The sequence below is a fragment of the Hetaerina americana genome, unplaced genomic scaffold (genome assembly GCF_022747635.1).
Source record: "Hetaerina americana unplaced genomic scaffold, ioHetAmer1.1.p SCAF_11, whole genome shotgun sequence".
Lineage (NCBI taxonomy): Eukaryota > Metazoa > Arthropoda > Insecta > Odonata > Calopterygidae > Hetaerina > Hetaerina americana.
The window spans coordinates 10342537-10414625 of NW_027286181.1; positions in this window are offsets into that span (position 1 = coordinate 10342537).

A 72089-nucleotide genomic window follows, 5' to 3' on the forward strand; every position below is an offset into this window, starting at 1 on the left:
GCAAGTATCAATCTTGAATCCGATTATTTGATATCATAGCTGCTTGAGGAATCAACCCTCTGCGACACTTACATAAGGTGATAGCTGTTCAAAGAAAGGCCTTCGTAATTTTTCGCCATATTATCATGACACTCCAAAACCGGTTTTAACTTAATAAGCCACGATTATTCCTCCTCGCCTTCTCATGCATTGAAAAGACATTCAAAAAGTTGCCAATCAAGTCTTATAAATTATAAAGTAACGTAATAGCAGCTAAGTTTTTAATAGATTTTGATAGTTAATTAGAAAAAGTTATTCCAGGAACTACTCGGTATATTTAGTGACTCATAAGTAAGTGGCAGTTCTCCGTAATGCCATGGGGGAGTGTATGACTTGTTCAATCAATAATGATAGTTTGAATTCTAAAAGAAATTTTAAATACTTTTCAATCATATAAATCTCTCATAATAACCTATAATCATTGAATATTTGAAACAACAATTAATATTTATTACGTTTGTGCAGGTTGATGCACAGTGACATCAATTGTGTATTTGACTGCACTAGTTTTTGTACTTTTCAACATTCAACAGAAAACATATCAACAACTCCAGTTCAATTTTCTTCAATATTTTAATGTGCCTCTAACCTTCGCAAAAGTTTGTTCTAAAATGTAAGTAAGGACGCATTGGTTACATTTTGCATTTTGGAAAAGCAATTCACTGGGCTGGAATCAAGTTTTGACAGTTTACTTAAATAATAACATTTTGTAATTCTGTTGCCAACTCGTTACTGCTAGAATGCATTAGCAAGAAGTATTTAGATGGCTGGAAACCTAAAACAAAATTTTAATGATTTCGTTCTTGGATGAAGGCTGAGGTCACTCATTGCTTGATTAATAAAATACATAGAAAGTACAAGTTTTTCCATTTTTTACTACATTTTCTACTCTAAACTTACTTGAATGTTTCGTACATGACATTATAACCATTTTAACTAGCAAACAATCGCCTCGTTGACTTGAATTTCCCCCTACCTGAAAATAATTCCAAACAACTGTTGCATGTTACAATCAGTTGATCGTCTACATTTAATAGAAAACGTATTAATAGCGGCAAATCATCGACGCAGAAATAGCTTTATGTTTTCCATTTAACTCGTTAGAACATTCAGCCAGCTTTTGTTTTATCTTTTCCATCTATTGTGGATTGATTGCTCAATACTTGTTAAAAATACTTCATTATGGAAACATGCATTAAAAATATTTATGCAATGACATGGCATAGTATTCATTGAAAATAAATTCTATGGTGATTTAACTGAAGTGTTATATGTGCATAATTATTAACGTAAAGCAACCAATAGCCAACTAATGCCGAGGGACGATGTAAGCATTATCTCATGTATGTAAAACGAAATTTTCTAACTCCATCAAAAGAACATCTATAATAAAATCATGCAATCGAATAATCTGGTGAGGCTGTTCTTTTTCCTTTCCAATGAACTTTATAGCCCCTATTGACTTAAACCATTGAAGCCGTTGAAATTGGAGAGGTATTCTTCAAACAATATTTGTCTGAAGTAGCCCACAGATTAGTGTTTGGTTTGACCTCAGGATCAAAAGAAACTTCATGCAACTCTTCCTATAATCTAAGTAGTGTGGTTGTGTCAAAAAATGCAAGGCTTTTCTTAAGTTCATGAACAGGTCGCCGTACATGCGTATTTGAGTATAGGCGAAGACATCAGGTAAGTCCCGCAATTTAAAACGTCTTGGGGATTGCCCCTTTCAATTTTCATACAAAAATTTGAACAAATATTAAACACGCTATTTGGGTGAGGTTTTTTTCAATACTTAATTTTATTTATATACCTTGCACATTTTTTTCAAATACTTAATAGGGTGTGGTCCATGCCCAAACAAGTTTAAAAAGGACAACTAAGGAAAGCAGAGATTATAAAATAATATGCAGTTTAATAAGGATTCGTCTCCGCTTCTTTATATGTAAATTTTTGCTTGATTAATTCGAAGTGATTTTCGTCCTCTCCTACCTAACAAAGCCTCCTTCTCCCATAGTAATTAGCGCTAGGTTGATTTCGATAGGTGAAGGCAGAGCTCACTCCTGACTAACCCTAAATATGTAAAATGTATGCATATGAAGTAGGGAGGCCAGTTCCTTCCCCTGTTCTAACTTCCGGTTTCCCACAAATTCTAGTAAATAGAAAATATGGCTTGTATGAAAAGTATCAGGAAAAGTTTCCACGACTCGAGGGCTCCCTGGAGGGCGGATCCGGAAGGTCCTGAAGGGTACGCGGGCAAAATTCTTTGACGGCACTTAGGGTCCCATGGTGGGAGGATTTCACTTTTGGGAATAGAAAATAGCCTACTGGTGCCAAGTCGGGACTGTAAGGAGGTTGGGGAATCGTTGCGTCACGTTGCAGAAGGTCTGTGCAAGGAGATACTCGACTCTACTTTTGGTCGGCCGTCAAGGCCTTCGGGATAAGTTTAGCGCAGATCTTTTGCATCGTCAAATTTTCAGTAATAATGGAAAGTACTGTTATCTTATCATTTCGAATACGATCTGCAATCATGCGCACACTTAACCGACGGTCTGAAATTAACACTTCATGCACACGTCAAGAAAATATTGCTACCGAAACTTTTTATGCAAACCACGCATAGCGTTGTTAGGAGTTTAGATTGGGTGGTAAACAAGCGTTACCTAGGATTTGAACCCGGTATCCTCCCTTCAGTCATCTAATGCCCTGCCCACTGGGATACCGCGATCATACCTTCGGCAAGTCGCAATTGCTGTGGTAATATGTACGCAAATCATTAAGACCTTGGGTGCTGAATCGATGATCTGAGGACAATGGCATGTCCATATTTTGATTCACGAAGGTTAATTTCCAGACAACCTTGGTAACTCGATATGCGTATATAGACCTCTTTCTTTCACAACCACCCACTACTCTCACCATATTGGGAATCTCCTCCTTTCCCTCTTACCACCCCCGGATTTTCACTTCCTCTGCTGCCAACGGCCTGAAGGTCATCCGTGACATGACCGTGAATGTTTGGAGTGCATTAATCTCTAGAGGCTCCTCTCACGCTCCGTTCTTCAGAAAATTTATTATCCATGAAAGGATATGTCTATTTTGCGATATGAATATAAAAATCAAGTGGAAAAATACGTTGCTGATAATTTGACAAATTATGAATCTTATTATTAGTGGAACTTAATGTAAGATCGTTTCGCTTAACTTGCTAAATCTACTTCACGATACACATCTGAAGGAATTGCCTCCATGGCCAAAGAATAGAAATAATCAAATTTAAATCCATTATTTTCATAGACTCTTAAGTTTGACAATGGCTACTATTTTATTCTATCTTAAACTTTCTTTTTATTTTACTTCTATCCACGTAATGTCACCAAATAGTTATATATTTGTGCTTTGGATTAACTATTATAATGTGAGAAATATGGCGAGGGTAAGCCTATTGTGATACAGAGCCATAACAGTGAATATCAGTTTTCAATTTTAATATTTCCTTATTGGAATTCAGTTGAATTCTTATACGGTATTTCTTAGCACTCCATGGGAAAGACGTGGAAGCCAGTCATTCAAGAGAAGAGGCCACGCTTCAGAAATTTACTTCCGGGATCATCAGTAATTTAACCTTTGCTCATTCATATTATTCGATTGTTTTTAAATGAAGTAATAATACGTTTCTTATTTTATTGCATTCCGTTTTTGAATTGCCAACGGCAAAAAAGATTCCATATCAGCCGCGGAGTGTAAATTTAAGGAGCTTTATGAAGTGTTTTTAGCAATTTAAAAATCATGAAATATTTCGTTGAGTAAAACATACAACTTCAGCAAAGGAGTTATTTTTCCCATTGCCCCTGGTACAGGGCTAAAAATATCTAAAAATAAACTGACGAATATTGCTACGATAAACGCTTCGCGAGTTGGATTTTAACAATCCAACTCGCGAAGGTTTTGCTTTTGAAGGCTTTGGAGTTGCCAACTTTCTTACGAGCCTGAGGTCGCTTCCCCGTGGACCAGGCGGAATTTGCAGCTCGCCTGGCGTATTATTTAAGAGCGATAACTGGTGGGGATATCTCCTTCGGTTACGTTGGCATTCCGCTGACGACATCATACGAGCGGTCGTATTACAAACCTGTTTTTCGTGGGCCTTCTCTGTGTTGTTTTCATGTTCGACGGGAGGAATGCCTTCGTCAAAATGGACCCTTGGTCTCAACGATGGAAAAAGATAAGCAAAATGAGAAATTGCCGTGTCCTATTGTCTTCCTTAGGGTGGTGGTTGTCAGTTTTACTCTCCTCCCAATGCGACAAGCTTTGAAGACGATGTTTAATGTGTTGGCACGAGGAGGAAATAGCAGGAAGTTGCATGAAATTAAGTGTCAGCTGTATGATGAAGTTCTTGAACTCAAGTGTTTCCGCCAGCGCTGTAAATATCACTAGCTGGTTTATATTACCCAAAAATGACCGCTCTCTCGCAAAGATCTTTAAGTCCATTTACCCCAACTCTATCCTTTTATGAGAACTGTCTGTCTGTCTTATTTTTTTGTTTTGTTTTTTTGTTTTTAAACTCAACTGATTATGCAGCAATTTTTAGTGATGGCACAGTGTAATATTAAATATGATCGGAAAAAAAATATTGAAGGATGTTTTAACTGTAATCAGGAAGTTCATTTTTACAAGCAAAAATAGCTTAAAAATAAAATATTGAGGTGATTTAATAATATTATCATCGACATAGCCTTTTGATCAGCTATAAAGGCACCATGCTGCCGTCGTTCGCCCTGAAGCAGGAATCGTCCAAGTCATTAGGTATTTTAAGTTTCTTATTAGCTTTTTATGGCTTCTTTACTTTTTTTATCTCTTTTATGCTGAGGTTAACCATGGGGTTAATTATGCTGAAGTTAACCATCACCTACATATTTAAGAGTAATGGATTTTGGATAGATGGAAGACAGGCGAAATATAGCATATTCTCTGCCAAAATGTAAGACTAGAGATAAGTGATTCATGTAACATTGACGGTTTTGATTGATGTGATTAAGCATGCAAGTATCAAGATTAGCGTGATTATTCTTCTTGAGTGGGACTGTTTGGAGACACTTCCAATCAGCTGGACACTTTTCCCCTTTTCCCTCAGTCCTCTTGAACTCTTCTTCATGGGTTGCTATCTTGTTCCTTTTTCCACGTCTCTCAGCATTCTCCTTCCCCCTGTTGCTTCATTCCATCCCATTCAGTTATTCATTTAACAGTCACGTCTCAAGATATAACCTACTCCCTCTTTTCTATAGCTATCGTGAAAGATTTTTTATCAGTTGGTCAAATGTTTCAATTATTGCTCATTCTCACTCTATTGGTTTATTTGACATTTCCCATCTTCATCCAAACCATATCTCTAACTTGCAAATTATATTCCTTCTTCCTTCTTAGTGGTACTAATTTCTCATTGCTACCAAACCTCGTTCTAAACAAATCATTTGGGAAATATTTTTCATAGGCTTAATAGGATCTCATTTACTGCTAATATATCTTTCTTCATATTGAAGGTTTCGTTATCGATATTAATCTTACTACTACCACTACACGTCATTAATGAGCATAAAATGTCCAATGGTTTTCACAAAAGAGTATTCTTTCGTCGAGAACTCAAAATTATTATTAGTGAAACAATAAAATCGGTTTAATGTATGTTTTGATAGCTGATGACTCATATTGCCTCAAACTAAGATCTACAGTGTGTTAAATTCACGCATTTTAGCACGCAATCATTGGGAGTCAATTATTTTCCTTCCACCACCCGTTTTTCCCAAAACGTTCTATTGCAAAATTTTCCCTGCTCGGCATATAAATTGGAAGACTGAGGATATCCTGAGGTATCATTCGGATTTAAAACACTGCGCATCTTATAATTAGGTACCTGCTTACTTATGGGTGACAATTACTCAAGAACCCGTACAGAAAATAATTACATCAAAATGCTAACTCATCTTCATTCACATATTTTATTTCTAATTTCTTCAAATCCAAGCTGAATTCAGTCATGGACTACAGCAAACTGGCTTTGAATTATTTTGTAGAAACTGCATAATTATTAAATGACCGATTTGTATTTCCGTATGAAAGCATAGAAGATGAATCCTAAATTATAGGGTAGCCATACCATGCCATCAAATACTTTCTGTGCCAAATACTAATATTTTTTCATATGAGTTGGACATTTTTTAATGAATGAATACTGATATAATGAGCCTAATTAAAACCCTGAATTGTACTCTTTAATGGGTGCATGATCATTTTATGCCACTACCATCTTACCTCTTGAGATCTAGCCCTTAAACTTGATAGTTCTTTGCACGTTTCTTCTTCGTTTCCGCGGAAAATGTCTCGGATCGACCGTTTCCGTGTTTGACTTGAGATGAACCCGCCCCTCTCTCCCCTGCATCGCGGTGCCCTTGCTTTCCTAACCTAGCCCTCTCTCGTCCCCTCCCTCCCACGCTTCGATCCCTCCTCACTCCTCTCCCACACCCGCCACAATCACCCCAACCTCCCCAGCACGCCCACCATTCACGGTCAAGGATGAAAAGAAAGTTTCGGTTTCTCGGAAGGAGACCACTTGTCTTCCGCCGTCAAACAAGCGTGCGTCGTAATAGGGCGTGCGGAGGAAAAAAAATAATGCAGGACAAGATTTTTGTTCCGAATGAGGTATTATCAAGTCGCTCAGCAAGTGACACATATTTTTTCGTTTAGAAAATCGCGCGGGGGCTGGAGGATTGGGGAGGGGGGTTTGAGTTGGAGGAGGAGGTTTCTCGGCTGCGACGATGGATGAGGACGCTCGACTTTTCACCGTCGTCGGTCAGAGGGACGCCGAGTCGTGGGAGGAGGAAGTGCGTGGAATGGGGCGTGGAGGTTAGTAGACGACGGAAGCGAAGAAAAAAAATCGCGCTCGCCGTCCGTAATAGCTGAGGTTGCGTACAAATATGATTCGCCGCTCCGGTAACCCATTATGCTCGCGAGGTAGACGGTCAACGACCCTCCAAGCTAGCTTCTTCCTACCCCTTTATCCTTTCGCTTCAAGACCCTCATCCCGTCATCCCCCGACCTCCCACCAACACGAGAAGTAGAATGAGCGACAGTTTCTTTAAAGAAGCGAGCGCTCTTCTCAAACCTTTCTTTCCTCGAACCTCCTCCGGTTTACTAGTGCATCCGGCATGGGGATGATTTAATTTCTCAACAGGATTTAGAAAACTGTAGGATACCCCTTTCTCAAGACTCGTTTTTACCTCAATGTAGAATACGGTTGTGCTTCGAAGCGAAATACGCAATGAGAGGAATTAAAATTTTCCATGAAATCGTCTACCTTAGGACAGTGGGGAAAGAAATATGCATTTGGTGCATTGGAATTAGTCTTCTAAAAATAAATATTTACGCGCGAGTTTTATTTGCTTTGCGCAATGCCACTGGGAGACCCAAAAGTTTGCACGGAAATTTAGAATACAAATTGTCACCCAACCGCCTCTGAAAAATGATAAACACCAATTTTAGGGCAATCGGAACATTTTACGATACGGAAGAGGGGACTTGTTATATTAATTCAATTTCTCGCTCATTGCAGCACCGATAAAATGAAATGTCATGTATAAAAGTGCTGTCATAAAAGTTGAAGCTTTAGGGAAACAGGCAATTTTAACAGGTTTTCGATGAGACTGAAAAGATGAGATCCTTCTTTTGCTAGAAAAGTTTATGAGCATTCAAATAACTGTGTTTCACAGCAAAATAATCCATATGATAAGTGATTGTTAATTTTACGTTTACCTGAAATTGAAAAAGGAACGCTATTGAAATAATATTATATTTGAATCGTCCTGGTTTGAATATTGTCAAGACAGCTAATAATATTTATTTTATAAAAAATTTCCATTATTGATTATTCAATTATTTTACTGAATTTTACTTATCTACAATTATTACGTGAAAGCCCGGTTTGTTAATGCCCCATATAACTCAATCGTCAGTTTACAAAGTCATTTACCCAACGCGAGGGACACCATCAGGTCCGATTTGACAAACAATTACGATTACTCATTAGTATACGTAACGCATGCTAATCGTAGACAACAATTCCTTCTTTTAGTTAACGAGAATTCATAGATCTGTTTTGGCATTTAAACAGCAGTTAAAAAACTAATTTTTGCTGTAACCCTACGTTGAAGGTAATCTTCGGTTTAACGAGAGGTTATTAAATAGGGTTGTATATTTTAAATATTGAAATGACATACGAAGTCTTGATGTAAAATAGGTTTCATACAGGGATAATAATTATTGAAAACTTAAGAGTTTAGTTCGCGCTTTTTAACTGATGACGACAAAATATAACCACTTAATAATAATTTTAGTAATTAATTCGTACGTAAGTAAAAAATCAAAAGAAATATGGGGCATAGAGACGTAGTGAGATATTGGAGGCCAAAATTTCAAAGGTATAGTAGATAAAATATTAGGTACCCGCGGGAGGTGAAAGAAAAAATGGGCATTTTAAACTGCATGGAGGAAGGTAGTGTAGGTATGAGAAGCTGATTAATGAAATGGGGTAGATCGTAAGGCATTATTAATATGAAGCACTTGTATATTTTCATTTGAAAACGCCGTATATTTTTTATTTAGGAGCTTAAAAATTTACAATAACAAAAAAGTATATAGTTTACATAAAGCATACACCTGGGCAACCAAGCATAGAACGTTGAAGCATTCACAGCTAAATCAAGTTTAATTTGTTTGCAATTTGTAATATACTACATTTTATCACTGCTTTATAAAAAATATCCCAAATTAAAAATATTTTGTCATAATGGTTTCCTTTAGCCTTGCAGAATATTAGAGTACAATTAGACTTACTCTGGAAAAGCTATTTCATAATGTGTAAAAAGTGAAAGAACTTCATAATAGTGAATTCGTTCTTTAGTTTTCAATTATCAGAACATAAATGCCTGCATTAGCTCTCCTATACTAAATATTCAAGCAATAACTAGGGTAAACCAAAGGGCATTGGTTGCCCCCCACCCACCGCATTTACACCACTGAATTCTATGTACCCAATGATTTGGGTTTTTAGCGAGGTAATACCTTCTTTTAAGTCCATATAAATTATAGACACTTTTTATGGATGGCTCTTTTGATATACATTTCAAGTCCCTGTTTTAATTATTACTTAAGATTGCAGTTTTCTCAAATACTTATTCGGTGTATACCCTTCATCTAGTTGAATGTGGCCGTTTTTGTGTCAAGCCATAGGTATATAAAATGTGTTCGCGTCGTCCTCACCGCAGTGATATCAATTAAACATAAAAAAGACGCAGGTGTCCAAAATCTTTAATTTAATTAGCAACTGACATTTCAAAAATTTGATAGTAAGGTATACCGAAAAACTAATTTTTGACATCGTTGAAAAATAATCGTCAGCTTAACCATCAAATAATTAGTCAAAACCAAATATTACCTCGTTAATAAGCGAAATTTTGAAGATGAAGATAATTAGAGACCTTAACATTTCATTTGGTGTTTTAAATACGAACACTAAAATAGACATAGGTTTCCATTTTAATTCGTGGGGTACGAGACAAAATAAAAAATATCGATAGATACACACAATACCTTAGAGCAGGTATTGGTGGACTTCAAATACCGCCTACACGGCAGCTATTTCGGAAAATACTTGATTAATTGTCTTGAAAATATATTTACGAGGGCCCATCTGGATTAAAAAGAAAAGCTTTGTATATCCATAAGTTAACGAATTTTATAATTTTTATTTCACTTTTTATAGATGCTTTTCGAGCATTTTCCAAAAGTTAAAAAAAATTGTAAAATATACAAAGATGTGGTTTTAGTCTTGATCATTCACAAGTAATCACGCTGTACGCCCTGAAGTGTTACTTTCAAGAGCGGTTATAAGTAGCATAAAATCATTGGAATCTCAGATAGGTCTTAGAACATATTTATTCTCTAGTTTATTGGACCCAATTTTTTCAAACATTCCGAGATATACGTGATTTTAAAATGCAAATATAATGAAAATGAAATATCATAATGAAATTAATTATTTTTCGTCTCAATTTAACAAATTATGCATGCAATCGATTCTTAACACGAAGATGAATTTTACGCTTGATATTTTAATCAATTCTTATTTTAAAATTTTACAATATTAATGATATCCGAGAAATTAAAAATCTCTCTCTCTCTTAAATATCTCTCAGAAAATGTGAGAGCAAGAGAATTATTTTTGGGACCTGTAAATATCTGGTCGTTTCGCGGTTAATGGAATATCGAATTAACTATCAATTATTCGCAGATGCAGAAGAAAGTGAAAAAAAAGTAACTCTCAATCCTACTAGTAACGAATTGTCCTAAAAAATTCCAAGAGATGGGCAACGATGCTTTCAATATCCCAACAACATTCAAAATAAACTGTCCTCACTCTTCTTCGTGTGTTCTTCAAACAGCGGACCCTCTTCAGATACACCCACGGTTGTAAATTAAATTAACTTTCACCATCATCATGAAAATTTTCGACGACTAAAGGATAGAAAATGAACTTGGGATTTAGAATATCGTTTGCAAAAGCATTTATTTGGACTACTTTGTTATATGGATGTGAGACTTGGACATTGTGTAAGATGGAGACGTTAGAAGCAATGGAAATATGGATTTGGAGAAGGATAGCATGCACGAGATGAATAGACAAGAAAATCAACACAAAAGTACTGAGAGGAATCAAAGAGGAAAGTAATTTGATGAAAGAAATGAAGCAAATGAAAATTGAATCTTTTGAACATGTTCTGCGGAGTAACAACTTTCTGGAAAATCTAATGGAGGTAAAATTTTAAGAATATAAGGATAAAGAAGACTAGGAAAGTAATTTCTGGATGAAATAAAAATTACACTGAGAGTCAAAAACATAGTATAAGGACTTGGAAAGGATAACAGGGGAGAGAGACAAATGGCTGCAACGACAAGGCTCCGCCTTTACAAGTTGACGATGATGATTTTTTTTAAAGTTTGGCAGTGCAGTGAGTATATCTAAGGGTGACTCTGCTAAAGCCTCTTGCCGTTACAGCAATTCTTTTCTATTTATTTAAATTTTGGTTCCATCTAAGTTGCGATTTTATTTACTAAATCAAGTGACTGTAAAGATTTGCTGGAAAGGGTACATAAATTTTAAAAAAAGTCCTGAACATCCCTATGATTTCCCATTTCCCTCCGTAGGAATCACCCCTCCCATCTCCCATACATTAATGGCGAGGAGTAAACGAACAATAAGGAGAGCGCCTACGAAGCGGCCGCGCCCCGCGACAACTTCAGCTTCAATTAGGACCCTGGTTCGAGAGGGGAGGGTGGTGGAAATCCCTAATAAAGTCTCACATAATGGATGCACGTGACGTGGTTGGTTTTTCTCTCTGAACGGGGGTGGAGAGACGGAGGGCGTGGATGCCGCGATCTATAGAGGGGATGAACTCACGAGGGGGTGTGTGGGTGGTGCCCTTCTCCCCGGGCGGGCGGGAGGGTGGCTGGGTGGAAGGGATTCGGCGTGGTGTGGAGGAGGAATGGGGTGGGGGAAAGGGGACCAAGGGGCGCGCGTACATTTGCGTGCGCTGGACGGGATCACGTAGGTACCCACTCTTTGTGTCCCGCGTGCTCCGCAGGGAAGCAACGTGGGCGCGTCGGGGAAGATTGCCAGTCCCCGGCACTCCATTACAATTACGCTCTTTCAGGGGTGGAGAGGGGAAGTGCCGGGCAGGGCGGCGGATATGAGAGGAGATTGCAGACTCTCTGATTTAAGGGCATGGGCGTTAACTTTCGTTTTCCCTCTCACCAATCTCTTTTTCTTTTTCTTTCCCCCTCTCTCTTTCTCTTCGCCTCGGTCATCTTGTTTCTCCCACGCGACTTTCGAGTCCATTTGCCTGTCCTCCTCTCTACACCGTACGGCACTCGGTGATTTGTGCACAAGACGTATTGCATCGGAGATTTGTGTGAACCACATACAACCGCGTCATTTGAAATGGTAATGCGATTGGACGGTGCGTTAAATTTAATAGAAATCCTAATAGCCTCCTCGTTGTTGCTTGAACGAAGGTCCTCGTATTTTGTGTCCGCATCCATTTTCATGTAGCATTTCTGTAATAAGCGCGTTTCCCCTTTTAAAATACACACTGCTCTCTTATTTTTTTCTCATTTTCATCATAATACGAGTTTTGCTCTGCTGATTTGAACATTTCTGCGAACTGTAATTGATGTTACTTTGCTAACTGACTTTCCTAATTTTTGTACTACTTCCACTAATGTTGCACAAAGATGAATTTATAAAAATCAACAGCTATCGATATATTCTATCTCGCTCTGCAACTTCAATTCTAAAGGTAAGAGTTTTAAAATCAAATTTTGGCCGAATAACGCATCAAAATTCACGCCATTTTGATATTACTTTTAAATTGAACTTCGACCAAATAATTTATAATACGACATGATTGAAAGTATAATTGCTGTAATGTTAAAATTATTTTGTTAAATATATCACAGAAAGTAATACCTATTTCATCTCTAAGCATCATTAATTGCGTAAATTGGATTCAAATTCGTTCCAAATCAGAATAAGTCCAGTTAACGACATTCAGATATAAAATTCAAAAATACTAAATGCAAAAGTTGCAAGAATTTTAAGTGGTTGATTATTGCCTGAAAACTAAACTTTGTTAATCATTATTTTCACATCCTTTTCAAGGATATCTTGGAGCCCTAGTAATGAGCCGTCACCACCGCTGTCCATTGTACTTGACACTTTTCAAGTAAGTGGTACGTGACGTGAGCTTAAAAACTCTCCAGCCAAGTCATTAAACAATGACGACCCTTCGGGTGTCTTACCGATGATTTCGTGTGGGGTGGGGGAAGTTGACACCAGACCCCCCCTCCCCTGTCTCTCTCACGTCTCGTAAGCGCCGGCACTATAAACAAGGTGCGTCTGCAGGGTCGCAAGGTGTACCGGTGTACCCTTCAGTCGGCGTAGCGTGGGAGGGCTCCAGGGGTAGGAAGGGTGGCGATCGGTCAAGAAAGCACACGCATCAAGGGTACCTTCCTACGTGGCTGAGCGGAGGAGTGAGTAGGAAGACCGGCGCGACGGAAGCTTATTTTTCTCACCAATGTGGCAATATTCATGAAAGAATTTAGATTTATCAAATGTTCCCCTTATATGCGCGAAATATTTGAGATGTCTTCTCGCTTCGCCTTCGTGCCTTAGCCGTTACCAAACCTGGTTCTTAAACAAAATGCTTCCTAAAATCTATCATTTACGTCAGATAATATTTATATAATTGATATTGGTGTTATAGTGGTCAAATTCAAAGCTTTTTATGGACACAGACTGTACAATGTTACAACGATACATTTCCTTGTCTCTCCTAACAAAGCACAACCTGACATCCGACACTACAACAAGTCCTTCCTCAGTTACTTTCTTTCCACATTCATACTATCATTTCTTCGTCGCATACTTTATTCCGCCCTTCATTCCGTCCAACATCCCTATTCTTTTCCTCCACCAACCTTCCTTTCCTAAACTCCCTCCCCTATACACTACAGCCTTCGACATTTCATTGCCAATCAAAACGCTCTGCCTCCATCTTTCCTGCCTCTTTTGGATTTCTAGACACCAGCTATCATTGCACTCTATCGACGAATTATTAATTATAGCAAATTTATATAAATCATCGAATATTATTTTTTAAATAATGAACTTTCTGCGGAATATTTGTAGCGCAGTACCAATACTGCAGAGCCTTCGGCGAAGAAATGAAGTTCAAACTCAATCCATTGAGAGGGCAGTTATCAAGTTATGTGGCTGGCTGATTGGTACTCGCCAAAGAGCCCCTCTTGCCCGGTACTCTAAGGCTAAATATACGCTGGAGAAGCTATCCTCTCTGTCACGCTCAAATACTCGTAGGGACTGCTTCTTAAACAGATACTCGAGTGAGAACAAACATCTACTTTTGGGTAACTGAAGAAATATTCTACCCGCAGAGATTTAGGGGTCCATCAGGCCGTAAACGAAAATTGAAAACATTACTCAATATGATGTCTGAGTTTTCTTAGACTCAGCCTGGGAATAAATTTAAGATTTGAACCTTAAGAGATTAGGCCAGATCTGAGTCATGAAAAATAGCAGTTGGCTTCGTGCAAATTCAGGCTGCGAGTTGCTTAGCGTTAGATAAATTTCCGCGATAATCTCAGAAGGATTGATTTCTATAGACCTGACCAAATTTGTCAATCATACATACATATTCTATTTCGTCATATACCTGAAAAAATGGCTTAAAATAATCCATTACTGCATATATCCTTAAAAAAATATGCGTTAAAAATTTCATGTTCCAATTAAGAGTAAAAAAGGGGATTTTTCTAATGCCAAGGTGCAAGACGGTTGAAGAGATGTCTTAAATTATTTAAAAACTGCTTTTCTTCCCAAAATTCACTTGATAAATATACATGTATGTTATCCCTTTCGTACACTATCGTAGTTGCGATATCGATAAAAGATTTTTCATGATTTTGTCCGTTTCAAGTTATTTTGTGGAGCAAAGTTTTTAATATAATTGAAACTTAGAATTAACTGCATTTTTACACTGGCTTGGATTTAATTGATATTATTCAACCCATAGCGTTGAGGCTAAGGTAATAATATAAAGATTATGACTGAAAAGAAAATACATGTCATTTAGAGATATGAATGACATATGATGTTGGCTAAAAAGTATAAACGTTGAATATGCATCTTTTGCAACATTCATGAGAGAGCTACAGCTCGTTTATTTGCATGCATTTATGTTTTCTGTCCTTACGGTTTTTCAAACTCCCATATCTGAGCAATTTAATTGCATTCATGTCCATCGTTTTTAGAGTAAATTGCTGAATAACACCTTGTTTTGCCAATTGCTAGCTGAATTTACTCAGCGAGATATCCCACGCCGTACACAGTTAATGTCTTGTAAGCCTTTATAAAGCAGTTCACCATTCTGCATATCATCTCCACCCACTTAATTCAAAGGCCATAGTTCGCTCTCCCCCTTGTCGCGTCCCATTTTCTATTTTCCGGGGGATTACCCTTTCCCCCTGCCCGTCCCTGATTCTCCTTGTCGTAGAGACTCTTTATCCTGGTGCCTCTCACTACCCATTTCGTGAAATGAGTGACTCCCCCTTCTGTCGAAGGTATCCACCCCTGTAGTAATCACCCCAGGGAACCCCTCCGTAGGCGGTGATTCGATCTGATTTCAGCCGACGTGTTACAGGCCTGTGCCCATCATCGACCCTTGCCTCTAAGGGCGTTAGAGACCGTTGAGGCTTATTCTCGAAGGGAATTCCATGGTAAATCAATGCGCCGATAAATCCCCGTTTCTGACACCGTCGCATGCGCGCCAGGACACGACTTTGCCCCCGCATACCTTTCCGCTATCCCGTAAACCATTCAAGCATCCGACATTTCATATAATCTTTTCATAGTTATTGTCACACAAAATTATTCTTTGCTCGTGTGATACATTCCGAAATAATTAAATTAATCCTGATTTTAATTATATAATGGCAACGTATGTGTATACCAATTAAAATGATATCTGATTTAAGTGTAGTAAAGAATTATTACGTGCGTAACCATTTTCACAACGGCTACTTTTCTTTTTATATTTTTTCTGCATCTAGTATCCAGTACTCAGCCCTAGTTGTAACAAATCGATAAACTGTTTACGCTAATTAAAAAACCGCTTATATTTTGTAATAAAATAGTATATAATCATGGACGTATTAACACTTTATCATGTGAACACAAAATGATACTATTTTGTATTAATCGTGGAATAAATACCTCTATTAACTCATTAAAAAGGCAATACTCATCGATAAATTTTATTTTTAGCTCCATATGGGAATATTTCTACGTCAAAATCATTTATGAAAGGCAATTTTCCTCATCAATATTGGCGGAAATAGTGATAGAATTCCCTCTTGTCTCATATGCTCCGGCTAAATACAGCGTGCAACCTTCAGCGGAACCATCGAGAGTCTATCAATTTCAGAGTCTTACGAATAGTAGACGCGTACGCATCATCATGGAGAGGTTAAGTTCGCTCCCATACTACTTTGCATTGCGGTGGGTTAAAGTTACGGCAGTGCTTCGAGGGAGCATCGTCGCCTGCGACGCCCATTCGATATGAGTGCGAGAGCGTCGGACTGTCCGACCGTGGGCGTGCAAAACACGACACGGAGGAGGTTCGATACAAGCGCATGCATGTGCACGGGCGCGGGCTGGCGTAATCGTCCAAGGGTGCACCCGGAAGTTCACGGAGGTCGTTGTCATGTATCGCCGATATCATCGAGGTGTTCGATCATTCGCAGTTGGAATGTCTTCGATTTCTTACCGTCAACAAATTGAGCATAGATTTTTTTTTATATTTGTCCTCCTTCTTTGTATTCAAATGTATGCGCACAAACATACTCGTGGAAAAATGCCGAAGAGGGACGAAAATAATATAAAACACGGGCATTAAGAACGCAGCAAAGAGGAAAATCACATGAATAAATGAGTTTCGGCAGATATTTTGCCTCTATAGACGGACAAATTTGCCAGAAAAGTAATTGGTAGCCATATTATCATATAAAAATGCATGTGAAAAATAAAGGCATTCAAATGTAGGGGTAAACATGTAAAAAAGCAATTATAGAAGTAGTTTACCTTTCGGGGGTCATGCCGCCATTGTAGGTCCAAAAGTAGTGACCTTGTTTCTATTAATTTTTATCAACGTTCTTTTGCGAGCATATGTGTGTATCATCTGGGAATATTACCTTAAACTTGCCTCTCGTTAATGCGGCCGTAATTTATCCCGAATATTTCGGTTATGTTATCTAATAAAGTTACGCTTTGACAATTTAGTTTTATTGTTTTATACGATCCAGTAATTACAAAAATGATCTTCAATGAATTCTCTCTTAAATAATGCACTTCAGTAACTTTTCCATCATTACCTTTTTATATTCATTTTAAATTAGCATATGTGTAAATTACATTATGGTCGTATTTTCGATGCTTGAGACACCAAGTTGCCTTTCGTAAATGTGACACAATTATTATATTTTTCCCATACTATCATACTATATGATACCTTGTGCCAGTCTTAGAATACAGTCTACTTCACAAAAAAATTCAAAGTCTTAGCATTAAAGTTTTACCATTTAAAGTACCCCCGAAACAGCCCAAAAGTACAAAAAACTGCTCTTTGCTAAGTTTTCACAAAAAATCTCGGAATCAATTTCCCCGCAACCTAAACCTCACTTGCTTATGCAAATAACTTTGAGTATTTTTCCATGACGTGTGCGGAAATGATGAGCTTCCTGCGGGCAAATAGGAAGAATAGGTATGATTCGGTCTAGCTGATCTCCACCGCAACCGATTCCGGCGACATATTTTGAAATGATTTAATGCCCTTTGGCAATGCATTCTCATGCATCCGTTGGCCAACACCTGAACAGTTTCACTTGGGGTTCATTGAAACACCGCTCGCACCGTTTTTCTTTTCATTTCTCGCGCGCAGAACTCGTACGTTTTGTGGACTACCGCCCACCTTTTGAAGGCATTTCCGTGAAATCCTTACCCCGCTAATTAAGGAGAAGTTATCGTCTCAAAATTGCTCCGTCGCTTAATAAATAATTACCGCGGAAGGCGGACGTCTCTTAATTAACTCTCCACCGCCATCGAGGACGGCCGCATGAGCGACGCTTCGGAGGTTGTAATAACTTTTCGAAGCGATGGGGCGGAGGAGTGATGGGAGGGTGGTCGTGGGATGGGAGGGGTTGAGCATTGATATACGGATGGCGGGGGAGGGGTGTGGGGTGGCTAGGGAGGGTGACGTGTATATCGCCCGCCCCCGAACACGTGCGCCCGCAAGAGACGCGAGTCTCGTGGTAACGGATGCTCCCGGATCGCTATCGCAACAAGTTGAGAGTGTCCGCCCGTGTAAAGGGGGAGGAGGGGATTGATTGAGTCCGCCAAAGGCCGTGAGAGTAGGTGGGAGGAAGAGAGAGTCAGGGAAGTGTGGGAGAGGAGAGAAATGGCAGGAAGGGGAGTGGAAAGAGAGACAGAAGAAGACAGTGCGAGATGGATGACGACTGCCGGCCGCACGGACTGAAGCCCGAGATTCGATTGTTAGCTTTATTTCCCGAGCAATCCTCGTTCATCAAAATTCATGCATCGTTTGGAAAAGATGGGCAAAATTCATCTAGCTTTCGAGCCTCACATCGTACCTTAAGATTTCCAGAGCTGAAATTGGAAAATTTGTTATTAAAACCTTTCACAAATCACCAAAATGCAAAATAAATCAAAAAGTCTAATCTAAATCTAATGTCGTTATTGTGATGTCAATCTCCTTTGTTTCTCTGATTGGCCCAAACAACCTACATAATATTGTGCCATATTGACTTTCACTGCGTCACAAACAGAACCTTTATGAAGTATATCTTGCAGTGATCCCAAATGGAAGTTTGAATTTAAATTCTAAAAAATGTACAGTCATACACTTCTTAAAATGTAAAAAAAAACGCGAGCAAACTTTACACACCTACCAACTCGGAGGTGTACGGATGAACGTTGCAGGCCAAGTTTTGCAAATAATTGCATTATATCTTAACCGTGGTGTCCTAACACCCCCACCAAAGGCCATGAGGCGGTTTGCAAGATATTGTGTAGATGTTGATGATTTTAATGCGTTTATATCGAGACCGTGATATTGTAATGGTAAATGAGAGAATGATCTTGATTGATGCATTATCATAGTATGTTATGTTAAAGTTTGCGATGGTAAACTGAGTTTGAAAATCACAATGTTTATGGACAAAAGTTTCAATAGCTCGATGTCTTTAAAATGGCTTTAATGTCTGGATAATACACGCATAGACAGAATGAATTAACTAGTTTCGCTATGGATATCCCTGTACAATTTCAATTGCAATTTCTAGTGAAAACATAAATTTATAACACGGAGCATAGAATTCTTATAGATTCGGCGTTCCAGGATGTGTGAGAATGAGGTTTAGGAAATATTGTGAAAATAAGAAGGGATAACGTTATTAGGCACACAGTCGTACACCATTACCTGATTTACTCATTCATCCGGGGAGAGTTGAACGATAGGAAATGAGGAACAGTACCAGGATATGATAAATCACACAAATGGTAAAAATTGTACACAGAGTGTAATGGTAAATAAATAATGACTTCAATGCATGATAGACTTCATTGTACAGCTGCTTAAGAATAACATAATATTATATATTAATAATTGTTAATAAAAATAAAAAAAATATTTATAAATATATATATTTCTAAATATCTGAATGAACTTAAATAATTGTTGCATAAAATTTATTGGGATTAAATATCTTTAAATATTCCTTTCTAAATGTTTACAAAACATCGTGAAATCAAGTATGCCTGCTCCTAAGCTTTCCTCATCGATCATTCTTTTCACAGTTCTTCTACGTATTTTTCACTTTTCCAGAATTTTTTCCGGATCATTATAGATTTTCCAGATCATATGTCTAGGAGAAAATAAGGATTTTTCGTTCTAAAAAACTGAAAGATCTTTCATTTTCCTGTAAAGCGCCCTCATTTCCCCGTTTTGGTAATTTTTCCAGACCTAGCACTGCTCATTCCACCGCAGTTATTTCACCCCATTTGCTTCATATTAGTTCTTTGAATAACGGTCAATTGATTTTTTAAATTCTGCTGTGTATGCTGACCAATTTCATCCGTTGTTTTCATTCCTCCGTATCAACTAAAAAACATTGGTGCCCCATCAAAGGTTATTCAGTGCGGCCATCGTGTGTCAAAAGACGAGTCCGCGTTCAGGCATGGAGCTTGTCCAATAAATTTAGCGAGCGTGCAACATTTGCTCCGGTAGAAAATAAGTTACACAACTCGGAAAATGTAAGCATTTATCCTTGGGTTGGATAATCTTGGTAATTCAACAACATTCTTCAGTAGTGCCGTTGCTATGCGATGGGTTACCATCGGTACTTAGGTAGACTGGGAAGTCTTACGGGGAGATACAGCTTGGTCAGCAGTGGAACATCATTTAACTGTTATGTATGTGTCACGGATTAATATTACGGATTCAGAATGTCATGTTCAAATCTAAAAGAAAACACCATGCTGACACACCTCACAGCTTTACACGCACCTCAGAGTTTCTATCATATCTTTGATGTCTTTAGAATAAATTCATCTGAGGGAAATTTTATTTCGTTGACAAATGCAATCACATTGCTGTCGCCTTTAAAGCATAGGTCTCGGCTAGTTGGACAAGCTGTTCGTCTCTCGCATTTCAGCGTGGATATTCACCCGAGCGAATTTCGGTGTCCGGCGATTACATGTTCGTTTGCTGTGAGGCCGATACAAACATCATTCGCATTAAGATTAGATTAATCAAATGTAGCCCTTAGTTTTACATACCCTAGATTATACATCCGCAGTGTAACTTGACGCGAAGAACTCCCCTGTTTCATAAATTTTGAGGTGATTTTGTCACTTTAATACTGCTTCCTTTGGAATACAATCGATGTGTCAATCAGATTTCTTTAATAGGAACGGATACCCTAAACACTGAATATTCTACCGTAATCAATTATGTGATAACCATTTATGGAATCCCGTCATATTATGGCAACTTAGATTTTGTAACATTTTTGCTATATTGTAACGGAAAATAACCAGCGCATAGACACACTTTGGCATAGTTTGGCTTAGAAATGTTTCAATACAATTATAATTTTATTCCAATAATTAATGACCTACCTTTGTGATGCTTATAGTAATGCAAAGCAAAAATCGTAAAAAATTTGATTTTTCGCTAGTTGTTTACTTTTATCGACTTTTTTGAAACCGTTATTAGTTTAAAAATCAAATTTTCCTTAAAATTGAGACGCAATTCCATATTCCTACTCCAAGAAATCCACGAAACAGAATGCCATACTTTACACTTAATCTAGAAAACTCACGTGTTGCGTAAGAAAAATCTTACCTGTAAGATATGATAAAAAATCAAATTAAAGATATAATATATCGCGATGATAAATCTAACCGGGAAAGCCCATATGTATTGCAAATAAAAATGGGATAATCAAGCCCATTTGTAATGGAATGACGTCGCTTTTTGCTGCCATCATAGAAATGATGCTATCTTTAGCCAATAAGGAGTGAAATAATCCAGATATCAATATTTTTGGGCTCAACGAAAATGCTGGTAGAATGTATATTTAAGAAGAAACAGGCTCGAAGTGTTGATTTCTAAAAAAATAAATTGAATTCACTCCGATAGTTATTTTCAAATGTGTTTTTAAGTGAACGAATGTAGTTGCCTTCGATATTTATTCAATGTTTTTATGGCCAAAAAAACCTAAACTGAATAAAAAGTAGAAATTTAAAAAAATATACTCGTATTATTTTTTCGCTAAAAAATAAAAAGTCATTGTGTGTACACATTTTCTGCCGCTGATTTGATTTTACTTGGTTGCCTGAAAATCGAAAATATCGTGCATTGGCCTTGCACCCATTACTGCGAGGTAACATTTGAAAACCTGAAGGAGATGATTTCGTAATTCCCGAGACAACGTCTGCGTTCTTCTTCCCTGCGAAAACCTCGCTCCCCGAGTTAAATCTGTTTAAAAAACTTGAAGTAGTAGTACCCATCATTTTTAATACTTTACTTTAAAGACTTGGAAATCGTAAATATTATAAGCGAGTTACTCGTACAAGAAACTCCGGGAGATGCCATGGCAGTAACGTTTTGATGGAGTCATCCGCTAATATGCATTACAATGCTACAATTGCAAAGTGTAAACTTCCTACTGTAAGAGGATGCCTCGATAGCTTAACTGGCTTAAGCACTCGGCCGGACTTCGAGGGATCCGGGTTCGAATCCCGGTCAAGACGAATGATTTTTACACTATGCAATTGTTTAATTGTAACATGAGCGAGGTTAAACACTGTACATATAACATTTACCTAATTGAGAAAACAAAAACAAATTTCATAAATGAAGCCACTACAGGTTTGTATCGTCAAAATCGACGCACCGGATGATAAATCTAAGATGGAGAAAAATAAGTTCATTTTAAATTTGTGGATAGTACCTCATATTTTACGAATCTACTCCTATTGTCCACTGTTGTTTTTTTTATTTTGGGCCCAGCTATTGCTACTCGCAGAATTATTAATGACGTTCTCTTAGTAGTTGAAAACTGAAAGAAGAAATCAATGTGTAAATAGTTAATGAAATTAAGAATACAAAGTAACTTTCCACTGTCCTTTATTAGCGTACAACCGGTTTCAACGCTAAAGCGTCATCATCAGGTACTTTGTATTCTTAATTTCATTATTCTTAATTTCTTAAGTACCTGATGATGACGCTTGAGCGTTGAAACCGGTTGTACGCTAATAAAGGACAGTGGAAAGTTACTATGTATTCTTAATTTCATTAAAATGAATTTCCACAAGGTTGAGCCAGGAAAAATTGAATGTGTAAATAGTTATTCGTAGGCAATAAAATATATGTCCGTCTGGGGAGGGGGAAACGTCATTTGAAGAATCATATCCAAAATATTTTACCCTGTAGCTGCAGCTTAAGAAAAAGCTATATTCACCTTAATAATGATATAATATTTAATTTAATTCTGGATACCTTGACCACATCATTAGGTACTTATTGTTTTTAATTATTTCTCTTTCGATAAAAAAGCGAAAGCCACTGCTATTACCTGCTACAAGCGAAAGCTATTGATATTACTTACACTCATAGATGATCAGGCTTTTATGACGTTGAAAATGTATTATAAGTCCCATTGTGCTACGGTAGGAGAGCTCGTGTGATTACAATTAGAGAGATTAAGTGAAGGACATTTTCCCACGAATAAACAGGCAACAGAATAGCAGTATCCGACCGTGCTATGGGGCGAAGTATTTTGAGCCAAAAGTGGTCTCGTGTGTAACCATCCCCTGCCACACACCCTAGAGGTGGCTTACAGGTTGCTACATCAATAGACATAAACTAATTTTTCCCACCCTTCCGTATATCGCTCCCGACCAAAGTTCGTAAATGCTGTCTTCTCGCCTATCTTCACTCCCTCCGTCGAGAGATGGAGCAGTTTCACTTGAAGATGGTCCCCGTCCTTAGGTAGTCTTGTTGCCTATTCCGCGACCGCAGTTGGTCCAACTTCCCGCTCCCGTCATTCATCCTTTCTCCTCCTCTCATCGGAGCGTACCATCCGATCTGCTCTTCTATTCCTCTGTCCATCGACATGAATCGAACCAGATTTGAGGGCATTAAGTTCAACCACGGGGCGCTGTTCAATACACAAACAAAGTAAGGCGTGGTCAAAGAAGAGAAATGCGAGAAACGATCGGCCACAGTAATCAGCCCGAAGGTCGTTTGGGTGAGTGAGAATGGTGCTCGCCTCATATTACCCTAGATGCCGTGTGAAATTTATACATAAATCTAATATGGGGGCAGCACCTTTCCCTGTGCGACCTGCCGCTTCCTGGGAAGGTCTGGCTCCCTAAAACATCACACAGATTGGGTGCAGCAGAGTAGCCAATGGCGTCGGGAGGAATCGATCCCGGGCCCTACCAACTACCACGACGCTCCTATTAGAAGGGATAGTGATGATACTATATACTTGTTTTTATTTACCCGTACATTTTTAAGAATATGTGTATAGAACATCATACTTTTTTTTTATCACTCAGCCAAGGGGTTACAAGCATTGACGAGTGAACTTAAAATTCATTACGATAGATATGGGATGAAAATAAATGTAATTAATATAAAGTGTATGCAGTTTTGCAGGAAAAAGAATGCTAGATTGAACGTTAAAATAGGTCAATAACTAGAGCAGGTGGAACAGTTTGCATATCTCGGAAGTGTTTTCGACCAAATTAGTCAAAACAATAGTAATACTATGAGGAAAAGAATTACGTTGGGCAAATAAGCTTTCACAAGAAGGTGAGAGTTGATGACAGGGACGTTGAGCAAGGATGATAAGAAAAGACTCGTTGAAACTTTGATGTGAAGCGTAGTTAGATATGGTTCGGCAACAGGTCATTGAAACAGGGTGATAGGCGTAAATTGGATGCTTATGAAAATGTGTGTGTGGAGAAGGAGAAGTGGACAGAAAGGAAAACAAATGAAGAAGTGCCAGGCATGGTGGGAGAGGATATAAGACCTTAGGGAGAAATGGTAAGGAGGCAGGAAAAATAGATGCAAGGCATATTGATTGGCAATGGGATATTGACGGTTGTGATAGAGGGGATAATCTACATCTACATCTATTTAATACCCCACAAGCCGCCGCAAGGGCGTGTGGCGGGGGTGTTAGGACATCATCCGTAATTATGAAGGAAAAAAACCGCATGCAAAAACTACAAATTTATACCATCATAGTAATAATGATAACGTGGGCAAACGAAGAATGGGCAGGAAGAGGATAGGCATGTTGGACGGGGTGAAGGGAGGAAGGAAGTACTCAGAGATGAAGATGGACCTGATGTAGAGTAGGTTGCTGGATTGTGTTTTGTTATGAGTCTTTACATATTTATTTGGTAGTTTTTTCCATCCAAAACCCTACCTTAACCAGTATATGACCGATATTAAATGTTTATAATCTCATTTCTTAATTAAATGCAATGCCTATAAATTGTGTAAAATAACTTTAAATGTGACGATGTTTTCTCAAGGCATAATAATTCAATACTTTTCTATACAACTCTATGGTGTTATATTTTCAGCCTCATCTGGTATATAGTGTACACGCGAATGTATGTTTTTATCTATTTTTCGGTAATAATTATCAGGACGGGCACTAGGATTATACTGCCTTCGTATCCGTAAAAGACGCTGTTTAGTGCTTTTCCAAGTTTTCGTTTGGTAGTTTCATTAGCACGGACAGTAAAATAATTTTCTTGTTCCGTTAAAGTCAAGATACAAGAAGGGTGGTGACGGAATTTAATCGTCGTGTTTTTGAACTCTGAAATGAATTTATCATTTCTATTACGTCACCCGCATTGATATAGAATTAATGGGGAAGGCCTTTGGAGAGTGGATCGCCGTCTCCTCACAATAATCATTCAACAAACAAGTGAAAGGTGACGGAGTTTAACAATGTTTCAAAACCACGTGGTCAAAACGACCAGAAGTTGGTTTCACCTTCTTAGGAAGTTTTCTTCCTTGATATGCGGAGACGTCTCGCGTCTCAATTCATAGAGGGAGGGCCATTTATTATACTTTCTGTTGTTAAGATAAACTGGGTGTTAACATCACATGTTATTCCCACGTCTATGATACGTAAACCTGTCAAAATATCCATCATCCTTATCATTGTAGAACTCATTTTCTTCCCAAAAGAATAAATGAGAAAAATTAATGACTTCTGCGGAATCGTGATCTCTTGATTTTCTGCGCTAAAGAAGTAAAAATAAAAGCACAACTGTGCCCTAAGTCTCCTTCCTTCCTAATCTCACGTTATACGCAATGATAATGCTAATGCTCCACTTTCATCATGGTAACCCCGCAAGGGTTAGGAGTTACTGAGAAAGGCCTAGGGGTGATAGTTTCCATTTTGCCCTCAATGATGTTGTTAACCAGCCTTTTTGCACCGTTCGTCTCTTTCTTATCTGAAGTATATGAGGACATGGAGTTCTCAGTATCAATTTCATTAAACAGTTTTATTTGTTTGCTCTTCATATTCTACCTGCGCACGACCTTGCACGTATTCCTGCGGTCAGAGGTTAATAAAGCCTCGGAAGACTTCAGATGCCCCATTTCTCCTCTTGAGATCACTACTTTCCTCATTTTTTGGAGCTTGGAGAAACGTACAATGCAATTTATGCACACGAAGGATATAATCACAATCGCAGATTAAGCATCCGTTTCTTCAATAAAACGAAGCGTGCGTAGAGCAAGAGATTTATAAATTAAATGAAAATAATCGTTAGATGACTTTCAATTAAATCAAATGCTATTGGGCTTTCACCCAATTAAGGTTTTCACCTTGTATGCCAAGTCATTTTTTCAATAAGATCATATAAATCTGGGTAAAACACTGATCACTAGTAAACTAGCAATTTCCATTTCCACATTTGGGTTTGCAATTCGAATTTATAGTACTTTGATCACGGAAAATATGTTTTCTTTTGTATCCTTATAATAAGACGTTCTACATCTCATATTGTAGAAACTTGTATTTATTGCATAATTTCCTGCTTTTGTCACCTTTGTAGGTTAATCCAATATTTCCTGATGGGCTAAGGAGGTTATTGAACAGGATAAAATTTTTCTTGATTAATTTGATTGTTACCTCTTAGTAAAGTTTACTAAGGATAAGTAAATTGTCACATTAGTCATAGGCGAAGAGAAGGCTGGTCAATCTTCTATGCGTCAGGTTAATTTAAAATACGTGTATAATTTTATTTTGCGCTGCCATTTGTGCATTATTCCGTCATTTCATTTCCAGTTTTTGACCATTTTCATATTTGGTAATGACTTCAGATTATGTCATTATGCCAGATTATACCATGTTATTTCATTACTAATTTGTCTAGCATATGTATCTATATTATCTTCATGCTTCAAAGTCAACGACATAATCGGTAAAACTAGAGCAGGTGGAACAGTTTACGTATCTCGGTAGTGTTTTGAACCAACACGTTCAAATTATTAGGTACATAAGGATTATAATCGTGTTAATCAAAGAGGATTTCACAATAAGGTGAGAATTGATGGCAGGAACGTTGAGTAAGGATGTTAAGAAAAGGCTGTTTAAAACTTTGATATGGAGTGTAGTTGTGTGCGGTGCGGAAACATGGTCCTTAAAGCAGGATGCTAGGATGCTAGATTGGAGGTTTCTGAAATGTGGGTTTGGAGGAGGATGGAGAAGATGAAGTTGACAGAAAGAAAAAACAAATGAGGAAGTGCTGGGTATGGTGGGGGAGGAGAGGGAAATAATAAGGAGAAATCATTAGGAGATAGGAAAAATGGATGCAAAGCATAATGACTGGCAATGGGATGTTAAAGATTGTGATAGTGGGAGAATATTAGGCAAACGAGGAAGGGGCAGATATTTCGAAGTCCTATTGGATAAGGAAGTTGGACAGAACTAAGTAAGATATTGTGTTGTGGTTTCATAGGAGAGATAAGATTTTTTATTTGGTAGTTGTGTCATCTAAACCTGCCTTAACCGGTAGATTGGGTTTATAAATACCGATTATTATAGCCCATCTGATTTCTATGAGGCTACTGCTAGAAAACAAACATCAAATATTTAAAATGTTGATTTGGGAAGTGATTTTTACATTATTATTTTTTACATCAGGAAAGGACTGGTCACATGTGGCTCAGTGAAATTCCCTGGAATAGAAGTTGAACTAAGGATGGCAAAAGAAATGTAATGAGGAGGGTTACAAGAGATAATGGGCAATGACCGATTCTTAAGTATTAAAACTTAAAAAAAAGCTTTCTCTATTCTCATGACAGCATTATTCCCATACATGTACGTAAAACATTAGTTTTGTTATATTTTCACTGGAAACTCTCCATGAAATAAAACGTATGCGTATTCAAAACATTACCTGTTATTCCTATCTAAAACAGCAAATTGTACCTTTTCAAAAAAATTGGTTTATCAAATATTAAAAATTCTACTTGGAGTCAAAGCTTTCATAATAATCCATGGCTGTCTCAATGTTCAATTACTTATATTACTTTTACTTCTGCTGTAGGCACTTTTATCCATTCAATGTTATCAGATTGTGTGAAACCTTTATGTCTGGAGACTTAAGGCAATAACTACTATGCCTCTGGCTATCACCTTAGGAAGGGAGGATTTAGCTGGTCGCTCTGGAAGCTGCTTTTTCACTTGATAAATTAGTATAAATATAATAGAACACTCATTGATACAGTTCCAAAATCCATTTTTCAGTTATTTTGCTTGAAACATATTCTCAAAAAACTTTGCTGTCTTTGTATCGTGGTTTTAACCCTCTATGAAAAGCATTTCAATGGTAAATATTGCTGACAAAATACTTAGTCTAGGGCCATACTACACTACACGTAAGTATAGGGCCATACTACAATATTTTATGCACAATGAATGACGTGTTAAATCTATGAATCTTCTTCGTAAACATAATGTTGCACTGCCGGAAGCATTAACATCATCAAATATTGTAAGCTTAGTAAATTAATTGCCAACTCACTCCAACTTTGTTGCCGTACTTTCAATTTGTCATTGTTCGGCAGAGATCATCTTGCGGCTGAAATACGCGAATCGCCTCGCAGCATCCGTGCTCACGCGAAAAGAATTTTCTCATGACCGCCTAGACATATTCATAGTAGATTTTATCTAGGTGATATTGTCCTGTCCACCAAGGATAATGGAAGAATCCATTGATAATATACAAGTATATTTCTTACACTTTTTCACAGATATATTTTCAATTTCAACTAAATTAACTCACTCAGAGGCATTACGTAAAAAAGCCATCCCTTCCCAAATAAGAGCATTGGCGGTTGGAGCAAATTATGCGGAGATGGTTTCAAAACTCTTCCTGTAAACGTCAGGAGCATCAAGAAAAGAATGGCCAAACCCTTGGACTAGATTATTTTTTCTTTCTAATGATCCGGCTATTACAAATTACAGATTCAGATGTGATATGGTGGAACTGTTCCATAATCACAGGGACGAAGACTATTACAATTTTCCACTTAATAATAATATTTTTCCAAGTATTGAGTGGAAAATTGCAATAGTCTTCGTCTCTGTGATCTGGATATTTCATAGCTTGTTTCTAATTATTGATTGGTTTAACTTCATCTTTTCACATGGCTGATTACTAAATCGCATTGCAATAATAATAATAAATAAAAACGGATAATATATGAAAAATCATGTTTACTCCTCCATAATATTCGTTGCAATAAACCCGTAAAAGTGAATCGAGTCGGGAAGGAAAATTCATCTCCAAACGCCAGTTTCATTTTATTTTCTTTTCCTTGTATAACGGTGTCACATCACTTTCTGCCAAAAGTTTCAAGTGACTCACCGGGCATAAGACATGACGTAGACGTATCTGATCCGGTGCGGGGCAGTGACAACCCCGTTCATCCTCGGCATTGAACGCCCGTCTTGCCATTTTGTAATCCTTACCCGCCCCCGCCCGCAAAGTGTTTCCTTCGCCATCTTTCAAGCCATCAACAACTGATTCCTGCATTCGCAAAAAAGACTCCGATGATGTATCATTTTTTCGATTATCATATTCATTTGGATTCCGAGTTGACTTTTGTGCCCTTTCACCCGATCAAACAGGAAAAAAACTTACGTCACCTGCGCAAAATATAATTGAGAAGAATAGTTTATTGTCAATCAATATTTTAGCTTTAGCTTAAGTAAGACCAAGAATTCTGGCAAAGGTTTTTCGCAATATTATAGCGTGAGGTCTTCAATATTCACTAAGTAATGCGGAGTTGGTAATTTTTTCTTCCTTAGGTTTGAAATTTTATATGCGTTAGTACGACGAAGCCATAAAATAGACACATAAATTTGTTAACTGCAGTTATTAACCTACATTTAGCCATCTAAGGTTTTTTTTACTGGGGTGAGCAGATAGAGAATGCATAAAGGAATTTAGTAAATTAAGAACTCTGTGAGAATAGTTCAAACATTCAGGTTGTCAAACCTACTCCAAAAAAACCATATTTTCAGATCTGAAAAGGATATTCCAAATTTCTGCCGCATTGAATGTATAGCTTCTTAAACTGCCAAGTTTTAAATAAAACAGGTACAACAACCCGAGGAACAATCTCGTATTATCTGAAATTATACTTGTGTTAGAAATTCTACATGGGAATCTTAATGCTCTAGCATAACATATATGACTTGTATACATATATAATATGACTTGTACACATTAATTAGTAAAAATCAACAGCATTTGCAAAGGAAGCGCCAGGATACAGGAGACATTGGTTTAATAATGTTTTGGCTTGTCTGTTTAAACATTACGTGGTAATTACCGAGACGTTGGATAATAAATCAGTCCTTGGCGGAGGAAATATGATGATTTCATTTTCAATCACAATTTCATTCACACGATATATTATGATTTGTAAAATTATCATTAGATGTTGTTGAACTATTTATTTTTATGCCAACAAACGTCTACAATACCGTGTAAATTGAAGTACGGCTTCCTTGCACTCGATCATCTCTGGGATTTGAGTATTCTTGTATTTCTTCTGCCATTTTTTATGGATCTGGTTTTTCGACTTGATAATTATAGAAAGATGACCAAATATTGGTCTTCATCTCCAATTGGTTTCTTCACTTGGGCTCAGCCGCCAAGGCAGATGACCCGTCAATCGGACTAGATTTCGAGTATTTGTTTTAAATTTACTCAATTGGAAATCACCTAAAGTTTCACAACTCTAGTTCAGATGGAAAACGCTATTAAAGACCTGAGCTGAATGATTGTCTTAGTGACCCGCAGAATCAATTTCCCATAAATTGTACGTGATGACTTAGTAGCATATACTCATGTTTTTTGAAAAGCATTTGTTAATTCATCAGACTTATTTTGAATAGGTTATCATACATCAATATTTCAATCTTAATTTTGGTTTACTGCTGCCATCCATTGTTCTCTATCCAGTGCTAATTCCCTCAACACTTGACTGCTTTTCCGTTTTACGTCCTTAACTTGCCCTCTGTACCTATCCCTTGGTCTTTCTCCCAGGACCTTTCCTTCAATTTTCCCTCATATTATGTTTCTAACTAATCCAATGTGCCTCAAGGTATGTCCAATCCATCTAGTTCTTTTGAACCGCAGAGTTATCCACATGGTTCTTTATTCTTCTGCTATCATAGACATATACGTTCATTCCACTTTGAATCGTTGGCATTTTTTAGCTCGAAAAATTTATATTCTATGTATATATTCTCCAGTATATTTTTCATCATCTGATTTATTCAAATGAATCTCAAATCCATAGTTCAAAGGTCTTTTACATTCAATATGTATTTATTTTATTTAATGTAACCGAATATACGAGAGAAAAATATTTTATACGTGGTAGAAAAACTGTGCTGACATGTATCCTTCTTACTTACTGTGAGAGTTGATTATTTTGGCCCTAAAACTTTTTCAGTCGATTTGCCTCCTGGACTGGACTTTGTTAGAGGTTGTTTAAGATGATTTTTTAGGAAAGATATTTATCCATTGCAATGCCGAAGCTATTAACTTGATTAAAATAGCTTACATTAAATCCTCTGGTACCATCTTTTGGTGCTAGGCTTAAATCAATATGTTTCTGTGGTAAAAACTGACGCTAAATTAAAAGTAACTTTGATTGACACCCAGCCTTAAAGGATTCCAAAGACATATTCTCAGATGAAAGGCATGGGGTCATTTACTTTTGAAATTGCAATATGGGAATCGCTACTTTTTTACCTTAACTCTTGAGTAATAAACGTTGCACCCGTTTCTCAAATTTATACCATTGTGTTAAGTAAAAGTTAATTTTAGGCATCTTCTGACCTCCCATTGTGAATATGCATATTTTAGTTAGAAATTATTGATAAAGAGGGCAAGATAATTTATTAGGGGGTGGGGGGTTTGAAGCCTTGTTCTTACAAATGACCGATTTCTCCGCTTAGAACTCCAATGTATGAAGTTCCTTCGATAAAGGCCCCTGCCCCGGGACCCTCCGCCACCCACCCCCATTTGCCCGTCTTCCCCGGGGCGCATGTAGATGCAGCAGAGGCTCCATGGTAACTGCGGGTTCGTCGACCCTTCAAAATTCCGCGCACCGAAAGTCCAAAAGCCGCGCGACCTCCCAACCCGCCGTCCCCCCACCCAGCTCCACTACGCCCACGCAAAGAGATTCCATCCACCCCGCTCACCTCCCCCCCTCCCCGAGAGCCTGCCAGCCATTGCATCCCCCTCCCCGTTACAAACCCACATCCCAGCGCCCCCCTCCGAGATCCGCCCACTCCTCCTCCCTTGCCAAATCCGTCCCCGCCCATTACCCTGAGGGCCTCCATCTCTTCCCCCCCTCCTCGCCATTTCTCCTCTCCCTCTCTATCCCTCTCACTTCCTTCACTCTTTGCATATCCCTCTCTTCAGTCATCAGTCGCTCCCTCGGAATATTTTTTTCCCTTTCAAAACGAGGAGTGGAACTCTTACGTTGGCACAAGATAGGTATTTTTGATAAGTGTTGACTGATTTACATGGACACAGATTTAGTTGCTGTTTATCCTGTGAAATGCGATGGTCATAAACCAGGTACGTAACACGTGGTCGTTACATGATTCTCTTTAACTTTGGAGTACAGTTAACCCAGTGCATATCGCATTTTGGATTAATAGTTGCTTTACGTTTAGAGTGGCGTCCAAGCTGGTTCTCTCTACTCCTACATTCTCCTCTCCGCATGAAGAAGGTGAATCTTTTCTGCTAAAAGAATGGCAGCAGTTGTAGATAATTCCTTCGCAGTACTTCTACGTAAATACAACTGAAAAATTGTGAGTTATTTGTAAATCAGTAAACCCAATATGATACTAAGGTTAAAGATATACCTACACATCAGAGGAAATATGGCCTGGAGTAATTCAAGGCAAAATAAAAATTACCACGAAATAATTTACTGACAAAATTAATTATTCTGCTAAAACTTCTGAGCTTAACACTGAATTATAAAACCATATTTAAAAGTTAAGCAATATCTTCTCTAGAATACAGTAATGCAGTAGTAACTGCGCAAGACTCTATGAGAGGAGAATATTGATATAGTATACCTTTTTTTAATTTGATATAATTGGGTGTACTTAGATTTCTTCTTCATATTATACTTCAAAATAAAAAAGATTCAGTATCATAACTAAGAAATTAACTTCTTTACATTTACGAAAAACGTGCTTATGGAAAGTTCATCAAGCTGAACATCCAGAGGAAAGTCATTAGGACGTCTAGAGGTCGATCGCAAATAACAATCGAATGCATTTACCTGACTGTTACCCTTGTAATATCTGTTTCCTGAACTAACGAATAAAAACATTTAGAACACAGCTTCTTAAGGCTCACTGAAATAGCAAATAATTAAAAATGTAACTATCACTCTTCCTATACCATTTGTGCAGTATTTATAACTAACTCACAGCTAGCGATGGTTTTCTGCTTGTGTTATATTCTGTTACTTATTCTCGCTCTTATCGTGTTGCCTGCAATAGTAGCGGATAAAAGACCTTTGAAATAACCTCTAAGATTAACCCCTAACACAATAGTGCTCAAAACCTTTGGCACGATCCACGCTATGGATCCAACTTGACACTTACTTCGTTGAGTAGTAGATAGATGTAGTCCAATGGATTTTGCGAGGGAAAATCTAAATCTTATGTCCTTTGGGATATTATTTTAGAGTGTTGAATATTTTATGTACCAGGAAGTGGAAATTGAGCATCAAGCATTGAATATTAGATGTATTTAATAGAGTGACATATTAATTTATAATTTATATTGGATTCCGGCACCAATGGAGAGAAATATGTATGTATATATATAATTATAGCTTCAACTAAGAGTTTTCCAAATTCTTTGTGGAACTTTCTGAATGATTATGATGTCCTTTCCCTAAACAGAAATAATTTAGCACCCATAATAATGCATTTACACCCAACAATTCATGGTTGGTCCCTCTCGTGCCACCAGCGTGGGTAGAAAACGAGTCACCATGAGGATTGCTCGCATTTTCTGCTCAGCGTTTCACGTTTTATGAACTCACCAAATAGCAGCAATAAAGATTTTACTCGTGCCAAGCAGGCGAGACATTCCCGGAATGATGGCTCGAAGAAGGTTCCTCGTTTTCGGGAATGTGCACCAACAGTTGGGAGACAGCATTATTTACATACCCCTTGATACGCTCCAGAATGGAGTGTCCGGCAAAGGAGTGCACTATCGACTCAACTTAAAATGTTCCAAATGTGACTTCGCATGAAGCTAAACTTCTGTTTAGTATTTTAGTTAAAAGTTTTGCCCTCCTGTGTGATTAGTAAGTGGATGCTTATCAGAATTAATGCCGAATGACTTTTAACGCACGTGCAAATATTTGCGCACTGTCCCAGAAATCTAGTGAGCTGATTTTATTCTTGAGCTTAACCGCCACTGTTATGGCCATGTGAAGTGTATGACTACTTGTACATGTGAAATGATAACAGAGATTCTTAGTGAGTCTTTACATGTCTTAAATATATTGAATTTATCTCTTTATTTTTTTACCTTTCTCAAAGCATCATAGTTTTTAATTCCCTTTGATTCATTTTGTATCTTCGTCCGTCATATTTTCTCTAAATGTATTTTTTTTTAATAGCGAAAAATTAACGCATATAATTATTAATACTAATACACGTATGACTTGCATTGAATTAAATATGCCTCCTATTGCAATCACACACCACTAAACTTCCATGCCAAATTTAAAGTCATATTCTTTTACTTGTGCAATAATTTCAGAGTATATTTGCATCAAGGTAAAAGCTTTGCGTAGGGAAAACTATAGAAATCAACTTATCTTTCACATCTGTAAAATCCATTAGGTATCATAGTTTACTTGGTCCTCCATCTATAATGTTGAATAAATACGTTGAAGCCTTTCGTTGAAAGACTTATCTATTGTTTATTTGTTTGAGGAATACTTTTGACGCGACCATATCTTTTTTTACAATGATAAAATTAAATACCTAACCGTGTGGGTGGATGTGTACTATTAATTTGAATAAGTTATGGAGTTTGGTTTGGGAAACATTCGAGAAATTACTGGTAAACAGTCAAACAAGAAAAACGGCTCAAAATGAGGTATTCCGGAATTTCAAGTTATTTGAATAAATTATTGAAGAAACACTTAGGAAAGAGTGTGAAATTGCATGAAACATTAAAAAAATTAACGTGCATAAAAAATTATCCAGTATGTTATACCTGAACATACTGTGGTACCAGTATTTAATAATTGGAATGATTCAAAATTATAAGTGTTCTATATTACAAGAAGAATTTTCGTTGTGCAATTTGCATATAGAATTATATGTTCAACAATATTCCCACTTTAAAGCGAACCTCATCCATACTCAAATCCGGACCAAACACCGAGTTTAAGTGGCTCGTTTTGAAAACGACTCTCCGGGTTGCTGGCTTCATCAAAGACAACATTAACGGGAGAATGAATTATTCTTTAAAAAGTTTATTATAGCTCTGGACGAAGCTTTCAATTTATACATATATATATGTATGTGTATGTATTTATATATAATAAATATGTATGTGTATGTATTTATATATATATATATATATATATATATATATATATATATATATATATATATATATATATATATATATAGTAGAAACACATAAAAAGATCACTCACACGTTTTTCTTTCTTACGTTCGTTCGTTAATGCTTACTTCTATATTTTCCGAAGAAGACGGAGCAGAGTTCCGTCGAAATGATCAAGAAATAACGTGTGAGTGATCTTTTTATGCGTTCTAATATTGTTTGTTGTTCAACACTTCCGTGTTACGTCGACGAAATCATCTACATATAAATATATATATATATATACATATATATAATACATATATATATAAATATATATATATTATATATATATATATTTATATATAAATATAAATATATATATATTATATATATATATATATATATATATATATATATATATATATATATATATATATATATATATATATATATATATATATATATATATATATATATAAACCATAAACACAGTAATCAACCCGAAGGTTGGTTTAGTAGGTGATGGTAGACTTCACCCAGTACTAAGCCCGAAGGCGTGTGAAATTCACACATCAGGGTAGGGGGGCCAGTTTCTTTCCCTGTGCCGGTTGTGGTTTCCCAGGAAGTCCTGGTACCCGAAAAATCACATAGCATGGGTTATGCTGCAGGTGCCCAGAGTGCCTTGCCCGGGAATCGAACCCGAGATCTCCGGTCAGCAATCCAACGTTCTACCCACTGGACTACCGCGAAAACGTTCCTACTCGTGTGAGTAATATGATGTCTCCCCTACCCTGATGTGTGAATTTTCACACGCCGCATAGGGCTTAGTACTGGGTGATCTCTACCATCATCTACTAAACCGACCTTCGGGTTGATTACTGTGTTACACACAATATGGTGTCTCAATGCCCGCTCGTATTAATTATACACATATATATATATATATATATATATATATATATATATATATATATATATATATATATATATATATATATATATATATATATATATATGCACCACAAGCTATTCATCGTTTTGCAGTTTGGAGTCTCAGCGACAAAGCATAGAGAGAGATCGAAAATAGTGCGTTTAGAGATTACCTAAGTTGTTGCTAACGGCAACTTAAGCTTCAAATTTTTTTTTTGAATCGATAAAATAAAAAAGAAAATTTCAATAAATTTAAAAAATACCTCAATTGGTGTAAATTTGGCGTAAATCTTCTTCCCTTATGACTGCAAACCCATATATGCAAATAATGAAGTGATACATTTATTTCTATCGTGACAGCTAGCGACGAATCCGACTTTTCCACCATGAGAACTATCTCTGCGTAACCAATGAGAAATTACTCCTTCCGCGATCCCGTGAATCAAGTGGACAAGTAATTACTCTCGTAATTAGGGTCTAAGAAAGAGCAAGACGATCAATTTCAATAATCTTTTAATTTCCTCCAGTCGACAACGCATTTAAGAAAAGACGCTCAGTATGCGCTTACGCACAAATTTCGCACCCGGCATCGCCACGTCATCGCGGAAGTTTATCATGGATAGACGTGGCTAACAACGGATGGGAGCGCGGTCGGCGAACTTCTGCGGCCGGAGAAGGGCGCAGTTGAGCCACGGCCCACCGCAGTAGAGAAGAAGAGTTACCGACGTGGACTCCAACGTGGGCGGCTTAAGACGCCCCGAGCTAAAGGGCGGGCGTCGGCGATCGCGTGGGTGTCGGAAGGAACATATCGAACTGGTGTTACGTACCATGGAATTAGCATGATTTAACGGGTCCCCTATCGGATACCATCGATCATTGTTCGTGATACCATGGCTGTTAGCGGGTCACTGCTCGCCGCGTTTCAAGAATCATCCTCTTTCTTCATGAGTGACTTATTGTTGCTGCCTCATCTATGCAATGATTTAACTCAGCCCAATGCTCCTGAATGGTAAAATGATCATAGCAAATTTGGTTTTCCGTGCCTTCTCGACCATCAATTTTTTCGTTGACTCTTATTAACTAGCTTTGATTCCCATTTGGTATTTAAAATGGTTCGAACTATTTTATGATTCCGGAGACCAATTGTTTGATTTTTCCCTGGATAACGATAAAGTTGCTCGTGAGTTTTCCTGAATATTTGTCTAACTTTATTCGACATAATTTTTGGTTGATGCAAACCTAAATTAAATTTCGTGCCTGATTTTTTGAGCGGTATAGCTGTTAATATTCCAGAATTTAGATTTTCAATTGGGAAGGTGCGGGCATTATTAAGGTCGATTTATACTTATATTGCTGATAGCGTTATCATCATTCATGTTGATAATTCTTTCTATTTTATTCGACTGTGGCGGAAGATTTGGTGCAGATATAGAGAAATATTTGATGCAGGGAAAAGTAAAAGCGCTGTTTATAAATGTAAGAGAATTCTCAGTTTGATACTAAGAAAAACAATGTTTGCTATAATCTCTTAGATCATGACAAGACAAAAGACAAAGTACAAGGCAAAGAAGTCATTAGAGCCAAAAGGGACTAAGGGACGATGAAAAGAATTCACAGAAACGCTTTCCTGGTAAAGATTGGTGAGTTTAGAAGTGGAAAGAGAATTCGACGTAGACGAGGATATCTTGGGTCTAGGAGTACAAGACAACGAGATGGAAAAACGTCTAGAAAACGTAAAGTCGAGAAAGGCAGCAGGAATAGATGATATCCCCTCAAATTACAGATGAGTTTAGGGGAAAATTTAAGTAAGGGTTTCTTTGAACTTTTACGCAGTATTTATGATAAAGGAATTTGACAGGAACATTTCCTTTGGTCAATTTTTATTCCTATCCCGAAAAGGTGTACTTCAGTTACGTTTAAGGACTATGGGACAATATACTACCTTGATCAAAAAGTTCCCGGAATAACCACCGTGTGGCGCTCCCATCGTTCCGATTTGAGTTCTGTTTTTTTTTGTTAAATTGGTCCATCTGTTGTTGATATTCCCTTTAAATCTTAGTGTCATAACTTGACATTTGCAAAAGTTACGGTCGGTTTTCGGTATGTCCATCAGTGCTTCCTGCGATTTTTCCATTACTTCCTCTCGGCTGCTAAAACGCGTTCCCCGTAATGGTTTTTTTAACTCGATTGAACAGAAAGAAGTCACAGGGAGCCAAATCAGGTGAATTCGGTGGCTGTTGGATGGTATTTGTTGCATTTTTCGTCAAAAAATTACGAATAATGATAGCACTGTGCGACGGTGCGTTATCATGGTGCAAAATCCACGAGTTTTCTGCCCACATTTCTGGTCTCTTTCGGCGAATTGCTTCACGCAAACGTCTCATAACGCCCAAATAATACTCTTTGTTTACTGTCTGGCCTTCTGGCAAAAATTCATGATGCACTACACCGTTGTAATCCATGAAAACCGTCAGCATTGCCTTCTTTTTTGACTGAAAACGACGTGGTTTTTTTGGTCTCGGCTCATTTGGTGAACGCCATTCACTTGCCTGATGTCTGGATTGCGTGTCGTACTCATAAACCCACGTCTCGTCTCCAGTAATGATCCTTTTGATGAATGTGGGATCGGATTCAGCCTCGCAAATCATGTCTTTTGCGACGTCAACACGGTCTCTTTTTTGCATGAAATTGAGGTCTTTTGGCACCAACTTTGCTGCTACACGACGGAAACCCAAATCATTAACCACAATGTCTTGGGCGGATCCATAGGCAATGTTCAAGTCCTCCGCTATTTCTCTGATGGTTAATTTGCGGTTATTGACCAACATTTCTTTTACTTTATCAATTTTTTCACCGACTTTCGATGTCGATGGTCTGCCACTGCGTTCATCATCTTCGATTGACTCACGACCACTTCTGAACCGCTCGTGCCACTGGTAAACGACCGTTTTTTTTTAGAGAATCGTTGCCGAAACACTTTTCCAACATTTCCAACGTCCGTGCGCCACTAAATCCGTTTTTTACGCAAAATTTAATACAAGTTCGTTGTTGCAAATTTAAATCCATTTCTGCAATTGTAAAAAATCGCCAACACACACAGAGATAGATGTACTCTTGGCTACGTAACTTTTGCAAATGTCAAGTTATGACACTAAGATTTAAAGGGAATATCAACAACAGATGTAACAATTTAACAAAAAAAACAGAACTCAAATCGGAACGATGGGAGCGCCACACGGTGGTTATTCCGGGAACTTTTTGATCAAGGTAGTATTTAATTTCAAACGCAGCAGAGACAGTTCCAAGAATCTTGAACGTAAGGTTACAAAAAAGTACGACCAACTACTTAGGGGATGAAAAGTTTGGGTCCAGAAAGGGTTGAAGAACGTGTGACGATTATTTGAAAGAAACGTCGAATATACGTAAAAAGGTTAAAAATCAAAGAAGCGTGAGCTTCGTGGATTTTGAGAAGGCATTCGACCATTTAGATGGGGAAAGGTTGGTGGAGACAATACGGAATTCAGGAGTAGGCTGGAGGAATAAGTGAATTATTCAAAATTTGTATTTGAATCAGACGATATAGATAAGGGTAGCAGAGGGGAAATCGGGATGGGAATAAAAGTGGGCGATGAGAAGATTAAGTCAGCTAGCTTTACAGATTATCAAGCAGCAGTAATTCAGGCAGCCAAGTGATTGTAGTTAGTACAAAGTTCTTTGTAGGAACAATGTGAGAGGTATGGGATGAGGAAAAACCAAAAATTATCAAAAGAAATGAGATTGTCGAGAAATAGGAAAGGTGAATCAAATATTTCATCATGAAAAAAAATCTAAACTAATACAAAAGAGGGTGGAAGAGCTTCTTTATTTAGGCAGTATTTTACAGAAAAACGGTCATAGGAATGGAGACATTAGGAAAAGAATTGCGATAGCAAAAGATGCATTTGTAAGGAGAAAATTGGTGAAGAGAACACTAAGTAAATATTTGAATAAGTTAAATAAGCGTCTAATAATGAGAGTAGTGCCTGAAGTTTTTCGATATACGAGCTCGTAGGTCTGCAACTGCTAGGTTCCTCCTTGTCTCTGTTTTTAAATATTGGTGTTACGTTAGCCGTTTTCCAATCTCTGGGAACCTTGCGATCTACAAGCGAATTCTCGTACCTGATTTCTAGATATGGTATAATTTCCGAAACTAGATACTGAAATATACGAGCGGGTATTTCGTCGGGCACGGAGGATTTATTAGGCTTGATATTTTTCAGCTAACGTTCTATTCCATTACATGAGATTTCAATTTTGGGCATCGGTTGACCGGATACGATTTGGTAAACAATCGGAGACGTTCTGTGAGACCTAAGGGAAGAGGCTTTGAAAGAAGGAATTTAATAAGTTAGCCTTATTCAAACTGCTGTTTACTCTTTCGCCTTTATCATTTTTGAGTGAATTAACAGCTGACTTATTTCCCTGAACCTCTATAGCGTAGGACCAAAATGCTTTCGGATTCTCTTTCAAAACTTTGACCTCTAACCTTTTCCTTTTGAATTCCCATAACGCTATCTGGAATTCCTTCTTGGCATTCGCCCTAGATATCTTGTAATCATGAGTGATTTCAATTCTTTTGTCGCTGGAGATATCATCCCTAATATTTCTCATTTTGGCCTCAGATGACCTTTGACGTCGAAATGCTTTTCTAATAACCGAGCTCTACTATCTAGGCTCCGTGTCAACTTTTATAAATTTACTGGGAATGAACTTGTTCACTGCTGAGCGCGTGATCTCAAGAAAGTGCTTCCACGTATCCTCAGTATTTCAGTGATTACTATCCTTATTAATACCGATAAAATAAATTGGACAGATAAGAAAGCTTACGCTGGAGTTTTAAGCAAAGTGGGTGAAGATAAAAATTAATAGGAAATAAAGAAAAAATATGTAGAAAAAACGAATGGAGTAAATATTAAATGTTAGGGAATGGTTGAAGGCTAAGGTAGCAGGAAGATCGTTAGGAAAATGGAATTCGTAGAGGAAGGAAAATAATGCTTTTAAGGCAGCGTGAAGGAAGGCAGAAATTACGAAGACATGAAGAAATACATTATATGGGCCAAATATAAAGGAAGGTTGCACGGCACATAGAAATACGTAAGCAGCCGTGTTAGGGAAATTCCAATGCCTACCTTTAATAGATGGAACACCTTGAAATAAAAGAATTGACCTCGCGCATATCCACACTTACTGCTTTGGATGTGCAGTGAAGCATTGTAAAGTATTTATGTGAGTAGTATAGGAAAAAATGGGCACAGAAAAGATATTATGTAACGTCCGACACCTCACAATCAGCCAGATACAATTTCTACTCTCTTACCAAAGAGCAACTAATTCATTTAAATTCTACTCATTCGGAGAACCATAATTGTTATCGAATTTCATTTCGGATCCTATATTGATTAGTAGATGAGATTCTCAACTTATGAGATTGGATTCTCGCACAAAGAACCCTATGTAGGATCCCGTCTCTAACTCAACCATCTCCCGTCCTAAAATTCCTAACATTACCGATAAATTGTTTAAAAACTCAACTCCGATGTGTGTACAGTGAAACAAAAAGATAAACTAACAAATTCAAAGTAATAAAAACCAAACAAACGTTTAACTCTAGAGTAACCTTTTATAAACGAATACTAGAAGTAAAAGGCTTGGGAAACGTAGTTATTACAATGTTAATTGAAGGATTGGTCGAAGAGACGGCGGTAAATTGAACCATAAGGGTAAAAGAAATTTTACCAATTAAGTCAATTATCTATCAATTTTCCTGGTTTTGGATGTCATTTTCTGATAAAGAGATTTTTTTGGAAATTTCATCCAATAATGTATGCACATCAATGTAATTGAGCTTCTTTTTTCGCATTTGCAATAATTACTTATCTGAACAGCAAGGGTCGTGACCACAATGCCATTGGAATAGCTAAAAATGATTTGTGAATTGGGTATTGGGAAAGGTAATTAATTTTGATTTTATTTTTTTTTATTTCTTCGAAACTATGAAAATCTGTTCTCAGTTATCACTAAACAATGTTTTTTTAATTGTTACCAATCTCTATGATTTTCTGGGTGCATTTAAAGTTCTGCCCTTGGTGGACACTTCTAATAAATTTAGAATTGAAATTTATCTCTACCAGGAATGAAGCCAATTTTCACCAAATGTCCAAGTGAACCATGGTAATCAACCGGAAGGTTTCTCGTAAAAACTCACCTCGCATAAGTTTAATGGTGCGTGAAATTCGCATAGCGGGGGAGGAGAAGCCAGTGTTTCCATATGTCTACTGCCGCATTTTGGCAAGATATGGTAGACAATGGTTCGTGTAACTTCACACACTTAGGGTGAAACTGGGGATGGCCAAATGCCTAACGAATATTAGATCCGAGACTTTTCGGTAAATGGCCAAAACGTCTGTCCCTTCGATTGAATCACAGCCACTTGTATTGGATCAGCGAGAACAACCTTTCTGCGTTCATCTTTGAAACGTGTAGATATATTCTTACGTGTTCACATCTCATAGACACGTAAAAGAAAATAAAAAATGAATGGCATTATTTCCATACTCAAAAAAGTGTTGGCAAATACTTCAATTCATATTTATAATGTTTTAATTCGTTTAAAAACAAATATTTATTTGAACAATGTTAACATTTTACTGTGTCTGTCGTCAGAGATGACGGTATTGTTCCATTGTCAAATCATTATGCCCGAACTATTTCCATGGAAAAACTAGCGTTTTATTCCATGGAAACACTAAAAATTTATACTTTCATTTTCACATATCACTACGCTTTAAAGAGGCATGTTTTCCATGTACTATTAGAGAAGAAGACCCTCATAAAAAAATGATGAGTTCTAAATGTAACGGGCCAAAGCGGTCGCCTTCAAAAAGTCAAAGTTGTGCCATTTAATCTGCATATGAAGCAATGTAGATTATTATCTCCTTGCCAGGAAAGTTGATGTGAGACATAAATTTTGTTTGAAACCAATTTGAAATAGCGGTAAAGAAGGATTTGAATGAAGAATCGAGAAATTCCCATCTCCAGTGATGCTTATCCTGTTTATTTTCCGAGTCCTTGCCGAATGGTGATTTCCCATTGTACTTGCGAAAGGACACTACCCCTTATGCGAGGTCGTTATCCTCTTTTCCCGTCTACTCAAACTTACCTTATCGTATAGACTTTTCCAAAGTTACCTAAAGAATGCGAAAGGGACTTAATAAATCCCTTAGGCAATGGTGCCACACCTTACTTTTAACAAAAATGGTCACAAGTTCAGCTTTCTGGTTAAAAGCAAGGCAATCATAAAAGGAGAAAAAAATTCAACCGCTAAAGAATAATGAATGTCATTAGGTCCTCAACCTTTATCGAAATTGATCTGGAATGGTGAACTTTAAATGGTGCTGAAAGTATAGCGATAGTCCACCTGGCTTAGGGCAGGTTTTTGTTGAACCTTAGCACCACACTCTACTAGAAAATTCCATCATGAAATCGTGGGATGAAAAATTGTGGTGTTTATCCATTGCCTTAACCTTAACGTAGTTGAACATGGCACCATCACCGAAGGTCGCCTCTTCACCTACTAGGAGCAATTATCTTTGCAACAGAAAGTAAATTTGTTGATAATGTTTTTCATTGATTTTTTCTTAGCGTTATAGAATAATCTGAAGTGTTTCCTTAGAATTACCTTTCCTTAAAGTCACGCATGAGCCAAGAGGTCACAAGGCGCTCGTTAACTATGTTTAGCTCGTATATTATTTATATTTGGTATTCTACCGTTTGAGGTAGGTTTTAGATGCACAGTCTGAAGGCATAAACATTTCTTAGCCTCGCCAACGAGACACGATTGACATGCAACACTAAATTCAACTGTTGTACAATGTCGCATACTTCCTTCCTCCTTTCATTCCTTCCAACATAACTACCGTATTCCTCCACGTTCCTCGTTTGCCTATCTTCCTACTCTCTATCACAGTTTTCAGCATTCCATTACCATTCCAAATACTTCGAATCCACCCAACCTATTTGAACTCAATGTCAAATTTACCAACTATTCATACTTCCACTTTTCATTTTAAGAATATTGCTTAAGTTTTAGGACTATATTTACGTACGCGCCAAGTTCGCATTCATTGAACACGAGAGAGAGAATTGAAGAGAAGGGCGGGCAAAGTGCTCGGGAGATAATGTGTATGTGTGTTAAGGGAAAACGACGAAGATGGATGGAGAACATCAGCTCAGGTAATTTGAGAGGTTGATACTGTCATGAGTAATAAAATAAAAACAATATGGAAGAGTAAATGAGTGTCCACTTGATGAATGGACACAATTTTGCGAAGTTAGTTCTGAAATTGATAAGCTTATGCCGCTAAATGGGCTTAATCATTGGAGCACCTATAAATCAAACACTGATTTAGGAATATTATCCAAGGGTGTTAAGAAATCACACGTAATAATAGCGGATTGAGAAATACGTTCCCTAAGTAATTCTGTTTTTTTATGTACTCTGGCTGAAGTCATATTTCACCGTAAGTTCAATTCATAAACGTCCAATTACTTGATGGCGCAACATTTATGGCAAGATAGGATTCGCTCCGTTAGCACAGGGGCGCGTCCCCGGTATATCCGTCGGATTGGCTTAAGCTTACCATATTCGGGATGAAAACTAATGATTATAGTACGTATTATGACTTCGGTAAACATTTTTGGATTTAATTCTTCGGTCAATGAACTTGAAAGCTTCGGTTTAATTCTGGCATCAAGGAAAATCTTCATGTTATTTTCTTGCATTTACAGTATACTGTATTTTGTTCACTTCAATAGACTAACTGAATGGCAAATGGAGTTCAATCGGTACACATAGGTGCCAAGTCTATCTGAGATGTGGAGACCGTAGAGTTGTTTTATGTGTAGCGATTTAAATTTCAGCGGGTTGAAAAAACAATCTAAGATGTATTGTACAGTTACAGGCTTCACATCTTGGAAATATTTTATATCTATATTAAAAGATTTTGTACTATTCCACAGACTTTATCATAGATTCAATGCGTTTCACCGACTTGCGGCATCATCAGGTACAACGTTCATTTACATGATGCAGCAGTTGAATATATACGATTAGGAAAGAGGTTGGGGGGTCAGGAAGGGTGGGATGTTGAAGGTGAGGGTTGGGGTTATTTGGGCAAGGTAAAGGGAAAGAAGCGGTAGTACCGTGGCTGTGACGTGCCATCGGGGCGAGATTGGGAGGGTTGGGGCGATCAGGTGCGTTGGAGGATTGGTTTTGATTTCCCTCTATGGTTAGTTTCTGGGAAAGGAGTGCGGAGGGATGTAGAGTACAATTGCTCATTTATAAAGGATAATTTTGGGGTCTGCCAAGTGCCTTCTTATCTTGACTTGTTCGAGAGCGTCCATTTTTAATTCTTTAGGAAGGATATGAAGTATTTCGGGGGAAAAATGCTATTGTGTTAAAATTCTATCAGGTGTTTTGCAAAGAGGGATTTGGAGTTTTGATTTTTGACAACTAGCGTATTCTTTGGCTCGTGTGTTGTAATTTCTCCGTTTTGCTAACATAAGAACCATGGGATTTTAGTTTATAAATGCCTGATTTGAAAAGTATTGCCTGCTTGTCTTTTGCCATCAGCTATGAGTTTGGAGAGAGTGAGGGGTGGGGAAAAGGTTGCTTTTTACTTACCCTTTTACTCTCTCCAAACTCATAGGTAATAGAAAAAGACAAGCAGGCAATACTTCTCAAATCAAGTATTGATAAACGAAAATAGGCACCCGTAAATGTATAAACTTTATTGGGCACCCATAAATGTATAGCAAATAATAAGAAAATAACTACACATAACTTGAAACGGGTATTTGAGTTTCGAAATTAATGCAACAGAGATAAAGACGACTTCAATTGCCACCAAACTCACTATCTTGTTTCAGTGGGTGTATTTTTTAGGATTTGTGTAGAAATAGTATTCTGCTCCATCAGATTGAATAATTCGTCAAATTATTCTTAACTGCGGAACTTCCTTCATTCTGTAGCCCACAAAAAAGAGTTATTCACTAAAATAAAAATCACAAAACAATTAAATATTTACACTTGATCAAATTTACTGAACATGGTTTTAAGCATCGCCTGTCACTTTCAAGGTAAAAATAGAAAGACTTGATAATAGCACTACATGTATTGAAACCTTGATCCGTTAATTCTATTAAATATGAAACTCAACTTGTATTTTCAACTTTATGATAATTTTAACCAAATATCTCCACAAAAAGACAATTGAGATGTTAGAGTTTGAAACATATTATTTCTTAAAATTTTTCTCTCTTGGCGTATAAACATGACTTTAAAACTCAAGTTACTAACAGCCATAAAAGCGATAATCTAAGCAACTAAATTGCACATTAGTGAATTAAATATGGAGGCTACTGGTTAAAATACCTTTTTAGTTATTACTCTTATGAGTTATTAAAATGAATGATTTTTACTTTTTTCGATTTTCTCCTATCTTTTCTTCTATCCGATCTTTCGCAAACCCATTATAAATGTAGTTCAACCGCACAATTTTCTGTTTCACTTCCGTAATTGATGGAAAATAAACTTGGAAATGAAAATTAAATGGCAGATTCGTGCTGTGCGATGTTTCGTCTCTTCCCACTGGTATGAAAATAGTCGTAGGGGACAACAAAGGGACGTGAATAGCCTCCTCGACTGCCCATCACTGACCAAATAAGATCATTAATTAAAGGGATTGCGCAACTCAGCATGCAAATTATCCAGGAAGAGTGAATCCGTGCGTGGTCTCAGGATTCTACACCGTGGGATTGATTATTCACGAAGAAAATAACAGTTGCCACTCGGAACTGTTGGAGGACGCTATTTATGTCCATTGGAACGATTCAGCACGGAGGGCATTCACCGAACGCTCGTGAATATTTAAGAACACGCCCTTCCCGCATCGCCTGGCTTCTTCGTCTCGCAAAGGGAAAGTCCTGCTGCTTTCCACAGATAGAAACACGTCTCTATTTTTGTATCCAAATGACATTCAGCGAAAAGGGAGTTGATACGAGGTGTCACATACTATGCAAAAATGTGTGTTGCTGAATGTTCAGTTTAACTGGGAGATTTGCTTTAAGGCAAACCGAAAATAGGTACATGTATTGGACCACCGAACATTCGAAAACTAGTGAGTTTCTTTTCTCTTTTGTGCGTTTCTGTGTCTTTCTCTGTGTCCGCTAGTGCTAACTTCATATACGCTGCTATTAACATCCGTGAGACTTCCACATAAGTATCACACAAACACACACACACACACACACACACACACACACACACACACACATATATATATATATATATATATATATATATATATATATATATATATATATATATATATATATATATATATATATATACCCAAATATCTTCGAAATGGAACGCTCTTCGGCGATGCACAAATATATAAAAACACATAAGTAGATTTTTAGACTATAGAGACACAAAGAAACGACACTCACAATATGTTATTTGACGTTTCGACGGCTCGGCTGTCGTCTTCAGAAACAGACGACAGCCGAACCTTCGAAACATCAAATAACATATTGTGAGTGTCCTCTCTTTGTGTCTCTATAGTCTAAAATACTACATCTGTGTTTATATATATATATATATATATATATATATATATATATATATATATATATATATATATATATCTGATTTCCTCGAAGTAACATGCAAGTGTCGAATAAAAAACTTGGACAACAACAAACAATATAAGAACACATAAGAAGAACACTCACACGGTCTTAATAATTTCGGTGGAACTTAACTCCATCTTCCTCGGAAGAAACAGTAGTTATTTATATTTTTTAAGGTAATCTACCGGTTAAGGTAGGTTTTTTGATGGACACAACTACCAAACAAATATTTTGTGACTACTAACAAAACACAACCCTAAATTCTACTCTACACCAGGTCCCTCTTCATCTCTGAGTACTTTCTGCCTCCCTTCATCCCGTCCAACATCCCTATCCTGTTCCTTCCCTTTCCTCTTTTGCCCAACATTCTACCCTCTATCACAGTCTTAGTTATATATATATATATATATATATATATATATATATATACTATAGACCAACTACTAGAAATATTTATTTCTTTCCATTTAATTCTCAACCAAGTAAATTTGCATGAACTTCAAATTTCTAAACAAATATTTTGTATAGCTGATTAATCCAGTTTTTATGAACCTGAGGTACGCAGTAGGTAATTTACATTAATAATGAAACCTTTGACAGGAAACAAAACGTTTTGCTGATTATTAAGGCTAAAGGAGGGGACGACGAAAGGGTGAATACATATATACAATAAGCATTCCTGTCCTTCAGGGTCGTTTAGGACCCTCTGAAATATTTCAATGCTCTTATATTAAGGCACCAAAGTGGTCTCAAAAATTCAATTAGACTGCTGTTATTGTTATTCAGGGTGCAATTGCGTTACAAAATAATCTTTTTAGCTAATGAATTTAAGGGAACATCATTGTGCATCAAAATAATACCCCGCAAGCCACCGCAAGGGCTTGCGGGGTATTATTTGGCGGGGGTGTTAGGTAAAGGATAAAACCACATTCCACCACGAAAATTTGTATCTATCAGTCTTAACTCCCTTATCTTATCTTTGTGTGTAGCCTGCCCAAATAGTGTGGGGCCATAAATTTCCTTCTGTGTCATTATTAAACTCGTATGTCCGGAACTTTGTTGAAAGTCTGGCTTGTTCTCTTCGCATCTAAAAACGGCTCCCAGCATAATTCCTCTAAAAGGCCAGTCACATTCGTCATCTATTCGTAACAATTTTTGTCGAATCTGGTGGATTGTCTCTGAATTATATCCAATTTCATTTATACTTGCGGCTTCTTCCAAATATGGCCTAAAAAGAGTTAAAAAAAACAACTCTCTTTCATTGTAAAATCTTGCCAATTCATTTGTCTATTGATGGTTAAAAAATGAGGAGCATTTATTTGCCATCGAGGCCTACTATTCGTGCGGATGTTCTGTGATTGCAACCCAGCGGGCTCTCCGAAATCGCTTCAATGTAGCCCCGTTGGGCGCTGTTCCAGACCAGAAATCAATTGTTTAATGGATCGATAAGTTTAGACAAACCACGAGTGCGACAAGACGAAGAGTCCGTCGGCCCATCAGATCACCTAAGAACATTGAGGCAGTGAGAGCCTCATCTTACGATCCCCTCGGCGTTCTGCGCGCAAAAATGCGTCAGCCCTTGGACTTTCTGATCATTCAGTGAGGCAAAATTCTTCAAGATGACCTTCATTACCATCCTTACAAGTTGGCGATTGTGGAGGAACTCTCCCAATATGACTTCAATTCTCTGAGGAACGCATGTAAGGCTCTTCTCGCAAACGTTCCTGAGGACGCAATTGTGTTTTTCAGTGATAAAGTTCATTTTCATTTGAGTGGATCAACAGACAGACAGAATATGCGCCACTGGGCTGACATCAATCTCAGAGAGTTGCCTCAAATGCCTTTGCATTCACCTAAGGTCAGAGTGTGGTGTGCAATTTCCTCAGTCGGTATTGTTGGTCCCTGGTTTTTTGAAGAAAATGTGGCCACAGCGATATTGTATTCAGACCGTTATGTAAATATGTTGGAGGAATATATTTTCGACGACTTGATGAACTGGACATAGGTGACATTTGGTTCAAACAGGATGGAGCATAGGCTCACACTTAAAGGGCATCGATGACTGTATTGAGGGAACACTGCCAGGAGCGCCTCATCTCAATAAGGGACGATTTGGAGTGGTCTCCCCCAATTTGGCCCCTAGCGATTTTATGTGGGTTTTTTTTAATCCCGCGTTTATGTCGACCGTCCAAGGACCCTACAAAACCTGAAGGACAACATCCGGGCAGAAATTGCCAACATACCTGCTGATATGTAAGGGTCATGACAAAGGCCTAAAATCGGCTTATTCAGTGTATGGACAACGGGGGGGTCACCTGCCTGTTTTGATTTTCAAAACAGCGTAAAAAAATTTAAATACGTACCTACATTTAAAAAATAAAGAAAAGATTCTTTTTCATAAACTGAGTTTTATAATGTTTAAAAAAAAGGAAGTTGTGTTGTCGCACCTTGTATAACCATATAAATTTCACCTTTAATGCTTACTTAAATCAGAAGTCTTATTTTGAGTGCAGTACACCCTTCTTATTTTTTCTGGCGGTTCTTGGCTTTTGATTTCTGAGATATATCTCCTTTGTCAATTATTAAGCTTTGAATTGGATATTTATCTCGAATCTTTTCTAAAAATGCTTCTCGCATTCCAAAACACATGAATATATTAAGCATATTAAGGATATATGAAAATATATAGAAGCGTGTGGATTTAAATGCTTGCGAAAAGATGGCAGAACATTTATTGATACTTTCCTGTGGAAGATAAAAAATGAATTTTTTGCCTAAATCATCAGGCATGGCGGTGTATGAAAGTATGAACCGCCCTCACATTGTTGTATGAAAGCGAAAGTTTTGCACATCAAAATAAGCATAAATTCTAAATGTATTCCGTTTGCATAGAGCTCGAAGAGTTCTTGCGTTATTAGGAGAAAAATATTGAGGGAAGAATGGGTGAAGAATAAATCTGGATATCATTTATAACCAATTATGAAATGCATTACTATTTATCGAAAGAAGCTACTACTGCGCTGCTGTTTTCGTTGAGAAAATATATGGCAGTGAAATGTAAATAAGATCGGAAATGTTTTAAGAAAAGAGAGTGGATGATGATGTGGTTAGGTTGAATTAGGCCAAGTTGGAGAGAATGATGTCTCAAGGAACAAAAGACATCGTATGAAACAATGTACAAATGTAGCGGAGGCGATAGAGGAGTGCAGATGTAATAGGGTGGGAGAAATTCGTGGAGAGAAATGTTTCCTGAAATAATTTGTCATATATAACTCGTAATATAACCTGTAATAAATGATGATTTTTTCTACCAACACTGAAAAGAAATAGTGGAAAAGTTGAAAAGCGAGTGAAATGCTTATTAATGCGAGTATAATAACAGAATGGGGGGCATTTATTTTTTTAAAAAAGTACTTGAAAGTAAATTTAACTGGCGAAAAAGGATAAGCCCTAATTTTGTCAAATAAAATGGGTGTTTTACATAGATATAACTTCTTGAAAGCAAAGCATTCCTCGCGGTTTCAATACACAACGTCATCCGGGATTCAGCAGATGACGTCACCGCACGGAATCGCTGGCGTTGTCAAGCAGCTTCTCTTACGAGGCGAGTATGTTAGCATAATTTTCGAAAAATTATTTCATCTTACCCATCTCTGCACGATTGCTGACAAGTTATGTAAATAGGTGGCATAGAAAAGCATGCATTGAAATTAATGATCTGCTGCTTTAGATGCTGGTGACAGCGAGTCGTCATATGGATGAAAATGTTTGAAACACATTTTGGTCGGAATTAAATATGACAAAATATCTTTCGCTGAGAACGAGGTGACTCAAAATGCCAAATGAAGCTCAAGTCACTGAAAGGCATATTTGAATGGATATTATTAATCTTTATATTTGATAGAATAACTTGTGGCTTATGCCTGTATATTTAAGTTCCTTTAGCATTTTGCTGGCACATACATTACAAACTTAGCTACACTCACATAATAGGAGGAAATGTACTGCATTAGCCCCGTCGGTTAGGTTAACACAACAAATACTTGCTACTTTTCAGCCACTAGCCCATGAAAATGTAACGGCTAGTTCAATGTAAAAAAGTTATAAAGGATTAACAGCAACTCAACAGCTACTCTCGACAACTTTGCATTTAAATAGAAAGTATTTTTAATAAAGCTCTTTAGCATTTTTAATAAAAAGATTGTTTGAATTGAGCGAATAAACCGTTGGAGAAATGTGATGTTTCTGAACTCAAACATATTGATATATTTAGTCAATTGTAGATTTAATATAGAATTGTTTCAAACAATGAAGTTTTTATATTAACTCCAGGCTATTTGGCGGTCCTACTGCTCCGGGAATCATTATCTCCCATTCCTGACCAATGATTAGTAGCCTCAAAGGCCGAAACACCAGAGCCCACAACGCTATGCACGAGATGGGACTGGATCCCATGACCCTTTGGGTAACAGACGAGCGCAAATTCCATTCAAATATCTCGACCGTCAATTAAACTTGTTAAATTACAGGAAATGAATTTCTCAGCGAACCACATTACCTTTGTTAAATAATGGACAGCACATGAGAAGCCTGATAATGACGCCCAAGGGTTGAAACTAGTGGTACGAAAATAAAGAACAGGGGACAATACATTGTTTCGCATTTAATAGTCGTCATCAGGACCATGTAAGTCGGAACCCAGACCGCGACCAATAAAATACAAGTGGAAGAACAAAGTATTTTCCTTTTCGATATGAATCGCTTCCAAAAAGTGACGCTTCAGACCATTCTTATTAGTGAACGACTTTGATTCCCGGATGTTGATAGGACTTGCAAAGTCATACATACCTCATTTATAGAGTTTTTAATTGTATAGGATTATCAGATGTGGGAAGGGACGCTAGAACGGAAACACTGTAGCACTGATTGAAGGGGGTGTTGTGATGGGAGTAATGCTTTGGGATGGAAAGACCCACAGACGGGGAGGAGTGATTGCACGAGGCGTGATGATTATTTATCCTGAGGTTCAGGGGTATGGGACATTGGCCGATGTAAAAGGCCGAGCAGAGTTTACAGGCCAGAAGATGGACAACATTCTAGGATGGGCAGGAATGGGGGAAGGGCGGGAGAGAGTTAAAAGGTGGGATGGATAGGGCTGGAGTAATGAAAATAGGGCAAGTTTTGCATCTCCCTCGATTACATGGAGTGGGTGTGGCTCTGGGGGTGTGAGGGGATTTTGAGAGAAGATTGGTGGATTTAAGATCGGCTAGGTTATCGGGACGTTTGAAGGAGAAAGAGGGGCATTTGGGAAGAAGGTTGGAGGAAGGGTCGCCATTTTTGAGGATGAGTTATACGTCTTTGAGGATGTATTTGAGGGACTGAATGCCAGTGGTACAGATTGAGAGAGGGTGGGAGTCTGTGGTTGAGGGAGGCTTGGCAGTGTAGGAATCTTTGAGGATTTTTTAGTGAGATTTGGAGATTTGGAAGGATGGAGATGAAGAGATTTGGATGGGCATTACTACCAAATAAATATTTTGAGACTCCTAACAAAACACAATCCAGCAACCTACTCTACATCAAGTCCCTCTTCATCTCTGAGTACTTCCTTCATCCCGTCCAACATTTCAATCCTGTTTCTGCCGTATCCTCGTTTGCCTAACTTTCTCCCCTCTATTACAGTCTTCAACATTCCACTGCCGACCAATATGCCCTTCATCCATTTTTTCTGCCTCCTTAGGATTTCTCCCAACAAACCCCTCTCCTCGCCCAACATACCAAGTACTTCCTCATTCGTAATCCTTTCGGTACATTTCACCTTCTTCATCCTTCTCCACACCCACTTTTCAAAAGCCTACGATCTACGTCTATCATCCTGCTTTAATGCCCACGTATCAGCGCCGCACGTAACTACGCTCCATATCAGAGCTTTAACAAGTCTTTTCTTACATCCTTACTCAACTTCCCTATCATTAACGTCCTCTTCCTGGTGAATGCCTCTTTTTCTAGCGTAATTCTTCTCCTCACGTCCCTACTGCTTTGACCGTGTTGGTCCAAAATACTTCCTAGACACGTAAACTGTTCTACCTGCTCCAGTTTTTGCCCTAATATTTCAAGGTTTATCTTCACCTTTATCTTTCTGGGAAATTGCATAACGTTTGTTTTATTAATAGTGATTCTCATCCCATATATGTCGCACTGAGTTTCCAATTCACTCAGCAATGCTTGCAACCCCTTGGCTGACTGACAAACTAAAGCTTGGTCATCAGCAAACCTAACTGATTTTACGAATTCCCCGCCGACTTTCATTCCTGCCTCCTGTCCTTCCCATGCCTCTTTAATCATTTCCTCCACATATACGTTGAACAGCAACGGTGATAATCGGCAACCATGCCTTAAACATCTTCCCAACACTGCAAATCCGGATTCCCCGTTCCCCACTCGCACTTCAGCAGTCTTAGACTCGGACAGGTTTCGGATTATCCTCCTGATCTTCCAATCTATTCCTATTTTCTGCAAAAGGCTCATTAGTGTTTCCCAATTCACCCTATCAAACGCCTTTCCGAAATCAACGAAATAGGCAAATACTTCCTGATTGTAATCTTCATTCCTCTCCATTAGTGATTTCATTACTGCAATGGCATCACGGGTACCTCTCCCCTTTCTGAACCAACACTAATCATCCCGTATGGATTCATTTACCCTATTCTCCATTATTTTGTTGATTATCCTAAGAACCACTTTCGCTGCGTGGGAAATCAAACTTATTGTTCTGTGGTCCTCACATGATGTAGCCTTTACCATTTTCGGAATAAGAACTAACATTGATTTCTCAAAGTCTTCCAGCCAGATTCCTTCCTCAGAGATACTACGAATCAGTGCATATAGCCTCTTCCCCCCAAATTTTCCTAAACCTTTTAGTAGTTCCCAAGAATTGTTGTCCACCCCGACTGCCTTATTTAATTTCATCTCCCTTAAAGCCCTTTCTATCTCATCGTCGAGTATGCTTGGACATAAGCTATTTCCTCAAAGTCATGTTCCTTTTCTATGTCTATTCTGGTTGACCTAAGTTCTTTACCATACATTTCTTTTATATATTTCTTCCATCTCTCTTGGATCTTTTCCATGTCAACTATTATCTTACCCGACTTATTTTCTCTAACTGTCAGCGCAGATCTTACTCAGATTCTCACTTCCCGATCATGATTTAACCTTGCTGTACGAGTATAACGCCCCAATTTCACCCTTACATGTATGCATGTTGATGATAGAGTTCACCCAGTACTAAGCCCTATACGGCGTGTGAAATTCACACATCAGGGTAGGGGGGGCAGATCCTTTCCCTGTCCCGGTTATGATTTCCCATGAAGACCTGGTACCCGAAAAATCACATAGCTTGGGTGGAGCTGCAGGTGCCCAGAGTTCCTTGCCCGAGAATCGAACCCGGGACCCTCCGGTCAACAGTCCAATGCTTTACCCACTGGACTACCGCGGCTTACATATACTACCTTGATCAAAAAGTTCCCGGAATAACCACCGTGTGGCGCTCCCATCGTTCCGATTTGAGTTCTGTTTTTTTTGTTAAATTGGTACATCTGTTGTTGATATTCCCTTTAAATCTTAGTGTCATAACTTGACATTTGCAAAAGTTACGTAGCCAAGAGTACATCTATCTCTGTGTGTGTTGGCGATTTTTTACAATTGCAGAAATGGATTTAAATTTGCAACAACGAACTTGTATTAAATTTTGCGTAAAAAACGGATTTAGTGGCGCACGGACGTTGGGAAAAGGTGGGCTGGATTCGGAACGTTGGAGACGGAGGATAGACCATCAGACCTGGATATACCTACAGAAATTTCGACGTACGCCTCCCTTGGAATATTCTACTGGATACTTCTAACCCTGGTTGCTAACATCATTAAATAATCGAGGGACAGCGAAGCAAGGCGCCGGTGGCGCCCAATATGGACATCGTGCCGCTGCCAGCGGACACTATAAGGACTCCTCTCGACCAGCAGCTGGAAAATACTTCTTCAAACCCTGTTCATACTGCCGGCGCTCTAAATATGGACGTTTCCATGCATCAGAACGGGCCGCCTGCCCCTGCCGCGAAATTCAACGACGACTGGCGACACGTCAAGGATCCCAGAGGAGCCGGGAAGCGTAGCGCACCATTCCTTTCCATTGAAGAAGCAACTAATAAGCGCCCGGTAAGTACGAGTAATAAATTCTCACCGCTCGTCACGGATCCGGACACGGACAACTCTTCTGCTCCCGTGGCGATGGAGGCTGAAAATTCATCTGCACCATCTGGATCCCCGGCAAGCCGAAAAAAGGAACCACGCCCCCCGGCACTCATCATATACGATGTAGTAGACCACGCGGCCTTGCTGAAACTTGTCCGATCCAAGGCAACGGACAAGTCCTTTACTGCAATCCATACAACCGACTCGACGAGACTTCAACTAAAGACTGCGGCTGATTATGCGGCCATAAAGCAGCTGTTGGTGCAGTCAAATGCACAATTCTCGACCTGGGGCCCGAAATCCCTACGAGCCAATTTCTACGCGGTTCGTGGACTTCCGTGCACCTACCCAGTTGAGCTACTGAAAGAAGATATGGACGCCATGGGGATTCCGGTGGAACGAGTGCATCTGGTGCGGCAGGGAACCTTCTTCCTTGTCGTTGTCAAGGAAAACCCTGAATGGCAAACAAAAGAAATGCTTGCCATAAGATACATCGGCAATTCCCGTGTCAGGGTGGCAAAATATCAGCACAGGGAGCCACAAATGTGTTACCGGTGCACCCGATTCGGACACGCATCTTCCAACTGCACGGCAGCCCCGCGATGCTACAAGTGTGCTGGTGCACATGAAGGCATCCAATGTCCGGATACGGAAAGGAAGAAGACTTGTTGCTGTAACTGCGGAGGAAACCATCCTGCATTTTTCAGGACCTGCCCTGTCTACGCCAAACAGAAGGAGATGAAGATGGCTAGCCTCCGGAGGAAAGGCGCACCAACCCAGGGGGCGAAGAACACCGCCGCTGAAACAGAGCTGCCTTCTCCTCAACAGAAGACGCTTGGTACCTTCAACGCGTCGAAGCCGGGAGACCCAACCAACGCAACCCAACGCCTGACCATGTGCAAGCATCTTGACTTTCCTCCACTCTCGACGCCGGCTCCGGTCGCCAGGGAGACAGCAGAAGAAATAAAAATTCCTCTTCTCCAGAAGAGGCGGGCTGCAGACTCGCAGATGCCGACTCCAACTTTGGCTACATCCCTCTCTTCCATCCTGGAAGCATTGACGTCCTCTGCTGCGCTATTGCAACAACAGCTGCAAGCTTTAACTGTCGCCCTTACCACTATTTTCCCAAACCAAAATGGACCATAGGCGAGAATTAAATAAATCTATCATCCTAGCCACATGGAATGTCGGCGGCGCATTGAAGCGAAAGACCCCTGAATTGCTTGCCTTTCTACGGAAGGCAAGAATCTCAATCGTCTGTCTGCAAGAGACTCATCTCCGTCCTGGAACTTCATACGGCGTTCCAGGCTATGCAGTTTACCGGGATGACCGGCAAACAAGAGGAGGGGGCACGGCGGTCCTCGTTTCGCTTGACCTGGCTGCGAGAAAAATTGACCTACCAGCTCGACTGCATCTAGAGGCGACAGCCATTGAAGTAGATACTTCGATCGGCTCTCTCACAGTGGGGTCACTCTATCTCCCCCCAAAACGACCTCTAGCCACACAGGATTTCGAAGTCATCTTCTCCGGGTCACGGCCGTCGCTTTTTCTCGGGGATCTAAATGCAAAGAATGCTGCATGGCATTCAATTACACCGAACCCTCGGGGTGAAGCGCTGCTCACATGGGCTCAGAACAACGGAGTACGCGTCGCGGGTCCACATGGGCCAACGCATCAGCATCACGGCAGGAGCGAAGACGTCTTAGATATTGCGCTGCACCGTAGGCTCACGAGTTCGCTTTCTCTCGTGGCGACACCGACGTTGGACAGCGACCACTACCCAGTCTGCGCCTATCTGGGATGCTGCCCAACGTTACTTCCCCCACGGCCGGTGCGATGCCTGGACAAAACAGACTGGACAGGGTACAGGCAGATCCTGTCCGACATTTTACCGGAACAGCCGCCATCACTGACGTCACAAGCTATGCTGGACGAATATGCTTCTGTCATAACAGCTGGCGTGGACCAAGCATTACAGAACACCGTGCCAATAAAACTGATCCGCCCTTCTGGACATCTGACGCTGCCTCATTCCATCCTTCGCCGCATCCGCGAAAGAAATCGGCTTCGACGACGATTTCAAAGAACCAAATGTCCCGCGGATGGGGCACGGTTTAGAAGAAAACGAGCCGAAGTGAGGCAGCTCATCCAGGACCACAGGCAGACGACGTGGGAAAGGAAGGTTGCTTCCCTCCGAACCGAAGATGGGAGCATCTGGAGAATGGCAGCTTCTCTTCGCCACAGCATTCGGATCGACCCACCGATCGACTCACCTGGTGGCCCTCTTATCACGGAAGACGAAAAGGCTGAATTTGCAGCAACTACGCTGGAGGCCACTTTCACGTCGACTCCGGATCCACTGGTACCGGATGATCCTAGCGACTTTCCTGAAGAGGATGAAACAACGGAGGAGGGCATCATGACGGTAACGAAGGTTACCGAAAACGACCTGAGAGCAGCCCTTGGACGACTACGCTGCAAGAAAGCACCAGGAGAGGACAACATCCCGAACGAGGCCCTTCGACAGATGCCTGTCTCGCTCGCAACTCACCTGATTACGCTCTTTACGGCCTGCTTCTCCATGGGACATTTTCCGGCCATCTGGAAATCGGCAAAAGTCATCCTATTGCCGAAGCCGCCGAAGTCCGCTAGGAACGTAGAGAACTACCGCCCGATCGCCCTGCTAGCGATCCTGGGAAAGCTGCTTGAGAGGGTACTGCTGCCACATCTCCTGAAGCACATCGCGGCCTACTCAATCTTGCCGGCATCACAGTACGGTTTTCGAGAGGAACACTCCACCACACACCAGCTCGTCCGTCTCGTGGAACAGGTGACGGCCGGATTCAATCGGCGATGCTGCTCAACGGCGGCGTTCTTTGACATCAGGAAAGCCTTCGACCGGGTATGGCACGCTGGTCTCAGGCGAAAACTTGCAATACAGCGGTTTCCAAATTGGCAGCGCCGCTTGCTAACATCATACCTGACAGGAAGGACTTTCCGTGTCGCCTGGGGACGCGCGCTGTCACAGCCGAAACAGGTCCACGCAGGCGTGCCGCAAGGATCGGTGCTCGGACCGATACTTTTTAATCTATATACGGCGGACCTCCCGGTAGACCTTGGACGACATACCATGGTTGCCCTGTATGCGGATGACGCAGCAATAGTGACCACTTCGCGGAGAGCACACATGGCGGCAACATACCTACAGCGAGCAGTAGACAAACTGCTGGAGTGGTACGCCCTGTGGCGAATCAGCGTCAACAGCGCAAAGACACAGACGATTCTTTTTTCACCTGGAGGACTGCGAGAACCAGGAGAAATCCTCGTGGGCACCGAGGAGGCGCCATGGAAGGAAGAGGTGACCTATCTAGGCGTGATACTGGATAAAAGACTGACCTTCAAAAGTCACGCCCTCGCTGCCACCAGGAAGGCAAGAGGAAGACGACTACAACTCTCGCCGCTGCTGCGTTCACCGTCCCTCTCTATCAAGACAAAGACGTATCTGTACGTGGCGGCAATTCGCCCAATCTTGATGTACGCTTCACCGGCATGGAGTGGCAGAATGACTCAGACGGCCTTCCACCACTTGGAGGTAACGGAAAGAGGGGCACTCAACAGTGTACTTGGGCTTGGCTGGAACTATGCCGCAGAAATTCTCCACGCCTTAACTGAAACTGCGCCCATTGGAGATGTCATCAAGACTCGCGCGACGGCCTTTTACGAGGAGCTTGAAGGCAAAAAAGAAGAGCACTTGCGGTCGATCGGCGGCTTAAAACCTGTCTCCTGGGAAAGGCACAAACGCCCAAGAGCAGCAACGGGACGGGACGACGACCAACCACCATTGAAAAGGAAAAGGAGTTGATTGGACCTTCCTTCATCGACGGGCTAAGAAGCCGCAAACACAGCAGCTGAATGATTAAATCATCGGGCAGCTGCAAGCCAAGCGTCAAGAGGGAACGTTTTGGCAAAAAAGAAGACGGACGTTGGAAATGTTGGAAAAGTGTTTCGGCAACGATTCTCTAAAAAAACGGTCGTTTACCAGTGGCACGAGCGGTTCAGAAGTGGTCGTGAGTCAATCGAAGATGATGAACGCAGTGGCAGACCATCGACATCGAAAGTCGGTGAAAAAATTGATAAAGTAAAAGAAATGTTGGTCAATAACCGCAAATTAACCATCAGAGAAATTAGCGGAGGACTTGAACATTGCCTATGGATCCGCCCAAGACATTGTGGTTAATGATTTGGGTTTCCGTCGTGTAGCAGCAAAAGACCTCAATTTCATGCAAAAAAGAGACCGTGTTGACGTCGCAAAAGACATGATTTGCGAGGCTGAATCCGATCCCACATTCATCAAAAGGATCATTACTGGAGACGAGACGTGGGTTTATGAGTACGACACGCAATCCAGACATCAGGCAAGTGAATGGCGTTCACCAAATGAGCCGAGACCAAAAAAACCACGTCGTTTTCAGTCAAAAAAGAAGGCAATGCTGACGGTTTTCATGGATTACAACGGTGTAGTGCATCATGAATTTTTGCCAGAAGGCCAGACAGTAAACAAAGAGTATTATTTGGGCGTTATGAGACGTTTGCGTGAAGCAATTCGCCGAAAGAGACCAGAAATGTGGGCAGAAAACTCGTGGATTTTGCACCATGATAACGCACCGTCGCACAGTGCTATCATTATTCGTAATTTTTTGACGAAAAATGCAACAAATACCATCCAACAGCCACCGAATTCACCTGATTTGGCTCCCTGTGACTTCTTTCTGTTCAATCGAGTTAAAAAACCATTACGGGGAACGCGTTTTAGCAGCCGAGAGGAAGTAATGGAAAAATCGCAGGAAGCACAGATGGACATACCGAAAACCGAATATAAAAAATGTTTCGAGGATTGGATCAAGCGCTGGCATAAGGGTGTTGCAGTCGATGGGGATTACTTTGAAGGGGACAATATAGATTTAGATGAATAAACTTGTATTTTTAATTTTCTGAATAAATTCCGGGAAATTTTTGATCAAAGTAGTATACATATATATATATATATATATATATATATATATATATATATATATATATATATATATATATATATATATATATATATACACATTCAAACACGAAATCCCGCCAAACGGCCTACCCTGATGTGTGAATTTCACACACCGTCGGGCTTAGTATGGGGTGAACTCTTATCATCACCTTCCAAACCGACCGAAAATTGTTATACAGGGTTCGTCCGGAAAATAAGTGTACTGACTCCTGGGCTGGGCGCGCCGCTCCAGGCGCGCCCAGCACCGCTCTGACGGGCTGCGATTGGAGGGGGGTATGTTGGCAAGCGACGCTGAAAAAGGCAGTCGGCTCTGAGCTGTGGTGTAGTGAGGAGCTCTGTTAACGCGAACATCCACGCTCGACCCACGTCACGGAACGCGATGCCGAAGTTTTTGGAGCAGCGTTATTCCATCTAATTTGCGGTAAAGCTTGGGAAATCGTCTACCGAAACTGTCGGTATGATTAACCAGGCTTACGGGGAGTCAGCCATGTCCAGAAACATGATCTTTCGGTGGCACAAGATGTTCGTGGAGGGCAGAGAAGAGGTCGACGACGAGTCTTCGAGAGGTTCCCGATGATGCCTTCGCGGGAGCGTTCCAGGAATGGGAACGCCGCTGGAACAAGTGTATCGACTCACAAGGGTCCTATTTTGAGGAATATTAGCTTAAGATATGTAAAAGTGTAATAAATTTTTTTTCCTGAGCTCAGTACACTTATTTTCCGGACGAACCCTGTATACATATATACATATATATATATATATATATATCCTAATATATACACACATATATATATATATATATATATATATATATATATATATATATATATATATATATATATATATATATATATATGATTTCGTCGACTTAACACGGAAGTGCCGAATAATAAATTGCACAGCAACAAACAATATAGAAACACATAAAAAGAGCACTCACATGTTATTTCTTGATAATTTCGACGGAATTCTGCTCCGTCTTCATCGGAATATGAAGACGGAGCAGAATTCCGTCGAAAAAAAATTCCTACCTTAACCGGAGGAATACCAATAATAATATAAATAAATATTTTCCTGGTTACCTTTTCATTAACCTCTCCATACAGGCTAGTTCAAAATAATCCTGGATATATAGATGCTAAGTTCTTCCAGCAGCCTCAGCCAAATAAGTTATTATCACCGTAGAGCCTCTTAGCTAACGCCTACCAAATATCACACCTTATATTTGTGTTTTTATGAAAGCCCTATCCGATAGGCCGAGGCTTTTTCGCTTTTTTATTTATTCTTTATTTGAAAATAAAACTTACTTACGTGACCAATGTTTTCACTACCAATCACTTTCAAATATTATTGCAGCCACTCCTTTCAAAACTGCACCTCTGCTTCCTAAGTAAATGAGATGTTTGCTTTCGAGCTATTTTAAGCGTGAAATGTCTGCTGTGTGATTCTCCCTCTTTTATGGCCAGTGGGTTTTGGATTTGCAATGTATCGTATGCCTACCTCCCTGCCGATGCTGCCGACGCGGGAGAAGGCGAAACGCCCACGCGCCTCGACCGCTTTCATTCGCTCTCTCCCAAGGTCAGCTCGCAGTTTGCGACAATACGGGCGCATCCGGACATGACATGACAGCCTTGGGCGTAGCCATGCGAACCTATTTATTACTTTTCTCGCACTCTCTCTTTCTCCAGGACTCCCTTTTCTTTTTCTCATGAATATCTATTTCAGAACAGACAACTTGCGCACCCGTAATTACTTAAAAGACTAATAATTACTTCATGTACTCATATTTTACTTTCAAATGTTACAGTTTGATATTCTGTGTGTGTCTTTATAGGCATTTGCACACTAGAAAGGTAGTTTAAACTTTTGAGTGCCCTTTTACAGGACAATATAATACGACTCATAGAGATCGCCTGTATCCACACATGGCGTCAATTAAAGAATAGGAGGAGGTTCAGAGGATATTCCTCAGATTTGTTGAAAATTACAACGAAGAGAGAATCTAAGCACCCGAATATATTTACACTGAGACCGAAATTAAAGGAATTAATCAAACCCAAAATTATCGCATGATGTTTATAGGGATTTATATGAGCAGGTGTTCGAGTGTGGGTGTATGTATGCATTCAAATATTTATGCAATATAATAATATGTGCTAATATATTCATATTCGAATGGAAGCGTGAACTAATATTTGTTCATGAGTGGCTGGTGTCCCAACATTTCCATCCACACACGCCTTTGCGGTGGTTTGCCGTGCATTGTGTAGAAAGTTGACACCAGGATGGCTATAGGCCCAGCAGGGATAGGACAATGGGTTATGGCTCACGATTGCCTAAATGCCTAAGTAAGATCTAAGAGTGTTGAAGTGTTATTAATGACCAGGAACGACTGTTGATTTACATTAATTTTATGAAAGCCAAACCTATAAGCAATACTAAATGAAAGAGGCTTCTTTATAAGACGAAATAATTCTTAACTTGCTTAATGGGTGCTGCTTTTAACATACTCAAATTTTGCTTGCTATGATTTTTCATTTACAAATCAAGGATAATGAAGCTCAGGGTAAAGGTTACTGAGGGAATTAAGTTCGAAGGAAAGCTTAATTGGTATTATCGATCCTATAGCCCCAAAGGTACAAGATTCCAATATACAATTGAAGAGATTAATATCGTCTTCGCTTGCTAGATCAAATTAATTTACCTTGATCGTCGCAAGCCTTCACGGATAAAAAACTGAAATCGCCATCATACAGTGGAATATAACGAGAATTTTAAGCGTGGGTTTCCTCTATGCAAGGTTTGATCAATAACATTTGATTGATTGATACCAGTTTTATTTGAAAGAAATGAAATGAGAGTCAATCAAAAGAAAGTGAAATTAATGAGTTTTCCAATAAATGGGAAGCCTGAGTTAAACTTTGAAGTTAGGAGACAATCAACAAGAGCTCACGCAGGTAGTCTATTTGAAGAGGTTGGGCAAACATCAAAAGAAGAAATGCTTTCTGCAAAGAAGCTTATACAAAGATGGGAATTTTGATAATTTATACATACACTATACCTATTGGTTACAGTTTGAAAGCATCTTTGGCTGTTTCCTGTAAATATTCGGAGTCCTTAGGGATAGAGACATTGGCTTCAATTTCTACACGAGTATCTTTAAATTTGAATCGATAATTTAGATGTGGAAGTTCTGGAAACAATAGTGGAGCTAGGTTTATTATACCTTCAGCTTACCCATATTTTCAGATTCTATTGAGAGCAAATCATATTGTTACAATCTTAAAGCCGTTTATTCGTTTTCACCAAATTTTTAATATTCCAGCATTCAAATTTCGAGATTCAAATTAATATGATGGATGTTCGAAGGACATATTGAAATTAAATAACTTTCGAAATACAGAGCACAATATGTCTCCAGTTGAAGTGTTTTACTTGCATCATACTAATCAGTTACTGAAACTGCTTTATCATGCCGTCCTAAAACCTCTATTACCGAGTTTTACACGTGCTTTTGCTTTCGTTAAATATTACTCAGTTTGAATTACAACCGCCAGTGTGCAAAAATAAGGTCTATAAAATGTCACTTCCCTTACTTACAGAATAGATATCGTCATTATTAGATAGAACACATTTCGCGAGTTTGCTCATCTTTTTGCAAGACGTCACTGCTGTGGACCTCGTTGAAATTTTCGGACTCTCCATTTTTCACGCCCTTCACCCGTCGGATTTGTCACCTCCACATATCCACACAACTCTCTCTCTCTTTTTCTCTTCCAAACTCCTTCTTCCTCTCCCACGCCTTTATTCCCATCCGTCATCTCTCGGTTCCCCTCCGTCACTCACTCCCTTTAACTTCTCTCCTTGATTCCATTTATACCTCTGACTCTATCTCCTGTCATCTACGCCACCTCATCTCTCTCTTTTATCTTTTTTCACCTCCCAAACTCTCCCTCTCTCTCTCTCTTGTCCCCCCCTCCGCCCATTCCTCCGCCAGAGGAGCTCTGACCCCAGCACTCCCCTCGTGAATGTATAATTTCATCTCGCGAGCAACCTGCTCATCCTCCGCCTACCGCATCATCTCCCAAGCCATTTCGCTCTCTCCCCCTCGTGAACTCCTGCCGCCTCTCCCCCGCCTCTCCCGCGCCCCTCACCCTCACTTCCCCTGCCCCCATCCTCTCTCCCGCACCCACACACAATTTCCCCCTTCCCTCGTTCTTCCTGGGCCTGTTGGAAGTGTAGCGTTCAATTGTCGAAAGAGACGAATCGAAACATTATTCCCGTGTGTTGTGTACACACGTAAGTCAAGCCAGATAAATCGTTTAATTCTCATCTCACTCGGCTGGTAAGAGAGCATAGGGCAATGTAAGAAACAAGGACCGCTTGAGTATATCTGGAAGCTCCAATTAACCCTGCTTAGTCCACGATCATAACGGTAAAGTGGTTCGAAAAACCACTGTCCATAGTCTAGTGATGAAGTACAGCTACATCGATGGGCTTTGTGTTATGTCTGGCCCGTTTTTGCTAACAGCTAGTTGTAATTTTCTCTTCTCTGTTCACTTGAATCAGTGAACGTTTGGCTACTATGAGCTCCAATTTTGTTATAATAGTTCGGATTTCTAGAAAGCTTCGTGAGGTTTCGATTTTGGGAGTTGCTTTGTGTACCTTGCTCTTTGGACTTATTTGGACATGCCTAGTACCAAAATTTCTTTTTTTTTCAAAGACCGAAACTTCATTAATTATGTACATGTTGACAAGGAGAATAAATATTTTGTAACGAGATGTACGGAGCACAGAGGAATTACATAATAATCACCGATGGTAAATTGAATTTCGTTTGGGGTGAATGAAAAAAATGCTCAGGACTTCAGTGTCATAAAGCTGAAGATTCTTTGAGATGGGACGACACTGGTGATATTTTAATTTATTTATATGGGGAAGTATATTTTTATCAACCAATTTATGTAATACAATATACTATTCTGCTTCCAAATTCGAACAAAGTGTTTTCTTATGGTTTCGTGAAACATCTATTCCGGCTTATCACTAAAATTACTGGTATCAAATATAATTTTTAAGCATCTCATTTTCTGTTTTTAATATTATTTCTTTTTACTGATACTCCACCTGATATCATAGACATAGAAACACGTGTAAGTTTCACATAGAATAATTGAAACGAATGATTCTATCATTTGTGAATACTCGGTGAATGCATACATGCCATGTCTTAATTCATATTTTTAAAGAGAAATTAGATATTACATGCCAACCTGATTAATGTTATACACTTTCCCATCATTAAGGCCAAACATCTGCTGGTATTCTAGTCATCGTAGCGAGTAAGTGGGATAATCTCTCTCTAGCCTAGATCTTAACCACTTATTGCAGCGGCGCCAATGGTTGAAACTGTTGGGCACCAAGGAAAAACCTACCATGAAATGCGATTAATACCTTACATCTTACTTGCTCGCTATATTGCTTTCGTTTCTTCGGCATTCTTTTCTGATTTCTTCGGTTGCCTTGGTTTTTACCATTCCTTTCTCCCCCAGCGTCCTCTATCCGAAAGTATCTGCTTTCCAGAGAGAGAATTCGCTAGGTTTGCATGACCGGCAACATAATACTTTTTCCTTTGATAAACTTCTGTTCTCTCAGCCACGTTTTTCACTTGTTAAGTCTGAACTTACAGTTAAACTTCTACTAAGAAACAATGTGCATGGTGTCGTGAACATGGTGGCAAATGCACCTGCCTGACGTTGGAATAAATGTTATTTTTGTAATAAATCCAATGTTATGGATATATAACGGCAAATGGAAATATAACGATTTGCTAAAGACTCAAGATGTAACCTTATGTTGGTGGAAGGAACTAAAAAAGTACTACAGTTCCTTCAGATAAGTTTTTTTAATAAGAAACATGTTTTAAAGATGACAATAAATGATGAAAGTGGACAATAAAAATATAAGGGTTACCATAGGAACATTAATGTTTTTCATTCACCTCCGTTTGCGTGTTGTGAGCAAAGAAGTGGGGGAATCCGAATGTTACCTGTATTAAAAAACACACAGTAGGGCAATACGCCTCGAACTGCAGTGTTTGGAAGGCTACGCCGCTTGTCGTTTGTTCACATTAGCTAGTCAAAATGAACACTACAATTGGAAATCCCGCCAAATGTAAAAATCCGTTTAGTGATAAGGTTTTCACTGACAATAAACTTCAAAGCTGCTGACATTCATCGGGAAAGGTGTGCTTTGCACCAACTAAGTGGTGAATGATAGTGTTGTACGCCAGTGGTGTTGTTAGTTTAAGAGCGAACGGACAAGTGTCCATGATTTCCAAGAGCAGGCAATCCAACAGTTCATCTGTCGAAAAGCTAGGCCGACCACTGCGGTCCTCGTCGTGAATATTGATGCGGCCATTTTTAAACTGAATGCACCACTGCCTCACCCATGTTGTTTCACAACTCGGATTTCCTGTTGCAGAGCACATTTTAAAATTTTGCAGCGAGCAAAGTAGAAAAACCACAGTCAGACGCTTAGACACCAAGATGGTGGCTCTGGCCCTATTCACCGTCACGCTAGGCCGATACATAAGTTACTTTCTTGGCGGCGTCATACAACAAAGGACCACAGTAACAGACATTGATACTGTGACCCTTTGGCCAAATTTTTACTTTGAAATGAGAGACATTTTAAATTGCTAAAAATATATGAGAATAATTAGAAACTTTTACTAGCATGATGTTGGAATAACTTTTTAATTCGGTGTCTATAGAGGTAGTTTCAGTTCTGTCCATGAAAGTTTTGGATTACGCAATTACTTGTAAATATTAGAACGGTCGATGTACTCTCTATTTCATGATTTCATTTTTTGAAGGGTTTATAAAATCTTGTTGGATTTTTTTATAATTTCATGATAATCGCGTATCTTTTTATACGAGTATAGTACCATGAGATTATCATTTAAGGCTTTTGGTAATATTTTTGACCAAGAGGAGAATTGAATTATATTATTTTTTGACTAATAATTTAGTATTTTAACTCCCAAATATATGAAAAGTATAAAATTTTCATTTGATCTGTCTATCGTATCGAATGCAAAACAAACTTTTTCAACTTAAACCACCTATGTTGAAAGTACATTTGCATCATGATGCACTTGACAATTATCAGATAATCCGGAAGTATGTCTTTATCTCGACATGTTCCGACAAATGACGTTGAATTTATTTGAAGAAGTTTTTGGTTGCTCTATTATATCAGTAAATCAATGTCGGAAGAAACTCATAAACTCAATTCACTAGGGAAACGTGTATGAGATTCGAAGGAGAAAACTACTCAATTCTCACGCTCACCACCTGGGAAGAGGATAAAACACACATTTCGAGTGTTTAAAAGAAAACAAATAAATCTTAAATAATGGAAGTCACTTATGGTCTCAATTTTGGGCTGTAATAAATGACTCCATTCGTATTTCACTGTTAATCTTTTCTTCGCTTGCCATATTTCTAATCTCAAATATGTTCCTTGTGTTCTCATCTCTTCTCTCACCTTTCAACTTCCCATCTACATTCCCACCGTCTTCTCTTTTTATTTCTCCACTTCTCGGTCTTGCATATCCCTTAGATTTAATTTTCTCGCAAATGCCGTGCAAATATTACTGTGTGCACGTTCATGAATTTAATGCCCTTCACCAAAGAACCAAACGGGGAGGGTGCATTCCTCAATGACGCCAGATTTCTCACTTTGTAGTGAACCGGTTTTTCTCTAGACATTCCTCCTTTGTTTTTGAAGCGGAAAGTAGATGTGCACACATGGGCACTTTTATCATCTGACGTTTGACTCAATCTTAATCTGCATGTGATATTCTTTGGTTTTGTTCTCCTTGATTATGATTTAGCAAAGTCTTTATACCAGAGTGTCTGAGTGAGATGGAATATATCTACAAAATAAATAGCACTTTCAACGAAGAAATTATTATTCATTCTTTCCAATGAGATCTTTGGTTTCTCTTTATTGCTTTTTGTTTCAATGGAAATTGGACGCTTATTGGTCCTTGATCCATATTTTTATTGCACAATTAAAACTTTCAATACATAAGTGCATATGAATTTGGTTGAACATTGCTATGCAATTAATGTTACAACTGTAAATGGCTGAACTATAATTCTTAAACATTGGTAATATGGATATTTTGGAATATCTTCTCTTATTGGAGAATTTTTACAGACACATGTGCGCAATTCGTCTACAAAAATGCATCCGAAAATCAAATAACGTAACCTACACACGACAGGTTGACAAAATGATGTCACTCAACCCTTGAATCCGGACACTTTTCAGATCCAGGCCACTGTCTCATGGATTAGTCATGATTTGAAGCTACAAGTAACGGCACTGTGCCAACGATATGCACAGCTGATACTTCATGAATTTAGGATTGAGTTTCTAGATCAACCCGTGTCCAGATAATCATCTTTTGCGAAAGAGGTTAAATTTTCCCCTTAAATAATTATAAAATAATAAAAGATGGCGCCATATAGTATTTCAGCTTCTACTTTCAATTTTTCATTTTGAATCTAATGTGATGCAATGCTAGTGATCTGCAATCATTTTATACGAACATGCCTTTTAATTTATCTTCTGTCATAAGTATTCCAAACAGGTCAATTGTGCCTCAAGTTGTGCTCATTTTACATGGTTATTCCCTGCCATATATTTTCCGTGTGATTTAATGGTGTATTGAATTAAATTATCAGATAATTCAATTGAACCCAAAGATATCATGAATCAAAAAACCATCGAAAAAGGTACAGAGTTTTGAGGTAACAACTGGTAAATCATGCAAAATCTGAGCGTCGTGGTATGTATGCCATTACAGTACGCATGCTTTCTTTCTATTGGCGGATCGTAGACAAGGATGTGGTGACAACAGGCCTTGGTTAGGATAGCAAAAGATAGCCTTGGGAACTTGTAGCATGATAGCAAATGGATGCAAAAACTGATGAGTGCTGTGGCTGATAGCAGATAATGCTGCTTGTGGCATAGGCACTGCGGGGCCTGGTTTACGTGAATACCCTAACTTTCCTTACTCATGGCGGTCAAGACCCGGTCATACAAAAAAATTATTTAAGACTTTATAGATGGTATTAAGTGTCTGAGGCACTTATATTAAGGGTCGTATCTTGGATAGTTCCGCATGGATATATGTTTAGTAAATTATTCGGTTGTTTGCCCCGGGAAGGAAGGCATGGTCGGAGCGAATAAGAAGAACCTTCCTCCGATGGGGTAAGATAAAAGTGAAACTCGTAGGTAAGAGGTACGCGCCGCTCTGACAGTCCTACCTCCCCCTTTCCCCACGGGCCCTCCAATACTTTGTCCGACCCTTCGAGCCCTTTTGGCCGTCTCATCGCTTTCGATCTTCCTCCGCATCCCTTCACTCTCACTTTCTCCCCTTTATTCCACCTCCCTCTTCTTCGGATTCTACCCGCCCTCTACTCACTTGTTCAAACCATCCCACCCTCCACACCTCTCTCTCTCGCTCTCTCTCTTTCCTCCTACCCACCCCCCCATCCACCACCTCCTCCCCCCAGCGACCGCCGCGCCATGTCTCAAGAGTTTGATGGCCTTTCCAGAGTGGCCATCCTCACACCTGTTCCTCGTACGCCCCTTCCTCCCTCTCTCTCTGGATGGAGAGGGAAAAGAGACTTATCTCCACCCGCAATCTTCATACCACGGTGTATCAAATCTTCCTCATTCCTCTCTCTCTTTCTCTTTCCTCCTCTCTTCCAGCCTCTCCCTCTCTCCATTCTTCTCTTCCTTATTGCGTCTTTGCGTTCGCTTCTTTTTGTCTTTCGGCCCCGGGGAAGTTTCGAACATCCATCCATCCATCCCTTCCTCCCGTACCGCCGACCCTTCCTTGTCGTTAGCGGCAAAGATTTCCGCCATTCATGTGTTCATCTATATTTGTCTTCCGGTTATTAATTCGGCTGGGGGCCTGTTTGTGTACTGGTGTCCTGAAAACTAATTGGTTTCACCGGATGGAGTTGATGATACTAAAAGGGTACGATAAGATGAGTACCTTTAAATGTGTGCACGGGATGAATGAATCAAATTTTTTTAAAATTACTTTTGCAACAATTAATATAGATCACTGCTTGGTTGTCGACGAGCAAAAATATATTTGATTCCATTTCCTCTCATGTCAAAAGTTCACATTTCTGTCATATGACAGATTGGTTTTCCAGGTTGAGGTTTGAGGTTGAAAAAGGTTTTTCATTTCCTCTATATCTTTACATGCTTTAGCATCCAGTATGTAAATTTGATTTAAAATGTCCGATTTTAATGCACTCAAATATATGTTTGAGCAGTGTATGTAGTGAACATCTTCATTTCAATTTATTCATTTACCTTCATAATATTTTTCTATGGCTTCCGACGAACTTAACCAGTCCAACTTTTAAGATTTTTTTTCTATGGTTGGACAAATAGCGGATTAATTTTAGGGATTGTAACTTCCAAACTTTAGTTTAAACTTATAAATAACAACGCATTTTTAATCAGAAAGTTTTTACACTGATATGTAAAATGCGTTTCTGCCTATGGATGAAATAAACTATCAGCAAGATACTGTTTACGCAACTCAAATATGTCCTGTCGATG